Source organism: Eschrichtius robustus, chromosome 14, assembly GCF_028021215.1.
Source record: "Eschrichtius robustus isolate mEscRob2 chromosome 14, mEscRob2.pri, whole genome shotgun sequence".
Classification (NCBI taxonomy): Eukaryota; Metazoa; Chordata; class Mammalia; order Artiodactyla; family Eschrichtiidae; genus Eschrichtius; species Eschrichtius robustus.
In genome coordinates this window covers 56,553,799-56,625,887 of record NC_090837.1, presented here as the reverse complement: position 1 = coordinate 56,625,887, position 72,089 = coordinate 56,553,799, and the positions used below count along the sequence as shown (strand labels likewise).

At 37.4% G+C, this 72,089-nt stretch overlaps 1 protein-coding gene across 1 annotated transcript; it reads right to left on the bottom strand.

Moving 5' to 3' along the window:
- Positions 1-48,309: 48,309 nt before the first annotated feature.
- Positions 48,310-50,130, bottom strand: LOC137776210 (endogenous retrovirus group K member 8 Env polyprotein-like). Its single transcript, XM_068562452.1, has one exon. The coding sequence runs from the start codon at positions 50,128-50,130 to the stop codon at positions 48,310-48,312; it is 1,821 nt and encodes a 606-aa protein (XP_068418553.1).
- Between the last annotated feature and the right edge of the window lie 21,959 nt (positions 50,131-72,089).

Below are 72,089 nucleotides of genomic sequence, written 5' to 3'. Positions count from 1 at the left end.
TTAGAAATGAAAAATGAGAAGTAACAACTGACACTGCAGAAATACAAAGGATCATGAGAGATTACTACAAGCAACTCTATGCCAATAAATTGGACAATCTGGAAGAAATGGGCAAATTCTTAGAAATGCACAACCTGCCAAGACTGAACCAGGAAGAAATAGAAAATATGAACAGACCAATCACAAGCACTGAAATTGAAACTGTGATTAAAAATCTCCCAAGAAACAAAAGCCCAGGATCAGATGGCTTCACAGGTGAATTCTATCAAACATTTAGAGAAGAGCTAACACTTATCTTTCTCAAAATCTTCCAAAATATAACAGAGGGAGGAACACTCCCAAACTCATTCTACGAGGCCACCATCACCCTGATACCAAAACCAGACAAAGATGTCACAAAGAAAGAAAACTACAGGCCAATATCACTGATGAACATAGATGCAAAAATCCTCAACAGAATACTAGTAAACAGAATCCAACAGCACATTAGAAGGATCATACACCATGATCAAGTGGGGTTTACTGCAGGAATGCAAGGATCCTTCAATATACAGAAATCAATCAATGTGATACACCATATTAACAAATTGAAGGAGAAAAACCATATGATCATCTCAATCGATGCAGAGAAAGCTTTCGACAAAATTCAACACCTATTTATGATAAATACCCTCCAGAAAGTAGGCATAGAGGGAACTTTCTTCAACATAATAAAGGCCATATATATGAAAAATCCATAGCCAACATCATCCTCAATGGTGAAAAACTGAAATCATTTCCACTAAGATCAGGAACAAGACAAGGTTGCCCACTCTCACCACCATTATTCAACATAGTTTTGGAAGTTTTAGCCACAGCAATCAGAGAAGAAAAAGAAATAAAAGGAAACCAAATTGGAAAAGAAGAAATAAAGCTGTTACTGTTTGCAAATGACATGATACAATACATAAAGAATCCTAAAGATTCTACCAGAAAACTACTAGAGCTAATCAATGAATTTAGTAAAGTAGCAGGATACAAAATTAATGCACAGAAATCTCTTGCATTCCTATACACTAATGATGAAAAATCTGAAAGTGAAATTAAGAAAACACTCCTATTTACCATTGCAACAAAAAAATAAAATATCTAGGAATAAACCTACCTAAGGAGACAAAAGACCTGTATGCAGAAAATTATAAGACACTGATGAAAGAAATTAAAGATAATACAAATAGATGGAGAGATATACCATGTTCCTGGATTGGAAGAATCAACATTGTGAAAATGACTCTACTACCCGAAGCAATCTACAGATTTAATGCAATCCCTATCAAACTACCACTGGCATTTTTCACAGAACTAGAACAAAAAATTTCACAATTTATATGGAAACACAAAAAACTGCGAATAGCCAAAGCAATCTTGAGAGCAAAAAATGGGGCTGGAGGAATAAGGCTCCCTGACTTCAGACTATACTACAAAGCTACAGTAATCAACACAGTATGGTATTGGCACAAAAAACAGAAATATAGATCAATGGAACAGGATAGAAAGCACAGAGTTAAACCCACTAACATATGGTCACCTTATCTTTGATAAAGGAGGCAAGCATGTACAGTGGAGAAAAGACAGCCTCTTCAATAAGTGGTGCTGGGAAAAGTGGACAGGTACATGTAAAAGTATGAAATTAGAACACTCACTAACACCATACAGAAAAATAAACTCAAAATGGATTAAAGACCTAAGTGTAAGGCCAGACACTATCAAACTCTTAGAGGAAAACATAGGCAGAACACTCTATGACATAAATCACAAGATCTTTTTTGACCCAGCTCCTAGAGAAATGGAAATAAGAACACAAATAAACAAATAGGACCTAATGAAAGTTAAAAGCTTTTGCACAGCAAAGGAAACCATCAAGAAGACCAAAAGACAACCCTGAGAATGGAAGAAAATATTTGCAAATGAAGCAACTGAGAAAGGATTAATCTCCAAGATTTACAAGCAGCTCATGCAGCTCAATAACAAAAAACAAATAACCCAATCCAATAATGGGCAGAATACCTAAATAGACATTTCTCTGAAGAACATATACAGATTGTCAACAAACACATGAACGAATGCTCAACATCATTAATCATTAGAGAAATGCAAATCAAAACTACAATGAGATATCACCTCACACCAGTCAGAATGGCCATCATCAAAAAATCTAGAAACAATAAATGCTGGAGAGGGTATGGAGAAAAGAGAACACTCTTGCACTGTTGGTGGGAATGTAAATTGATACAGCCACTATGGAGAACAGTATGGAGGTTCCTTAAAAAACTAAAAATAGAACTACCATACGACCCAGCAATCCCACTACTGGGCATATACCCTGAGAAAACCATAATTCAAAAAGAGTCATGTACCAAAATGTTCATTGCAGCTCTATTCACAATAGCCAGGACATGGAAGCAACCTACGTGTCCATCAACAGATGTATGGATAAAGAAGTTGTGACAGATATATACAATGGAATATTACTCAGCCATAAAAAGAAATGAAATTGAATTATTTGTAGTAGGTGGATGGACCTAGAGTCTGTCATACAGAGTGAAGTAAGTCAGAAAAAGAAAAATAAATACCATATGCTAACACATATATATGGAATCTAAGAAAAAAAAAAAAAAAGAAAAGAAAGTCATGAAGAACATAGGGGCAAGACGGGAATAAAGACAGAGACCTACTAGAGAATGGACTTGAGGATATGGGGAGGGGGAAGGGTAAGCTGTGACAAAGTGAGAGAGTGGCATGGACATATATACACTACCAAACGTAAAATAGACATCTAGTGGGAAGCAGCCGCACAGCACAGGGAGATCAGCTTGGTGCTTTGTGACCACCTAGAGGGGTGGGATAGGGAGGGTGGGAGGGAGGGAGATGCAAGAGGGAAGAGATATGGAAACATATGTATATGTATAACTGATTCACTTTATTATAAAGCAGAAACTAACACACCATTGTAAAGCAATTATACTCCAATAAAGATGTTAAAAAAAAAAAAAAAGAAAGAGTGCTAATAAAAGCAATTAGGAGATCAGGAAAAGAAACTGGCTATGTTCCATGAATAAGGAGCAGAGGATGATGGGTATCATAATAAACATTTTGAATTTGCAATGTTTTGAGTTATTTAGATTAAATATGCTTTATCATATTGAATATAGATTTTAATTCTATTATTGCATTTTTCATTCCCTCACAATTCTCTCTTATCCATTTTGTTTACATCTAGTCCTGTTATATTTTTAATTTATATCTTTCTTTGCTACTTCCAAAAGCAGAAACAGTGCAATAGATCAGGAATTCTTAACGTGGGATCAGTAAGTCCCCTGGGGTCCCATCATTAGCTTCAGCATGCCAATTATATATGCAAAATGATATGTGAGTGTTCAGTTTTCAAGGTAAAACTTTCTGAATATTATCAAAACACTCTTCATTTTCTTGCACTGAAACACAGTTGTCCATATACTAGCTCACAAAATGAAAATGGATTTTCACTTTTTTTTATGGAGCAGGCATTACAATTTTGTTTCTGCAATTAGGTAAATACTGTTAGCAGTGAATTTTACTATGGCTCCTATAAGGGGAACAGCTAACTCTTAAAAGCTCCCCTTGGGGACTTCCCAGGGGCTTCCCTGGTGGCGCAGTGGTTGAGAATCTGCCTGCCAATGCAGGAGACACGAGTTCGAGCCCTGATCTGGGAAGATCCCACATGCCGCGGAGCAACTAGGTCTGTGAGCCACAGCTACTGAGCCTGCGCGTCTGAAGCCTGTGCCCCGCAACAAGAGGGGCCGCGACAGTGAAAGGTCCGTGCACCGCGATGAAGAGTGGCCCCCACTTGCCACAACTAGAGAAAGCCCTCGCACAGAAACGAAGACCCCATACAGCCAAAAAAATTAAATAAATAAATAAGTCATGAGCTCTTTAAAACAAACAAAAAAAGCTCCCCTTAACTTTTCCCATTCTAAGTGTAGTCCAGTCCTGCACACACAGTTGGTGACTGTCTTTTTGCTATAACACTGTTTTTCCCAAATCCTTCTCCCATTCACCTGGCTCATTATGCTAAGTACCTTACAAATTAGGTAACTGAGGTAGAAGTAAAGAAGCTCCTTTTAAAAAAATACTTACTGCTCCTTTTAAAAAAATACTTACTGCTTACATGGAAAGGGTATGAGCTTGTCCCTCTGGATGATTTCTACAAAGGCTTCTGCCATTTGCATTTGAGCATAACTGGAAAATAAATTTTGTGAGAGCAGGCAAGTTTGTCTGTTTTGTTCACTACTGTTTCCCCAGCACTTAGGATAGTGCTTAAGACATACTACAGGTTCAGAATATTTGTAGAAGGAATGAATGAACATCTATGTACTTGAGGCCCTTTGATAAGAACAGTCATTTTCAAATGCATTTCTTCTTCTCACTAACCTTTTACCTCCACTTCTGCCTTCCCTCCTCCTCAGCACCCTGGTTCCATCAGGTAGACACATTATTTCCTGGAGTCTTTACCTCTCCCTCCTTACCAGCGTCTTAACATAAGCATGTGCATGTTCTCAGGTCTCATACTTAAAAATATAGAAAAACTGAACGTGTCCCTAGACCCACACATTTCCCTTAAAACTTTATTTTTCATCTCTCTTTTAAAGCCAAAGTCTTTAGTTGTGAAATATTGTCCTTTCCACTTCTTAATATCCCATTTGCCTATCCCATTGAATTTCATTCTATTACCACTACTAATAAATCTACCATTTCCAAGATTACCAGGTACCCCCTTGCTGCGAAATTAGAACTAGATTCTAGTTCTTATATTACTTGATTTCTGGGTAGCATTTGGCACTGTTGACCCTCTCTTCCTTTTTCAAATACTTTCTTTCTTTAGCTCTGTGACATGTCTGATTTCTATCCCACTATTATATATGACTGAACCTTAGTGATCTTATTTGTAAATTCCTTTTCCTCTGGATATTCTTAAAGGATTTTATCCTTCAAGGTTAAGCCCTGGACCCACTTTCTTCTCTGCATACTTTCCTTTGTCGTTTTCAGCAATCTCTAAAGCTGAGCTTTAGATACACATGTCTAAGGCATATATGACCCCAAATTAAACTCATCCTTCTTCCCATGAACCTGCCCCTCCTCTTATGTTTTCTCTTTTAGTAAATAACATGATATACTGTAAATATATAACTCCCCTAACTCCACTCCCACTGCCAGCTTGCTATCATCCTTGTCTAACAGCTCTTCATTTTTTTGTCTGGAGCACTTCCTGCAAGAGGCTCTCAACTTGTGCCCATTCTTCCAGTCTTGACTCATTTCTATTCTTTTCTCTAAAATGCAAATGTGATCCTATCCCTTCCATGATTAAAAGCCTGCAATGGCTCGGTATTAAGTTTAAACTAATCAGGATGTGCAAAACCATTCCTGATGTTGTGGTCTTTCCTTACCACTCTAGCCTCATCACTTAATCCATCCACTTTGGACCAGATGGCCTAACATATTGATATTTTTTGACACAGGGTCTCCTCTCTCTACCAACTCTGTACACTCACACGATTATAACTCTTACTGGGCCATTACCTATTTTTCCTTTTCTCTTTGATTGGATAGTTCCTTCTCATACTTTATACTGCAACTTCAATTTTATTTCCTCTGAGAAGCCTACCAGATACCCTGATCTATATATGTGGAGCTAAGAGGTTCCGCCACCATTATACCCAGCTGCCTAGAATACGTCACTGTGCATAGTAACTGCCTATGTATAATACTTCTCAACATCCCCTAACAGTTTAAACTGAATTTAAACACCACCTACTTTCTCTGTGTTTCTCTCTGTATTTAGAGCCCCTAGTACAATGCCCAGAATATAATGAGTGCTCACTAAATATCACTTAAAACATGAATAAATGAAATTGTGTTTTTATTGTTGCAGTTGTTGAATGTGTAATAGTTAATGTGAACCTGATTATCCTCCAATCCTCATTCTGACTTCTTAAATGACAAGAGATCTGAAGAAAATTCACTGCTTAGGAAATGTTATGTTGTTATCATGTCCCCTTCCCCCACCAAGTCATTCAATTCTTCTGGGTATTATAGTATCACAAAGAAATATATTTAATCAAATACTTTCTGTGCATGAGACACAGCTAGTCAGTATGTGGTAAACAAGTTTGTTTCAATATAAAGTGGAGATACTGTTTCAGAGAAATGCATTGATCTCAAATGGCAGAGTTAGTCTTCTTTTGTGAGAAGAATCTTTTAAATAAAACTACTTGAGCGTTTGAAGGTGTCAGCACTTTGAAGATTCAAAGCCTCAATTATTCAGGTACCACAGAGCTGAGCATTGTATGTCTGCCAATGTCACATTTAAAAAACTCAGATAGCTAAGATGCCATGTTCTGTTCAAGTCTTCTGATATTTGAAATTAAGAGAAGAGCCCTTTCATTTCAGCAACTCCTAAGGCTCTCCCAGTCTTCCCGCTGCTGCTGAAACTCAGCATTCATTAAATACTTGCTTGCAATTTGAATACATTGTTAATAGAGTGGACAGCTTCTGAGGTTGAATTTATACTCTAGGGCAGGGGGAAACTTTTGATATCTCTGATTGAGATTGGTTATTGAATCAAGGACCTGGTTTGGAGCCAGAAAAGTATTAGACAAATTATTCAAGAGGAGTGAAAAAAAAATGCTTTTATCTTGTGCAGCATCTGAGGAAGCTACAACCATGTTTCAACATATGGCATTCAATCATGCATTGCCCTTGTCCCAGATGGGTTTGAGAATCTTTTCTCAAGAAGTCAACTACAAATACTGATTTTCTACCAACATTATACAACACTGCTCTATATGATTCCCTGTTATGTAAAGCTCCCGGGCCCACTGGCTCTGAAGTCACAACCACCCACCTCAGGGCTACGCCACCTTTTGTTTGTCAGATAAATACTTGTATTTAAATTCCTAGTGCAATTTGCTTCAAATGGTAGACTTCCTCAACGTCAAAGAATCTGTCATTTGCATTGGTCTAAAATTGTCTGGAAATGACATTTGGATTGAATGATCATTGTGGTTGAAATTAATTTTAACTATTTGGGAGAAATAATGCATGAAGAGGTATCATCAATAATACTGACAAATGAAGTTATAACCTCTACCTTTTGCATCCAGTTCCATGGATGATCCAGATTCATGTAGGTACTCAAATGGTAATTGTTTAATCAAGAAGGGAAAAGATGTATCCAACCTACAACTTACTCAGATGATTCCTTCTAAAGCACCAATTTTCAAAAATGCCTAAATAAAATATTCAGACTGCTTGGCCCCACTACCATTCCCTTTTGACAGCATTTTGGTCTTTTTTTCCATCTCAGGATGTACTTTCCTACTTGAGCATTCTGCTCACTGTAACACCCAGCCCCACAGATGCCTCTGCCTGTGGTACACCTAATCTACCCTTTAAAAATCTGCTAGACTGACTCTTCTGTGAGCACTTTTCTTACTATTCCAACCTAGGATGATCTCGCCTGTCCCACATTTATATTACTTACCATCTGCCCCCATTTATTTAGCATTAAGGCAGGCATTGCCTAGTGACATCTGTTCTATTTTTGGCTGATATTGCTATTGACCTTTTTATGTACATTTCTTATCTCCTTAACTGGATGGAATGTTTCTTGAGGACAGGGTCATGAATTGAATCATAGATTTTTACACCTACAAGAAACTTTAGAGATCGATAGTGATTTCATAATTGAAAAGAAAAGAGTCTGGTAGAAGTTAAATAACTGATTTAAGGTCAAACAATAATTTAGTTAGAAGATCAGAAATAGAGTTCCTAGCTTGAAATACACTGTTCTTTGCAATGTGCTCCACTGTAACTATCCCAACATATTAGAGTTGAAATGGGCAATAGTTATCCAACTTCCTCAATTTATAGAGTGGGAAACTGAAACTCAGAGAAGCTGTGAAATTGTGGCCAATGTCATATATTGAGTTAATTTTAGCATTCCTGGAACTACAAAGCACAATTCTTTGTCCACTGACCTAAACTCTCTTCATCTTTTTGTATTCCACAAAGTTCTGTGTACAGAATAAATACCTACTAAGCATCTTTTAAGCTTTATACATAAAAATATATAAATGTCTCCAGTACAGAATCTTAAAATCTGACATTTCAATGGAAATGGAGAAATAATAAATTTCAAAGTTTAATTTTTTCTCCCTTCTCATTAATCTTTATATGTAACTATATTTCATCTTTGGAGACCCAGGTTGTGTATAAAAATGGATAGATTTAGGTTTACCTCTTTTTGTAGAAAAAAAATATGCCTCCTGCCCTGTAAGATTTTCTGGAGTCAAATCCTTACCTTGTTGTGCATGGCAGATCTATTTTCCACAGAACTCTCAATGTGTTTAGGATTGAGTTAAGGTTTCAATTTATCTTCACCCAATGTTTTCTCCTTAAGCATGAAGAATTCTTATTTTCTGTATCTTATATGAAGAAAAATCCTTCACAAGAAATATTATAATCCTTTGCTTAGTGAAGTCTTCAGCATGTCAATGTACTCTGCACCCCGAAACACCTAAGTTTTTCAAGGTTTTCTTCATTATCACCATAACATGAAAATTCAATCTCTGTAACTTTCAACAATCCAGAGATCTTCTCACCTTAATTTGATTCATGAATTTTGCTTTAGTTGATCCTTTCTGGCTAATAAAACTAGATACTGGATTTAACAATTTACTGTGATCATGAGAACACATGGCATCTTATGGGAGGAAACACTGCTGCTGATTCCTGGGTGGTTTTAACCAACTCATGAATGTCCCTGGAATTGTTTCTTCATCTTTCAAAAACAAACAAACAAACAAAAACAGAAGTTTTTGACTAAATGATCTCTGTCCATTCTCTCTCTTGATAAATGGACCAAGATGTTTGAAGACATGGATCTGCCTTCCCAACTGCTGAAATCTTTGAAAATTATAGAAATGCTATTTTATAAAACTAAATTTCCAGGAATGAAAGTTACCATCAGAGTGGCAGAAGATATTAGGAATTCTTGGAAGATACCAGATAACATTTGCTGAAGGTTTACAATGTGCTATGAACTTCATCAGTATTAACTTACTTATTTTGCACAACATTTCTGTGAAATAAATGCTATTATTATTCTCATTTTACAGGTGAAATACCTGAAGCACTGGGTTTAAAGTAACATGTCTCAGAGTGCTTAGTGAGTTAGTCATAATCTGCAGCCAAATTTCAGGTTCCAGAGCCGGTACTCTCAACCATTGCTTTCAACTCTCTCTCAGGGACAGTCCCAGAGAACCCACATGTTCATGCTAGATAAAGGAGATCGGAGAGATCTACAAACTTCCACACTCAAAGGAAAATAACACTGCAATATAAGAACAGGTCCAGACTGACAAATACATAGAGCTAGAAGGTGGGTTGGAGAGTAGAAGGCTGTGATACAAAGTGTCTGTTTAAAAATCAATGTAATGGATTTTAAAACTCTATTTCAAACATCAGGACACTAGACCAGAGCCTGAAGTTCATTTTTAATGAGCAAATTCATTCTGCTCCTTTCTTCTCAGTTGACATTTTGTTTTCTGCCCAGCACATCCTGACACTGTTTTCACCTGTCCCTTAGGTTCCTCTATCTACCTTTAAATCACTCACTAAAGAGAAATGGAGAATTCCTTTGTGCACCCATCACTGTATTTGCTACTAGCTATGATGAGTGCACAATAAATAGTAGAAAAGTGCTTAGGAAATTCATAAATTTTATGATTTATATGGAGGGAGAAAGCCTACACAAGAGGGCAATTGCATTATGGCATGAAAACTTGAGTGTGATCTTATGTTCTAAACTCCATGATTGTAACAGCAACCCAAATGACATCTAGTCCTGTCTCTGATATTAAGAAGCACCTTGTTGACTGAGGATCAATTACTTTATCTGTAAAATAGGAGATCTGGACTCATTTGTCTCTAAGATCTCTTCCTGGTATGTAAATCCATGACTTCCTGTTTTGGTTAGATCTTGGAGTCCCCATTGTATTTCTCATTGTCAGTTATATTACTTATATGGCTTATGGTAAGTGATGTTTAGTTATCCTTGGTAAGTTATTTGGTAAACCTCAAAGACATTTAGAAAAATGGCCTACCGTTGTGTGGCTAAAATTAATCTTTTCTAATTATTTACTCAGGTAATGTAAAAAGGGTCAGTTTCCTGCTTGACTCTTTCAAATGGTCTTTGCCCTGTCAGTGGAACCTGTAATCCTTGGGATAAATTAGCGGAAGTTGAGTGCTTATCTTCCTTAAAGTAAATGACAGCATTGATGGATGCCCTATCTGAAATTTATGCTATATCTTGCCCAATTTTTTGTCCCCGTTATGTTCATACTTTATCCATTTCATTTTGACCCCACATGTCTTACTTCTTGGTTCCTTTATCTTGATTTCTGCTGCCTTTCTCTCTCAAGGCATATTTACCTAGGTGTCTTTGAGCATTCTGAAGCCTTGGTTACTGATTTGGCACTACTCAGCAGAGCTTGAGCAGAAATCTAGTATTTCATATTTTAATTGTCCTTGCTCAAAGGACCTGCTGCCGTTTCCCCATATACTTATTTTGTTTATATGTGTTTTATTATTTTTAAATGACTGATTTGGATTTTTAGTTTTAACGTTATAGGTTTTAATTTTGAGACTTATCTGTGTCAAGTGCTTGCCTTCTATTACTTTGAATTTAGACACATGAACATGACTCATTGTTCACCATAACCATACATATGCTTCAAGGGTTAAAGACCTGGTGAAGATAATTTTGTTCAACCAGGTTTATTTAGAATGGAAGTAAAGGGACATTTGAAGTAAAACTCTCAGCATAAAACTATAAAATAAATCCCTGAGAGGAGCAATTATTAAGTATATTTTTGCACAATTAATTAACTCAACCAGGCAATGAACTCAACATAGCCAATGAGAGATTCCCCAGTCTGTGGCTAGTGATACAATATCATGACTTGCCATTTCCAAAGATAATTTAACACTAAGGTTTGAATTCTGAACCATAGAAATATGGACACATGAGGAATTATAAATAGTTTTTGTTAATACTCTTGCATTCTAATTTATTGAATCCGTGCTTCTGTGTGCTATGATGCTTTATTTGTCTACACTAGGGACTCTTTACAAATTTACTCTAAAAATAATTTAAATAGAGAATACAGATATATGTGATTTACTGCATTCCCTCTAGAAGAAAACTTAATTAAATAAGCTTCAGGTCACTATATGTTTTAATTAATTTTTAGCTGTACTTTTAGATTATTCAGAATGCTAGGAGAAGGTGGAGAATAAATATAGCTAGCAAGCAAGCTAGAGCCACTTTAATTCTCCTGGTTTATTAAAACCTATTCAAGTCTTTGTTGGTCTATGAAATCATGGTGTTCTATCAATTATGATCTCAAAAGATTTCTGAAACATTTTTTTTAAGTAAGAAGTAAGTAAATTATAGGTTTGTCTTTTAAAATGTGTTTTATTATGTCATTACTTCAAATAATGTCAGTAACTCAGTATTGGTTTGAATGGTTATGGAACATTTGTAATTCAAGAGGGTGTGATTATCATTGTATATTCTGGTATAAAAAAGGACTTTAGCCAGATTACTTTTTATCGGCTCATGAATTTAGATGCAGTTCTTTTAGTTCCATAATGCAGCTGTCTAAGGGTAGATATATGCAACTCTCCAGATTGGCTGCCATTGAAAACTTGTAGTCTGAAACTTGGTAGTTCAGGGTGGGGAGGGATTGCTGGCTCTCATGGGGAAAACATTTTGAAACTAATAGCTACAACAATGACAAAAAATGAGATTTGGGTTAGCTGTTTCCCAGGTGACATTTTTGTTTTCCATCTATATAAAAAAATGAAAAAAAAAAAAAAGCTGCCCTCTTTGGGTTCATTTCTAATACCCATCTGTATATGATAAATATCAATTTATCCAATCATCTAAAAAAATATGGCCTCCCTGTCACTGAGAATTATTCACTTTACTGTCAAATTCATTCTCTCTATTTAATGTGGTTTTATTAACAATTTGCCATCAGCAATTTTTAGCCGATTGGTTGATGAAGAATGATGCATTCTTCTTTCATTAATGGTCACTTAAAAAATCATTCCTAATCTTCGAAGGCTGAGTAGGCACACTGTATACTCTTTAAAAAAGATGTACATGAGTAAGAAAAGACAATATCATTTATGCAGACTTTGTCAAAGACTGAATGATTACAAGGTACTGGCAGAATGGGGGAGGGCTCAGGTTCATACAGACACACCTGTATCTGTTTATTACAGAAAGTTTCTGTGCTGGATTTTCAATAATGAGTGATGTGAAGTACATCAACTAGGAATCAGAAATATGAGAAATGTTGGTACTGTAAACTCCATGTATGTTAGAAAGAGAAACCATATGAAGACTATAAATAAGACTAGACTTTAATCAAAATATGATTTCCAATATGTGTTTTTAAGGCCCTAAAGTCCTCTATCTGAGACTACTTTGGAATCATTTCCCCACTCTTCCACCTCCTTGTAGACCTTAGTAACCTTGTGTTCTACTACTAGATGAGGGATACCTACCTAAGCCCAGACTGATGACAGAGGTAATCCAGGATGAAAAGGTCTGCTATTTATCCTGAAGGGCACAAGAATTTGCTGGATATTAGTGGTTGAGAAATGAAAGTGTAAGCACTAAAGTCAAAGCGGAGAACCTGAATACTGGAAAGGAGATAGAGACCACAATTTTCTTTGTAAAGAAAACAGCAAGCCCTGGTGGTTGCAGGGGAAGGAAAACACTCAGGTTCAGTGTGTGGGGCACACAAATAAAACTGTTAAAAGACAGATTAATAGGATAAAAAGGTTTATTACATATACACATAGGAGCTTCACAGAAAAGGAGTGAAAATCTAAAGAGGCAGATAGATCCAGAGGCTTAGATAACGTTTTAACAAAGTATGCAGGAGATTTGTGCTTCCAAAATGGGTGGGGTGGGGGAGGGGGCAAGGGTTGTGGGAAGGTGACTAGGAAATATGTGGTAAAGAGGGTAGTTCAGTAAAGTTTGCTATGGAGATTCCAGTCATCTCAGGTGATAAAAGTTATCTCCCACTCATTCTACTTTTCCTGGTACAGGATAAAAGGACACTTTTACAAATGGAAATTTCCTTTACAAAAGGGAAATTTATGCCCTGTTTTTAGGCAATTATGATGAAGGTAAGGAGTTTTTCTTATGTCTGCTCTTTCTAATTGCCTTCAGCTCAGAATAATTTTGGGATGGCATGTCTGGTCCCCTTCATGCCAAAGTATAAAGTCTTGAAAATAAAGGATAACAAATATTTGGTAGGACTGTGTAGAGTTTTGGAAACAAGCTATGTCAGTTGTGTATATCTTTGTTGGATCATCACTCTTCACTCATCACTCTTATTAAGTAAGGATTCTGTTAAGTGTTATGAATATGTTGTCTCATACAAGCCTTGATATAGGCCTTGTGGAGTTGGTAGTATTAGTTCTCTTTAAAAAAAAAAAAAAAGAAAGAAGAAAAACCTATTCAAAAAGGAGAAGTAACTTTTTGAAGGCTCACCACAAATCGGTGGTAGACAAGCAAATCAAATCTAAGTCGAAGCATCAGGTTCTTTCTCCAGGTGTGGGGCCTGCTTGGAGAAGTAGAAGAAGTGCAGGCAGACAAAACTTCTTGAGGGGCTATTACGCTTGGCCCACACAAAATGTAACCACAACAAATGTATTTAGCTAAAATACAAATGTAAACTACAAAAGTATATCATAAATGTGGAAGATTTAAAAGCCAATGTGTCAGCAAAAAAAAAACCATTTGGCTCAATGTGCGCCAAATGTGTAACATGCCTCTCAAACATACTTCTCAAAAAGTATACTGTTGCATCTCTTAGAATGACCAAAATCTGGAACACTGACAACACAAATGCTGGCAAGGATGTGGAGCCACAGCTACTCTCATTCACAGCTGGTGGGAATGTCAAATGGTACAGCCACTTTCAAAGACAGTTTGTCAGTTTCTTACTAAGTTAATCATATTCTTATTATACAATCCAGTAATCATGTTCCTTGATATTTACCCAAAGCAGTTGAAAACTTATGCCCAGGCAAAAACCTGCACACAGCTGTTTATAGCAGCTTTATTCATAATTGCCAACATTTAGAAAAAAAACAAGATGCTCTTCAGTAGGGGAATGGATAAACTTTAGTTCATCCAAACAATGAAATATTATTCAGAACTAAAAAAAAAAAAAAAAAGCTATCAAGCTAAGAAAAGACATGAAGGAAACTTAAGTGCATATTACTAAGTAAAACAAGCTAATCTGAAAGAGTATAATTTGCATGATTTCAACTATATGTCATTTTGGAAAAAGAAGCTCTATGGAGACAGTAAAATGATCTGTTTTTACCAGAGGTTGAGTGCAGAGGGGTGAATAGGCAGGACACAGAATTTTTTAGGGCAGTGAAAACACTGTGTATGATACTATAATGATGGATACATGCCATTATACATTTGTCCAAACCCAGATAATGCACACTAACCATGAACTGTAATGTAAACTCTGGACTTTGGGAATTATGATATGTCAATGTAGGATTAGCCTTGAGAAAAGATCTAACATTTTGTGGGGGATGCTGATAATGGAGGAAGTTATGCTTGTGTGGAGGAAGGGGGTATATGAGAAATCTCTGTACCCTCTCTTAATTTTGCTGTGAACCTAAAACTGTTAAAAAGGATGGGTCAGGAAAGGATAGGAAAGTAGTTAAATCCTGATATGTTACCTGCCTCCTAGGACAAGGTAGTGACATAGGAAATGATCCAAATGTAAAAACAAACTGGTGACATAGGTAAGCAGGAGAGGTCCAGCACTCTAAGGAAAAGACAAGGTGAGGCATGATTCAGGAAAAAGCCAAAATTAACATTTCTGGTCATGGAGAACAAAAATCCAGGTGGTAGCTTGGACTTGGAAGACTAGCAGGTATGCAGTCATCTTTGTGGAAATATAATACATCTATTTTCTCCAGCCACTAGGGAAGGTAAAGGAAATTCTCCAGTCCAGAAAGATGGGCAGAATAAGGCAGATGTCAGGGCTCCTTATCACTCAGTGATAGCTGTGGTAGACTTCTAATCTTTGAAGCTATATAGGGTAGCCTTACAGGCATTCCTGTAAACTGTACCAACCCTGTGAAAAAGCAATGTGACTATTTCAGGGGACATATAGAAAAGCCTTGCCATCTATATAGGTTGACCTATAAAAATAGCCATTATACTGCTATTGAAAATGTGTCAAATAATTTTAAGTTAAATAATAAAGAATTATCATACAAAAATATAGCATTAAATATAGAATTAAATGTGTGTGTGAATAAAATGTGTATGTTCATATTTTTATGTCCTTGTTAGACACATACATTCCTTGTTCATCTATGTCTCAGAGATTGAAATTAGATACACCGTGGTGAATTGAACTTACCGCCAGGTTTGCTTAACTCCTGTGATGCCAATGCCTATGTATAACTTCAACAAAAGCACACCGATCTCCAATTTCCTCAAGGGAGTGAGAACATATAAGCACATTTAAATTAAGGGAAGAGTAACATTGTGATGTATTTTTCTCTTGCTTGTATTTTTTAAGGAGGACAGCAGAGAAAAGATAATGATTAACTGAAAGATATGAAATAGTAAATTTTTAAACTCTATGACATATTGCTGAAAAAGTCCTTCAAAATGTCCCTGAAATGACCCTGCAGAGTTACCTAGTCCCTCTTATTTTATTTAAAATGGTCCTAATAGAAACTGAGGATGTATTATGAATAATGAGGCTGAATTTTAATAAAAACCATGTCTTTACTAATGTAAATGTTCATTCCATCAAACTGAAAAAGAATGTTAATCTAAGTGCTATCCTCCTGACACTTAGAAGCCTTGATTCATTCTATTAAGATTCCTCTCCATTTGTTCAATGCCCTAAGATAATAAGAAGCTATGTTTATATTTATTTAAACAAATAAGGAATTTTCCTGGATGCAATCTTTACAGGAAATGTTCCAATGTATTTATAACACAGAAGGAAAGTTCCCAACACAATACAGCATAGTTGTACAATTTGACTCTTGACTAGTGAAATAATTTTCTCTTCTCAATTCAGTAAAAAATAGTTATTGATTAAGAATTGTATGCATAATATTTTGCTGGGATTGGAATAGCTTAGTTTCTTCCTTCAAAGAACATTAACTCTACCTAAGTAACAGACATTATAACATAATCAGTTATCATACACAACAGTATAAGAATAAATATTATGTGTTGCACATAGAAACAACTAATGTTCTACTTGCAGGGCCCAGGATAATCATACCAATGAAGACCCATTTATCATGTATTTAAAAGTTCTAAGCATTCATAACAAACTGAAAGACCAAGTTGAATTTGGGATTTTCAGAGTTCCTGTTGCTCTGCTAGAGTGCTGGGCTCAGACAGCCCCCTACCAGTCCATCTTCTGCACCATCATGCTCTGTTTTTAATACACTCTTGCCTCTGGAGTACACTGCTAGTGACACTAAATTCTGCAGGCATATCTTTACTTCAGTCCACACATCAAAGTGCCATGTACACTTTCCATTTATACTACTTTTTGTTAGTGCACACTGGTGATGGGATCTATATTCTGGGGGGAGGGATGTAGAGAAGATACCAGCTTTTTGGCTGAATTGGATGTTGAAATCAGATCCCATAAGATGAGTAAGAGTTGAGATTTGCTGAGACGAGAAGTCCATTGAAAATAGGGCAAAGAATATATCAGAGCCATGAGAAAGGAATTACATTAGATGTTGGAGTTGTAGGGGATCATTCTTTTAAATTGATGGAACTTACAAGTGCAGAGTGGCTATTAAGACAAAAATTTTCCTTCATTAATTTTGCCCATTAGCTGCAGAATTATGTTAGAAACTTCTTGGAATTGAGGTCAATATTTTTCACAGTTTAATTCTAGACTAAATTTTTGACCTCACTGCCCATTATTTTCTTATATACCAACTCCATTTATTTTCTGAACATAAAACATGATATTCAACAATGAAATGTAGCCCTTAAATCTAGGAGATATAGTCAATATACTTTTATGTTCCACGTATACCTATCATATCAATTTAGTTTACCATTCCTAACTCATACAAATTTTGACTTCCACATTTTAAGATATGATGTTTGTTCAGGTCAAATATACACATCCCATGCACCAGCGAGCCAGTTCTTACAAAGAATTAACAAATCCTTATTCTATATGTCTCATTTCTATAGAAATACATTTGTGTCATACCATTTATTATATGCATCTTATTACTACTGGATAGTGAATGTTTTTAAGAAAAAGATAATGACATATACATTTACCAAAGTGCTTATCACAGTCCCTGATATATTGTAAACATTCAGTTAATAATCAGTGAGTTTTAAAATATTTTTTTTAAATTTTGCATCACAAGTTTATTTTTAAAAGGCACATAGACAGTAAACAAAGTAAACGTTCCATCAGATCTTAACTTCTGCCAAGTATTATCCTCCCTAGAATTGTTCCATTAAGTTCCAGTCTCTAGACATCTTAAATTTAATAATCGTTACCTTCATGAGTTCATTACTTTTCTTCTGTTGAAGTTAATTGTTGTTTTCTTTTCTGTTTGTTGGCTTACTTTTTCCTAGGATTTCTATTAAACCTAGTGCTGATACCTTCCCACTTAGTTGTCCATACCATGCCATCTGTATAAGGTAATTCTCTGCTCTTTTTTTTTTTTTTTTTTGGAGGAGATGCATTTTATTGGCACAGTCATTCCTTTCGTTGTTATATTAACAGGGTGAAACAGTGATTTTAAACAGTAAAAGCTGGTTTCTCCCCAAACTAGTTGCACTGTGGTATTAGAGGGCAGCAGTTCAGTCAAATCACAAGCACCCAGTCTGAAGGAGACAATCTGTACAACTAGTACAGCTCTTCCAAATATTAGACTCTCATTCACATGATCAACTGAGCTGCACAAAATTCTAGGTACACCTCAGTCCCTGATATATTGTAAACATTCAGTTAATAATCAATCAGTAAATAAGTATGAAGAACCTTTTAATTTAATGGTGGTGCAATAAGTAATGGGCATGGGCTCTCAGGTAAATAAGCCTTTTGAAACATATAAAGGTCATGGGGTACTTATTTTATTAATCAAATTTCTTAAAAATTCCAAGATAATAGTTCACCTCAGCTGCTGATGCCAAAAGATTCTTCATCGTACATACTTTGCATTAGTACGGTTTCAGTGTGGATATAGACTTGGTTTGAGGAAAATTCTACTGGAATTTATGGTGCTTTCTCTTGTTTAAGTCCCATTTATCACTAGATCCCACCTTACTTAAGGAAAACCACCAACAAACTGAAATCCTGCCTGTCACTCTATTACAAACTTTACAGAGCTCAGGTCATGACAGCAAACATCAACAAGTTCCATGAAGTGATTGGAATTGCCCATCAATCATAGCATTGGTGCGAAGTGAAGGAGAGACTTTTCTTTATAGTGGATATACTAGAGAGAAAGCATGGTCATCTCAGGTGTGTTTATCTATAAATGTCATGCCTCCACACTGTGAACACAAAAGCCTTCCATCTATTATCCACTTTTCTTTCTTCTGAATGTTGGTTTGCTCCATCAAAGATAGTGAAATATTAAGTGGCATAACCAGATTATGGACCAGAAGGTAATAATCCTGATAATACTTTTTGAATGAATGTGTTCAATATGGCAGAATTATGTTTTTAGAATTAATTTGTCTTGTTGCTGAATTGCTTCTTATGAAAATTCAATATTGGTGGAAAACTGTAATGCAGCAATTTTTATTTCCAATTATTAGTTTCCATTGATTTTTCCCAAACTGTGCAGTTTTTTGATAATAAAGACATCGCCTTTTATTGGCATATGTACCTTACTGTTCTCTTTTTTACTTTGGCTGGAATTAAGATTTTTACAAAGTAGTTAAATTTCCTTTCTCACTGTCTCTAGAATTTTTAGGAAATAAATTGATTGGGAATCTAGTCTGATAACCAATACAAACTGTGTCTCCATAATACCAAAAAAATCATACCTTAAGGATTCACTGAGTAGAAATTTAGGCTCTACAAATTGCTGAGTATTTGTGTTTACAGTATGTGTATATTTCACATTTTACTCTTCAACCACATTTCCAGAATCATGGAGATAAAGATGTATGAAAAACAGAAGAAAGGATAAGCTTTTTTTTTGTTTTTCATTTCATCAGTTTTGAAGCAAATTTAATGAATGATTAATTAAATTTTTGAGGTCATTAGCTGATTTAAACCAATGGTAAAATCAAGTTCTGGATAAGCTGACTTCAACTATGGCCAGATTTGCATTTTGAATTTAAAAAAATTTTCATTTCAATATCTATTTTTGAAGAAACTTATCTGAGTTTAATGAAGCAACAGCTACAGGTCAGTTCCCTTTCATGAGTTCAAACCATACTCCACCCCTACCCACTGAACTCACAAATGACAGAGGTCACACAGCAGATAAATTAAGAGAATGTAGAGGATATAGACTCTGTCTGTCCTTACTACTGGACAAAGCTCTCAAAACCCACACACAGCAATTGCTACTGGCTCAGTCATTTCCCTTCCTATTCAAAAACAAAAAAGGAATTTTATATAAGCCCTCAAAGCTTTTTTTATACTTTGTTGGTCATATCTGTAGTATCTCTTGAGTTCTTGTCAGTGACTGAGAACACTCTTAGTAAAAATTAATTTTTGGTTACTGAAAGTGCTTTGACCTCTAGACCCTTTTGGGCCTTTCTCTCCGAAATTGTGTGTGGCACATGAATGAAAATCAGAGAAAACTACAAGGTCATCAGGTGATGACAGAAAACAAAACACTATCTGGGAGAAGAAAGATGCCAAAGCAAAAGCAGCTCTGCTCTCATTAGATAAATAATCCCTGTCTGTCCTTCTTGTCCTAGGTTCTGCAAGTGACAGACATCACATGATCTCAGAGAGATGTGAGATAAGCAACCATGGAACAAGAAAAAACAAGGGCTTGGAGAAGATTTTAGTACCTGGCTGTGTGATTTCTAGATTGCTCAAACGTGAACATATGAAGGGTGGTGGGAAAAGGTGAGTCTTGTTGTTATCAAGAACTCTTTATTTGAAAATAGATCCTACAAACCCTTTGCTTATCCTCTAAATTGATATTAAAAAGGTATCCAGTGGTTTTCTTTTTTTTTTTTTTAGCTCAAAGATACGAAGAGTCAGAAAGCATTACTCCCACTCTTACAACAAGAAAAAGGATGAGAAAACTTCAAAGTAATGATTTCTTGAATCCATTAGACAACTCGGGTGGCAGGGTAACTCACTCACCCTAAGTCTGAGGAAAGACGGATGCCTCCAAGGGGAAACAGATCTTGATCATTTGCTTACCTAGTACAGATGCCAGAGGCAAAATAGGCCAGGAAGAATTCAGCTAAAGTTTTAATGAATTACAAAAGATTGTGTGTGAGATAGAGCCAGAGTATGCAAGTCCTTGTGGATGACATATATAGGGGTGTTTGTATTCCTCTTGAAGACTTTTTCTCGCAAGAATTTTACCAGGAATTCACAGGGAAGATTGGGAAGAATACTGAGTCAGCTCATCTTGTGGTGTGGGCAGCTGCTTGGGAAGGGGTACAGCAGCCATGGAAGAAAAACTGCCTGAATCATCATTTCCATCTCTCATACAGAACAAAAGCCTTAGGGCACTGATGGAAGAGGAACAAGGGAAAAGCGTTCCTGGAGGACAGACAGGGATACAGGTTGGCCTAACTCCACAGGGAAAGAGGAGTTAGGGGAAATTTGTGAGGGTTTCACCTGGAGACTGAGGGGCATGGTGTTTGACTCAGAAGGAGGCCTAATCCCAACAGCAAGGAATATTCCCCTCTTTAACTCTTCACTACCAGACTAACAAGCATAGAGTAAAAACAGCCCTGGGATACAGCTGGGAGAGATTCAAGAGACATTATCTCAGGGATAAAGCACAAAGAAGAAGACACAAAGCCAAGGGTAAGGGTCAGACAATGAGGAAATAACCTTTGGGATCGCAAGCAACACCCTAATATAAGTAATTACTAGAAGAATATAAAATCTGTAGTGCCCTGAGGGTAACAATAGCACCACAAAGTTCAAACATAGCCTTACTCCTGACTTTATTAAAATAAGCCCACAAACTAAAAATGTAGCAATAGGAAAGTTATGCTCATCTCCAAGCATTACAAAAAATATTTACTTGAGTATCTACTGTCTTACATAAGATGTCATACTTTCAATTAAAAATCAACCAAACAAATAAACTGTAAGCTATAATACTGTGTTGACCAAAAAGTTTGTTCCAGTTTTTCTGTAACATCTTATGCACAAGTCCGAACAAACTTTTTGGCCAGCCCAATATGACACATAATAAATGCAGTCTCAAAAGATGAGACAATCGCCAAAATCAGACATGTCACAGATATTAGAATAAGCAGGCAGTTAAATATTATTAAAATGTTAAAAAACCCTCTAATTTAAAATGTAGATAACATGCAACATCAGGTGGATGACTGTAGCAGAGAAAGGGACACTATATGAATAAATCAAATGAAAGCACAACAAATGAAAAACATATTACCAGAGACAAAGAACATCTTTGGTGGTCTCATCAGTCAAGTCAACACAGCTAATGAGATAATTAATTAATTTGAAGGTAAGTCAATATAGATTATGCAATCTAAATCACACAGGGTAGGGTGAACAGTAAAAACATAGACAGAAGAAAGGATCCTAGAGTTGTGGGGCAATATCAAATGGTCTAATATACATATAATTGAAATTCTATAAGAAAAGGTAGAAAACAGAGAAGAAGTATTTGAAGAAACAAAAGCCAAGAACTTTCCAAAACTAACGACTGTATCAAACCACAGGTCTAAGGACTCAGAGAACTAGAAGCAGAATAAAATTTCCCCTCTTTTCCACACATAACTAAGTGTATTATGTTCAAATTACTGATAATCAAACCTGAAAAGAAAATCACGATAAAAGACAGAGGAAACAGGCCACAGTATAGAGGAATAAGAGAAAGGATTATAGCTTATGTTTTATCAGAAACATGCAAAGAAGAATTTGATGAAGTGACATATTAAAATGCTGAAATGAAAAATATAACAGAACAAAAACCCTGTCAACCCAGAATTCTCGATCAAGGAAAACTATCCATTAGTAAAGGAGAAATAAAACATGCTCAAACAAAAACTGAGGAAATTCATTGCAAGTAGTCTTATTCTACAAGACATGTTAAAGGAAATTCTCCAATAGGAAAAATTACGACAGGAATAGAAAAACACAAAGAAATAAAGAGCACTGGAAAGAATAAAAGTAACACAAAATTTATTTTCTTATATAAATACCATAAAGTATCAACTTCCTAAAACAAAATTATGAATTAGTAGTTTTCTAGCATTTGTAAAAGCAAAATATGTGACAACAACAGCACACAAAATGTAAGGGAACAATTTAGAATACATTATTTAAAGGTCCTTGTAGTACATGTGAAGCAGTATATTATTTGAAGGTAATCTAAGATTAATTAAAAATGTCTGAGTCCTAGAGTAATCACAAAATAAAGGGAATAAAAGAGTAAAGTCAGTAAAAGGGATAAAACTAAAAAATAAAAATGCTCAATAAAAATTTAAAAACAAATAAAAAATTAAATAATAAAATAAATATGTTCAAAAAACTAAAAAATTAAAAATTAATAATAATAAAAAGCTAAATACTAAAAAAAACAGAAAAAGGAACCTGAGAGGAGGTGAAATAGATGACATCTAGCAAAATGATAGATTTTAAAGAGGCATCTAAATGAAAATGGCGATCAATATAAGGATGTTAAAAGAAAAAATTCTTAAGGCTAATTCACCTCATAAGAATTCTAAAGTTTTATCTATTCTTGTGTAGACTATATTAATTTCAAATTTGTTTCTACCAAAACATAGATGTGAATATTTTCTATTTCCTCTCACGTCACATAACATGGGAATGCATGTTTTTTTTATATAACCTTGGAAATTAGAATTTCACCACATGTAAATTTTATTACTTTAAATAATGTGATTTATATCCAAAATATCCTTAGGATAGCATTGTATTTGAGGCAGCTGTGGCATGATGTGATATCTGAGTTCATATGCTGGCTTAACAGTTTACATGCTTTGAATATTGAAGATGGTCCTTAATCATTCTTAGCCTATTTTCTCATAATTACAATGAAAATTGCAGTATGCATTTATCAGGAATGCTCTTTAAGATTAAATGAGATTAATTATCTGTAAATATCTCTTACAGGTTACAAAATCAACAACTTCGATAGTAAATGATCAAGACTATTTCTATACAAAAGAGTTGTCAAGGTAGTTTTGGGCCTAAAACACTGAAAAATGCCTCCCTTTAACCTTATTTTTGTTCCTTAACAAGTTATGTTAATAAGTTATATAGAAGTGTTGTTTCTTTTAACTATCTAATTTTTGTGTGTATAAACTTGCATTGATTAATTTTTCTCAATCATAGAGTCATAAAACATGAGTCTTTGGGAAAAAAAAAGTTAGTAATCTTTTCTAAACTCCTTATTAGTGAATAATACCTTCCACCAAAGCCTAAGCATCTACTTGAAGCTACCAGTAGTTGGTAAATCACTATTATAGATTGTTTTATTTTGAACCACTTTTATTCTTTCATTCATTCAGTCATCAATGGATAATATAATTTTCCCAAGGAAATTTACACATATATCACATACATTTGTGAAAATTACAAATGTATAAGGAGAAAGAGACTGTATACTGGTTTTGATTATTGGGTCTATGGTTACTTTTGAGAGAGAAGAGGGATACAGGCAGGAAAAGGGAATGACAGCAAGAGAAGGGATGAGAATTCTGGTGGGAGGAAGGTAGGATGCCCTGAAGCCAGTTATTACTTTTAGCACTTAATGTATCTCTATGATATTTGGTGTCAATATGATCACGCATAACTGATTTCCCACTAGTTAAATACATCCATGAGAGATCTGAAATAAAATGCATTTAGCTCCCAGTTTGATTCCACAATTACATAGAACCTGAGCTGTTTGAATAAGTCTGTTGTGAGATGTACAACCCCTTAGGTTGATGATCTTTTACAATATAAGGACCTGTGGGCATGGATGATCACATAATATTCAAGCATAAATTTTGGAAATTGATTTGGTTCAAAGCAACAATATTTTTAAAAGTTTACTATTTGCAAACTAAATGCAATCAGTTAAACAGTTGGTTGGTCCAGGAAAAGCAACTGATAAAAACTAATGATTTGATTAAATGGACTGGATCGGCTGGGGAACTAGTACCATGTGGGACCAAAAGAGCATTGTGAGGAACCAGCAACACTAGAATCTTTGGAAAATTTGAAAATTTTGACTATATGACTATATGAATTTGACTATAATGAAGTCCACTTGGATCCATCAAATCCTATTAATTTTACCTGAAAAAAATGTTTCAATTCTTTACTTCTCTTCAAATTCTACAACCTAGTTTTACCCACCATCATCTTTCTGGGTAATTGCAATATCTGATATTTAGTCTGTTTGTTTCAACTCATACTTCTTTCCTCTATATATTTTTTTCCTCAATACATCCAGAATTACTTCTTAAAAATTGATTTCAGGTCAACTGATTTTCCTGCTTAAACTATCAAATGATTTATCCCTTATGGGTAGAATATAATCCAGATTGCAAACCACAGTCATTGGATTCTTCATAATTTGGCCCTACCATTTCATTCTTATGGGTCTGCCACTGCAGACAGCATTTTCTAAGCTCATCTGGATGCTTAACAGGAGGCACTGGCCAAGAATGCATAGCTGAGAGAAAGGAAGCACTCAGAGTATCTCTCCTCTTCATGGCTCCAGCCCCTACTAGGTAGGATCTCTGTGGTTCTGGCTTCAACTGGGTAGCCCCAGCTTCAGTACCATCTATTCAATTGTCCCTTTAGGTCTAGAGCTAGTAGCAGTTTTCCACTGTTACTGGTCTCTGAATTGCCTCACCATCCTCTAATTTGCACCTTAGCTCTTATAACATGTTTTTCTGTGTAACGTGTTTCTTGTATTAAATTACCTTCATTTGAAACACATAGAAGTTTATGTTTCCAAGATAGCACTCTGGCTAATACAAAAGCATTGGCTTCTTTGCCTTCAGTTATCAACTCCTATTGGAAAAAGATGAAAGAGCAGCAACTCTTTTTATGTCTTTATTTAGACAACAAGCTGGGATATTGTTTGATGGTGACCTGTTAATCCAATACTTCTAAAGCAATGTCACCACCAAATCCTGTGGCATTAGAAAGATGGTTTGAAATGTTTCAGTCAAGTAGGGTAGGTCTTTGCGCCAGTCTTTCTAAATTCTGTAGACTATTAAAGAGAGTTGCATTAGCTTGCCATAACAACATAGCAAAAAAAATAGATGACTTAAAGTAACATAATTGTATTATCTTGCAGTACTAGAGACTAGAAGTAAGAAATCAAGGTGTTAGCATGGCCAAACTCTCTTTAAAGGCTCTAAGGTGGAATTCGTCCTTGCTTCTTTCAGCTTCTGGTTGCCCCAGGTATTCTTTTTCTTGTGACAGCATAACTCCAATCTTTGTCTTCATCTTCACATAACCACCTACCCTTTGTGTCTATGTCTGTGCCTAAATTTTCCTCTTACAAGCCCACCAGTCAGATTGGATTAGGACCCACTTTTGTGACCTCATCTTAGTTTGATTACTTCTGAAAGATCCTATTTCCAAATAAGGTCACATTTACTGGTACTGGGCTTAGGGTTTTCAGCATATCTTTTTGGAGGACACAGTTCAACCCATAACAGGAAGGATGGATGCTGTAAGGTCTCACTTTCCTTCTGCTCCTTCCTTTTGATACTCATTGTTCCTCCAGCTTCCAAAACTAGTATAATGGAAGGAAGGAGGTTTTTTACCTAAATTCCTGCTCTAGGTCTTTGTCATAAACCAAAATTCCTCCATGAAAAGCATAAAAACTCCTATTTTGAATAGGGGGGTGCAATTATACAAGGATGCCCTGGTTTATAGCAACCAGTATGTCCAGGCCTCATGCCCAACTTGACCACCCTATTCATGCTGTCCATTCCAAACTGTTTACTGCCAGACAGCTACATTTATTGAACCTTTCATAGGGGCTGAAAAATAGTCACCTCATTGTGGTGTCTGACAGGCACAGCCCACGTTGTAAACTTCTTAGTAATTCATCAGTTCACATTGTAAAACAATCAGAGTCAATGCTGAAAAAGACAATATTTTATGGGCTTCCTGGGAATCCTGACCTCAAATCTTCTTCTAACATTTTCTAACCTAACGGGAATTCATTTACTGTCTCTAAACAGCCCCCAAATACATTATTTTAAGATCTATTATTTACTGTACTGGTTAGCAAGATTTTATTTCTTATTTATGATCAGGTAAGTTTTAATTGGAAGTGGGTTGGAAGTTGTCCAAGCTAGGTGGGTAGTGTGGTCCCTGTTGTATGTTGATCTTACAAACACCTGCTTGTTGTGTGAAGTTATGCAAAAAATCATCCTGGAGCTCTCGCTTTTTCTTTTTTTTCCCCTTTCATTTTTAAACTTTTGAAGCACTGTGGAACTTGCCAATTAAATCAAGAAAACATAAATAAATCTCTCTGACTTTGAGAGGGGTAGAAGAATCCTTGTTTAAAGCGTAGTTCTCTTGACTAAATTATAAAATTATTTTCATGTGTTATGAGGGTTTTTATTGTTTTTACCCACAATGTGCTTGACTGAAAGAGTGTTAACCTAGTTCTAATAAATGAAAAAGAAGTAGTTGATGTCCCATAACCTGAAGGTAAGAGGACAGATAGAGGGATAGAAAATTTGACCAAAAGCTTCATAAATATTTTAAAAATGTCTATCATCTGAGGTACATATTTTTAGGACCTGTTTAGAGTAAAATTGTTCCTCCTTTATATTATAATACAACTACAGACGAGTTACTTCCAGTTCCTCAATGTGCTTTTGGAAGCACTGAGTACTTTGGATTGAGAGGTTTTGGAAGACCAAATTAAGTCATAAAATCTAATTGGTTTTAACTGTTCTTTATTATACATGTGTTGGTGACTATATGTGGCTATTGTATTCTATTCCCAAAAGAGTGTAACTTGAGAAAATCTGAATTTCAGTGTTGAACTAGTGATTCTTTGCATATACATTCGACTCTCAATTACATGCGCTAATAGAGAGGAACCGCTGCATGATTGATTCAAAGAAAAAAAGATTATTCACAATTGTCTTCAGATTGCATTATATCACTTTTGCTGCAGCAGAATTGCCTTCCTCATTCCATCTTGCTCCAGTTATTCAATAAGTTTACACCGGTTCATTGTGAGAAGGGGAGGAAGTCATGGTGGCTTTCCTAGGTGGCCAACAGCTGGAAATTGAACAGTTCCCACAAATATATGCAAAGTAAGGCAAAGAAACATTACAATACTTTAAATTTTACCTTTCCTCTAGTTAATTTCTGAAATGGTAGGAAAATAGTCATGGTGGGCAGTCTCTGTTCTTAGTTTTGCTCTTCCATTAGCTGAATCTTCCCCTTTGGCCCCAAGATGAATAAAATTCCTCATAGAAAGTCAAGCAGGAGAAGTCCCTGGCGGTCCAGTGGTTAGGACTCTGTGCTTTCACTGTCAAGGGCACGGGTTCAATCCCAGGTCCGGGAACTAAGCAAGACCAAAAAAAAAAGAAAAAAAATGTCAAGCAGAATGACAGGTTAGGACAAACAATGAGCCTATTTCAGGAGAATGGTTGCAATGATTAAGATACTCAGACCAGTGACTTTGATCTCTTTGTGTCCATTTCCTGATCTGTAAAGTGAGAGTAAAATTCTTCCCTGTTAGCTGATCAGAGCTGTTTTAAATCAAATTAATCAATGACTTTGTCAAATATAATCTGTAGTTCAGACTGAAGGGAAAACAATTACAGGAGAAGATATTGCACCACTAAAGGAACACGGGCCTGGAGTAAAGACCCTTAGGTTTTATGTGCCATGATGCCATATAAACATTCAAGCATTGTGGATCAATTGTGGATCAATTAGCACACCTCAGTTTGACTCACTATGACTTTAGGAGTTGAAATTTAAGAAACTGTGTCTTATTTCTCAGTTGTAAGCATTTCTGAGTGTTAGTGATTTTTGCTTACTAAACTCCCTACCTTAGGTCATTGCAGTAGTTTTTTTTTTTTTTTTTAGATATTGCCCTGCCATCATTTATAAATAAAAAAAATAAATATGATGTTTTAAATTTCAATTCAGAGAAAGAAATTGGTAATACTATGTCAGAATTTTTTAAATTGTAGTTAGAGGATTTTTAGGAGAACTTTAAATCCATTTATTCTCTCATTTATAAACATACATATTCATTTTTCATTCAATTGATAAATGTGTGGCATATATTTTTAAAATAAGGAAAATCTATTAAATACAAGGGATATGCTAAGCATGATAAGACATGGAAAGTGATATTTACTGATATAGTTTACTTAGAAAGATGATAAATCAAATATGTGACAATAGAAGGTATTGAAACAAGTGATAGCACAAAATGGAATAAAGGTTGGCCATCTTTGATCAGATTGTTCTGAGAAGTGTTGTGAGTTCAAGTGAAAATGTAGAATGAGTGTAATTGGAAATAGGATGTAAAAGGCAAGTTGGGAGTCTGAATTTGAAAGATCTGTGTAAAAGATAAAGAGTTTGGAATCCATCCCATTTTACTCACGAACCATTACTGTTTTGTGAGTAGGACATTACTGTCCTCACCTAGGAAAAAAAATTAAATGTGGATCCTCACTAAAGATATGAATTTGGCAAAGAAGGGACAGAGAATAAGCAGTGAAGTAAACTGATAGAAGGAGATTTTAATGAACATAGAGAAGAAATAATCTAACAAGGACAGAGAAAAACATTTGATGTGCATAACTGTTGAACAATTGATTAATAATTGTGACATAATTTAAAAAGAAAAGAAGTGGGGCAAGCCCCTGAAACCATTTTGATGTTAAAGAAATTCATGTTTGAAGGCCCCCGACTTTAAATTCTCCTTTTGTTATTACTTTCTATTCACAAGTCCTTCCTTTTCTATGCTCTCTCTACTTCCAAAACCTATTGTGTAAATAAAAATAGTAGCTTATATTTATTAGAATATTAGTTATGATAGTCTGGGTTATACTATGATGACAAACAATCGTAAAATATTAGTGAACTAACTAAAAAGAAAAAGTCTTCATCACTCCAAGTTTAATGTGGGACTGTGTAACTCCTTAGGATAATCAACCTCCAGCAGATCTTGGTCAGCATTCCAGGCCACTTTGGTCTTATGACACAGAGCATGCCAACATGTATTCCGGTGATTGTTATGAGGAGAGATTCTTGCGTTGGCTCTAAGACACATCTACTTGTAAAAGATATACTTCACTTGAGCTTGTATTTCATTATCCAAAGAAAGTTATGCAACCACATCTAAATTCAAAGAGAGGTAAGCTCAGTCCTATTGTTTATGCTGAAAGGAGAACTAGATATACTAATGAATTTCATTAATGTCTGCCATAAACACTTATTACATGTCAGTCACTGTTCTAAGAACTTTACATGAACCATCTATAGTTACATGTGTTAATTAGCACAAACAATATATTATGTAGAGACAAATACAAAGAGAGGGTCAGGGCATGTTCCCAGACCATGTGGCTGCAGAGTGTATCCCTTATCTACAGTGTTATGCTTTCTTTTAAACCATTACTTCTTGAAATAGCCTTTGTATTTTGAAGGGAAACAAAACCTTAAGCTACAAGATTTACATACTAGCAAGTAAAATTTTAGGATTCTCTATGAGAAAAAAGTCTATAAACCCTTTTTCAGTTTCAATAAAATCCTATCAGAGTTAGTTTCTGCTTCAATTTTGGTTGTAGAAATGTAGTTCCCGAACAGACAGAATAGAGAAACAGAATTCAACTGTGGAGATGAAAAAAAGAATGATGTAGTTGAATACTGTAAAGAAAAAAATATTAAAGGTAGTCGACCTGTTTTGTCAGTTTGAATAAGGAGAAGAAGCCAATTATATAAAATTAATATGGGAGAAAAAAGTAACAAAAATTCAAATAACTATATTTTCCCCATACATGGTTCTTTGCCAAGGATAGGTGGTGTTATGTTAAACTTTGTGAGAGGAAATGGTTTAAGCAATCTCAGTTTATTTAGGGAAAACAAACAAACAAAAAAAAGTTTTATGAAATGATAATAAATGTAAAATAGTATTATTAATAAATCATGTTGCAACATTATACTTGGGGGCTTCATCATTCAGGAAAGGCATATGCTGTCCAAGAAATATAGCCTCCAGAGTACATCATTTTTAGATGGAGTATTTAGTTAGCACATTAGCAAAGCTTAGTCTCTTATTTATGATCAGGTTGGTTTTAATTGAAAGTGGGCTGGAAGACATCCAGGCAAGTAGCTGTGGCCACTGGATTTGTCAGCACTCAGTAATACGGCTCTTTGAAATGTCTGTACAAACTCCTGGGATATAGGCAAGATCTCATCAGTTGTCCTAAAAAGCACATCCGCATCCTCTTTTCATGTGAAAGCTAAACCAAAGGAAGAAGTTAATTTAGAGACGATATGACAAGTTCATCAGATGGAAAGACATATATAGACAAAATAAGAAGAAATCTATGTATTCTAATTGTCCTCAGTGCAGGAGTTGAGATTCTGGATGTTTACTTCTCCTCTACAACTGCATATAATATTATCGTAATAGGATATAAAGAAACTACCCAACATCAAGATACCACCCCCATAAAGACAATTATGGCAGTGCAAAATGTACCCCAGCACCCTTTGCTTGTTTCGGGAAATGGTTGACCACAGAAAACCCTCGGCCCTAACACTGAACAATCTTTCCTCTTTTGAGATGTTCTGAAACAGCTTGCCTTCTTGCATCTTAAGGACAATCACATGTTCTTAAGGACAATAAAAAAACTCTCCCCACTTCTAAAAATTCCACTGTAATAGAACACTTGCCAATCAGAGACTGTCTCAGTATTTCTTCTTTTTTGGTCTATAAAATGTATTCACCCTTCTAATACGTTTGAACTCCTGCTGAAACAAAAGTGATGGAAGACAGGGACCCCAACAGTAAGTTTATGAATAAATAGCCTTCATTAATTTTGTTGCTGACTTAGTTTTGTCTTTGACAGTTATCTCAGTGCCACACATGGACACCATCAGATCTACCTGTGATGTGGACTTCGGCTCTTGAGCAGGAGCTGAACCCACCCAGGTCTTTTCAGCTGCAGCTGCTTCTCCAATTGCTCAAAATAGTCAGTCTTCTTCACTGGGTCCACCCTCTTTGTCTAAGAGTTCTGGTATTTTGTTCATTTGTCCATTCCTAGGTATTTGCATTTGTTGGAAATTCCCTTTTTGATTTACATCCTTGGTGATCTGCCTCTGCTTGTTGTACTTTTAAATGTTTAGTTGTAAGGAAGGAAGTCTCAAGGTACGAGTCTGTTGTTCCAACCAGCTTCCCAGGCTGAGGAGTTTGTGGTTTTCTCCAGACCTGTGTACTCTGAGGGCAACAAACTTTGCTCTTAGTCACCAACAAAACTGGAAGAGATTCCCCTTCTATCCTGACTATTCATCCTGAGAGCTTGCACACAGGATTATTCTCCTTGTTTTTCCATGGGCGGGAGTGGGGTACACCTCTTCAAATTTGTGTTTAGATGTAACTAAACTTAAGGTAAGAGGCTTGAGACACAAAATGCACTTTCCACTGACTGACCAGATCTTATGGGCTCTCCTTAATCTAAACCTCTTACGCCTCTGAGAAAACTCCTACCTTCCTATATGACTTTTACAATACTAACTCTTGTGCCTATTTCTCTAAATGGCAGAATTTCACCAATGTCATTTAGCAAATGCCAGTGAAGTGGGTCTCTAATACCACTTTGGGGAGCATTTGATTTAGCAAAAATTACTCATTTGAGAGATAACTTAGGGAAAAGGGGAATACAATTGCTTAGCCCAATGGGAAAAATTTTAATTGGTACATTGAAGTTTGTAAGTGAAATTCTGACTCAAATTAACTTCTCTAAAAGATTCTTTGGCCAAAGTAAGAAAAGATTTTGATGACGCTAAAGAAGGGACAGCTTTCCCCATTAGAACCCTACCTCCTGTGCACCTCATATTTCCTCATACCCCGCTGTACCTCTAGTTAGAGATACAGAGTTCTTCAGGCCCACCTTCTTCCTCTCTGTTCCCTGAACCTTTTACTCATAAGTTTCCTACCACTTTCATCTGCCAATTCCTTTTAAGGTCCACTCAGTTCATAAGCCTAGAATGTCCTCCATAACTAGATTTAAGCCTTGATCCTAGAAATAATATTAGCGATTTTTGTAAGCATGCGAAAGACAGACAAGTAGTCAGTGAAAACCTTAGAATCCTCCTCAGGATCTACAAATCTGGCTTACCTGACTTTTCATCAATTAATCCATGTCTTAGTATACTCCTCAAATGCAAGATATGGAGGAGTTGTAGTGAAAACCTATAGCCCTCACCGTTGCTAAAAAGCTGCTTTATTTTATGACTCCAACTTGGGACAGACAGACTTTTATACCAAGTTAATAGAAGAACACATTTTTCAGGAACTATCATAGAAGAAATCTGTTAAGTAGTTCCTCTCACTCAAAAACTACACTGCCCTCACCACCATACTCCACCTCACTTAGAAAAGTTGAAGGAAACAAGGGCATTCTTAAGCAGAGACTAGCAAACCTCTCAGAAATTCTTGAACTCCTTTGACCAAAAGCATGGTCCCTAGCTGTTGTAGCCATCCAAGCCATCCATTTGGGGCCATGTGAGTTATCTGCCTATGAATTTCTGACTGGAAAGCACAGCAGGTAATTCACCTCCCACCCTAGAATCTGCTCTGCCACATGCAGACATGGCAAAATAACTTAAAGGACTCATGTACACCAGTGTTATCACTAGTAGGTCAAGACTACCCTTCAGCAACATTTTCCTAAACAGCCTCTTCATAATCTTCAAATGGGAGATTTTGTTTACTGGGAGAGACATCAAAGAAAGACTACTCTCTTAAACCTTGTTGGAAAGGTGCATATCAGTCATCAAGTGTGTCATTTCCAGGATGTTAAATGCTGTAGGGCAGTTGCTGTCTTGATGGACTGTACAGCAGATGATCATGCAATACTCAGCTACACAACAAGATAGACTATGAGGATAAAATCTTTAAGCAGGATGCCTATGATGGCACGCAACATAGTCAGTTGATGATGATCTAGTGATGATAGCACAGTAGCCTGAGTCAAGGTTGATCTCTTGATTCCAGTAAGGAAAATGACCAAAAGGGAGACTGAGACACAACCTGCTAAGGCAGCCACTTCCATAAAGATTAATATGACAGTTTGACCCCATAAAATCACCCCATCCACCACCCCTCCAACTTGTTCTAGGAATTGATTGGTCACAGAAGCATCTTCATCCTAATGTTGAATATCCTTCCTTTTTAACATGTCTCCAAACTGTTTTCTTGTTCTCTTGCAGTCAACCAAGTATTGCCAAATGTACCTGAAGACCAATTAGAAAGTGGTCCCAACCTTATTAATTTTGCTCTGACTTAGTTTGTCTTTGAGAATACCAAATGGAGATATTGACAACTGTTACTTATCACTCATCACTGCCAAGCACTGTGCTTTTTCTCTCCTGTCTCATGTGGTATTCACAATAATCTTGCAAGTTAAGCATTATTCCTGCTTAATAGATAGGAAACTGAAGCCTTGGAGAGTTACAAGATGTTGGCAGTGGCATAGTAAAGTAGAAAATCTTAAGAGATTTGCAGTTAAATGGCAAATTAGAGGTAGAGCCAGCACTGTAATCTAGTTTGGATTTCTAGTTGAGTTTTCTTGCTCCCTGACACTAAAAACATTTCTTCTGGATCCACATGGTCTTCTCATAGGGCACATAATTTTTTTTAGACTTCTGGGAAATCTAAAAAATAAAACACAAACTGACCCATGGTTTGTTCCTTGGGAAAGGTTCAGTAATTCACAAGGTCAGACATGGGAGATTACTTGAGGAAAGGTAAGGACTGAGGAAAAGATGAGGAGGTGCTGGAGAATGTGAAAAGTTGTTCTATAAAACCAAACAAGGAACTGGTTATCTTAAGTTTTTGCAGAAGTGATTTTAAAAATTTCAGGATCAATTTCTAAATCTAATAAAAAAATAAGAACATATCTCTAGTAAAATGGAAACAAATTGTATATTATCTATTGGTAGATGGTGTATAGCAGTGGTTCCCAACCTTTGTGGCACCAGGGACCAGTTTCATGGAAGACAATTTTTCCACGGACGGGGGGAGGGGGGTATGGTTCAGGCGGTAATGCGAGCAATGGGGAGCAGCAGATGAAGCTTCTCTCACCTGAGGCTCACCTCCTGCTGTGTGGCCAGGTTCCTAACAGGCCAAGATACCTGGGGGTTGGGGACCCCTGGTTTATAGTATACACAGACAGACATACAAATGTTAAACTTCTTTCACTGATAGTTTAATTCAAATGAACATTTTTGACTACCTTAAACTTAAGTTTAAAAATATTTGCAAAAGATTACAGAGAGTTCCAATTTATCCCTTCTCAGTTTCCTCTAATATGAATATCTTATACAACCATTAAACAATTCTCAAAATTAGAAAATGAGAATTGCTATAGTGCTATTAACTAAACTAAAGACATTCTTGAATTTTACCTGTTCAATAATGAACTGTCCTTTCTCTGTTCCAAGAGTCTCTCCAGGACCCCACATCACATTTACCAAAATTTTTCCTTAGTTGCCTCAATCTTTAAGGTTCAGCAGCCTTTCTTTGTCCTCCATGATCTTAATGCTTTTAAAGAGTACCAAACAATTATTTAGTTGAATGTTCCTCATATTGGATTTATCTGATATTTTATCCTAATTGGGATGAGGTCATGTATTTTAGCAGCAATACCCCAGAAATTATGCTGTGTCCTCCCCAATATATCATATCAAAGAGGTCATGAGGCTGATATCTCTTACTTCTGGCGATGTTAACTGTGATCACTTGATTAAGGTGGTGTCTTCTGGTTTCTTTACGGTAAAGTTACCATCTTTCTCACTGTAGTTTATAAATACGTTGGGGAAATTACTTTGATAATGTGTATACCCTTTCATCTTAAGCTTTAACCCATTAATTTTAGAATAATTCACTGGAACTTATCTGTGAAAAATTTCACTATGATGTTTGTCTTATAGTGATTTTATATTTCCTTCTTTTATATTACATTTATTTATGGAATTCTGCTGTAAGGAAGAGCTGTCTTTTCTTTCTCATTTATTTAAAAAATATGAATGCATATCAGCATTTATGATATAACAGTATGAACTCAGATATTTGTTTTATTTTCTGTCATAAGTACTGTCATTTTTAGCTTTAATTTGTACATATGTTCTCTCATTTTTATTAAGATATTGCCATTTTTTGAAGAAAAGCATATAACAAAATTATGCAAATCAAATAAAAGATCAGATGCAATAACTCTAAGTGAACCTCACTTTTAAACTTGCCTGAGTGAATGTTAAAATTTTCATATGACCTCTGACATACAAACTGACATGTCACCTCAGACAATTAATTAATGCCAACCTTACACTTGACGACAGCAAATTTTGATCAATCTGATTTTGGTAAATCCAAGATTTACAAAACTAAGGTCACTATTAGCAAAAGAAGTAAGGGTTCTCAAATCTCACTTTGCAAAAGGAGGGGAGGTGTTTTTTGTCTGTGTCAAAAAACACAAATAAGGTCCTCTAAAGAGAAATTCCCAAACTGTTCCTCAATGTTTACAGCTATCTGTGAATCTCCTGCCTGTAGAGAAATCAATAAAAAGAAATACTTTGCTAAGACAGTTCCAGTAGAATTCTATCACCAATATAACCTTCCAGTAAAGCATCTTTTTCAAAAGGAAATGGATATTTTTTCTCCTAGGACAGCCATGGTGGTGACTAAAGCATGTGAATAGAAGCCATCTGAGCTCACAATAGTTTAATACTGTTATAAGATGAAGGCAAATGACATATTTGACAATTTCTCCATGATTTGCTTCAAAAAATTGAACTAAATAACCTGTTCTATGGAGTGAAAGATATCAACTGACAGAAGCCCTGCTTACATTGTCTTGCTCTGCTTCAAGCCACAGAGCAGTCTGATAATTTTCAAGCTCCATATTTTCCCCAGGATTGTTCCAATTTTGCATAGCTCCTTTTCTTTACAGTAAGAGTAGCAATCTAAGATGCTGCACAATAGTTTTCTTTCTTTGTCTTGGGGTAACTTCAAGTATGTGTAAATAAAGATTTTAAAAATCAAGTTTTATCCCCCACCACTTGCAGACACACACACACACACACACATACACACACACACACACACACAGTTTAGTGCATGGTAAAAATGGAGAGAAGCACTTTTATTAACTAAATGCTTCCCTTGTTATGGATATTTCAACACAAGAAGCACTGTTGATCTAGGATCTCATTTGAAACAATGATGAAAAAATTATATCGACTAAATGATTTTTAAACATCAACCTGCACCCCTTTTCTGACATTTTATAACTTTAGCTGGGTTGGACATAAACTGAGGCTCCCATCTACAATCACAATGTTCCCCCTTCCCAATAACTCTTCCTGCCATTGTACTTTGGTGGTGATGACCAGCACACCTAACATTGTAGCTTTTGAATATTAGAAACTATACATTAATGACACAATTTAAACATAATTTGATCTTGAGTACTTTTCCCATTTTAATTTTCTAAAAACATATACAAGGAAAATGTGGTTTTTGTGTGTGTATGTATGTGTGTATGTGTTTGTTAGATTTTTGTTTCGTTTTCTGGATCACCTAAATACACTAATGTCCCTGATCCTTAGTTAAGAAAAACCCCTGCCTTGGAAACAGGGTTCTCGATTGTATAACATGATACTTCTCAGAATTATTGTTATGAAGAATACAAATGATGAATTTTTCTCTTCTTTCTCCTGTGTGTGTGTGTATATATGTACATATATATATACATATATATGTAATTATCTAGTTATAGAATCATATAATGTATATAATTATGTAATGTATATAATATATAGATAATGTATACACATAACACACATATAATTTGAGATCTTGTTTTGTAATAGCTACATTGTAAAAGACACTTGTGGCATAAGTATAGAAGGTAGTCAGTAAATATTGGATGTGTGCATCTTTGATTACAATTTAGAAAACCTCAGACAGAAATGAAGGATGAGTTGGATATCAGGGAGAAGGGAGCTCCATGGAGGGGAACTAATATAAGGACCGGTGTGGTAACTCAGATGTGGTGCTCTCTCAGTGAGTGCTGCATGGGAGGGCAGGGAAAGAGAAGGGTAGGCACATCTAAATGGGACAGGAGGGCAGATTGTCAGAAGGGCAAAGAGAAAGCAGACCAGCCTCTCTCATACAAAATCCTTTGTTTCAGAGATGTTGGAAATATTTCCTAACTAAAAGGAGAAGACTATATTTCACTATTCTTTCCAACACATCTCTTATCACTGGTGTGAAGTAACAGGGTGTAAAAATGTGATTTAAACAGATGAAAGTGTTTCAGGAAGTTTGCTTTGAAATTAATCCACAAATAACACCAATATATTCTTTCCCCCATGAGTTTCATCTGTACTTTACTTTCATGTGAGAGGGACATCCCAAATCAGGGATTTAAATGTTAGCCATGAATTTTCTTGCCTTGGTCCATATACCTTCCTTACCAAGTCAATGAAATTATAAACTTATTAATTCATGTACCTTTCTAGCCTTATAAAGCTCTGCATTCAAGCTCATTGTCCAAACACATAAAATGCCTTAAATTCTCCAGTTACACACAGCAGTAGGTTTTAAAACATCCGGTGAGAAGGTCTGTGGAGGAGGAGGTACACTTCTGTGGCTGTACTGATTCAGTTTAACTTGGAGACACCAAAGGCTTTGAAATGCTACAAACTTTCCTGAAAGGAAAAGCATTAAACACCATTCTGCCCTTACTCCCCTCTCATGATGTAGATAAAAAATAATTTCCAGGGTTTAATGGTGATTGCCTTAGGAACTTTAAGAACCATAAAGCATTTTGTTTTTGCTGCAATGGAAGTGCATTCTATCCTCTTCCTTCTAGCAGGGTAAGCTCCCCAATACCTACCCACCCCCGAAAACTTCAGAAATCTAATATGTCACTCAGTACTTTTCATCAGGCCTTAAAGAATAGTGTCGGATGATTCCTTGCTTGATGCACCAAAGATTTTAAAAATATATTTGTTGTACCTGAGAAGATGTGTGTGCCATGCAAGATTAATATGCATACGATTTTGCCAGCTGTCTACTATATCCAGAGGGAAATACATACGAATCCTTTTATCTGCTGGTACAAGGTGCTGAACCACTTCTGTCCAGGGGCAAGGTCACTGCCTTAAATTGTTCAGCTTTGTTCCTGCCTCAGGATATCCCGATTATGGCCAAAGTGGGCCAGACAAGACCATTAGATGAGAGAATGAAACCTACAGAGGGATAGATTCAGTCCCGTAAATCTTCGGCAGTTCAGGAAATTAATGTCATCCTCAACTCTGTATCTTTCGAAAAGTTGAATAAGTACCTTTTCAAGGCAGTTATTAAAATGAAAGTGTTTGTGCTTTTCTCCCCCCAGCATTTGGAAATGAATGTTTTAAAGTAAAACGAGTAAATCTGTGTCTTCTAGGCTGGTGTACAACATGGTAATATTTGCTCTAGCATCTTTCCTAGAAACTATATTCTGAGAAACCAGACTAACCCTGCACCATAAGTAATATTAGATTACAAAGGATATAAAAACTTTGAAGTTGAAAAATATCTCCTTTACTTTCACCCAAAGATGACACTGGATGAGGAAGAAATAACTGAGGTCTAGGGGATGGATATTTCATAAAGCAAAAGGCATAAGAAAAGGCATATTTTTGGTATGATAATCACAAGAATTAGTTGCTACCCTGTGCTACATAATAAAAGGAGAAATTATGCAAGGGTTCAAACCCAATGTCCATTCAGAGAAGAATTTTATATCTTGGAAGGCCTAGTATTATGTTTTCTCTGAAATTATTCTCACATATTTGGAACAAATCCTGGACAATTGGTGCCAGTTTTAAATTTTTATTTATAATATTGGTTGAGGGGACTTCCCTGGTGATCCAGTGGTAAGGAATCTGCCTTCCAATGCAGGAGACATGGGTTTGACCCCTGGTCAGGGAACTAAGATCCCACGTACTGCAGGGCAACTAAGCCTGCACACCACTACTCCTGAACCCCCGCACTTCAACTAAGGAAGAGAAAACCCGCACGCCACAACTAGAGAGAAGCCAGCGTGCCGCAACAAAGATCCCGCGAGCCGCAACGAAGACCAGACACAGCCAAATAAATAAATAAATAAATAAATAAATATTTTTAAAAAATATTGATTGAATCAATTAACTTATCTAAACTATTTCTGCACGTACTTATTTTCAACATGCTCATTAAATTCATGCCATCTAAATTCATGTTACTTATTACAGGTTCACTTTGCACTTTCAAAATTCTTTCTATTAAGGGTGCTAAGACTTTTTTCCCCTCCATCAAGCTTCAGGAAGAAGATCATAGGGAGAGTGGCCAAGGTGGCTGAATAGGAAGACCCTGAATTCTCCTCCTCCCCCAGGCACACTAACATCACAGCCATTTGCAGAGCAACTATTGACAAGAAAGACCAGAAGACTAGCAGAAAAGATCTTCTAAAATGAAAGCTATAAAGAAGAAATCACAATAAGTGTAGGAGAAGATGTATGGCGTAGTCAAGACTTATGCCCCTGGGTGGGGAGCCCACAAATGGCAGGGTGATTACAATTGCAGAAGTTCTTTCCAAGGAACAAGCAGTCTGAGCTCCCCATCCCAGGGGTCCTGGACCAGAAAGACAAGGCCCCAGAACATTTGGCTTTGAAGACCAGTGGGGATTACTCTTAGGAGAGCCAGAGGGCTGTGGAAAATAAACTCTACTCTTAAAGGGCACACACAAATATCACACACTCCAGGACCCAGGGCAAAAGCAGTCATTTGAAAGGAGCCTGGGTCAGATCCACCTGCTGATCTTGGAGAGTGTCCCAGAGAGGCAGGAGGCAACTGGAACTCACCCTGGGGACAGAGACACTAGCAGAACAATTTTGGGAGCCTGTTTTACCATGTGGACACTGGTGCTGGCAAGCATCAGTTTGGGACTCTCCCTCTAGCTTATTAGCACTGGGACCCAGCCCCGCCCACCAGCCTGTAGGTGCAGGTGTTGGGATGCCTCAGGCCAAGCAGCTAGCCTGGCAGGGACACAGCTTCCACCATCAACAGGCTGGCTTCCTTAAGGCCGTCCGAGCCCACAGGCATCCTGGGACCCGGCCCTGTACACCAGAGGGCCCAAGACATGGCCCCACACTCAGTGTGCTGGCACTAGCTCCGGGACCACTTCAAGGCCCTGCATCCATCCATTAGGACTAGGTATCACCCACCAGTGGGCAGACATCAACTCTGGGACCCCCAGGGCTTTGCAGCCAGAGATCCTGGGACACAGTTCTTCTCACAATTGGGCCAGTACTGAACCCGGAACACCCTGGGCCCTAACCCTATCCACCAGTGGGAAGGCAGCAGCCCTAGGAACCCTGGATCCTGCAGCCAGATGCCTCAGGACCCAGCACCACTCATCAGTGAGACAATACCAATTCTAGGATCCCCCAGGCCTCTGCAGCCAGATGCCTCATGACCCGACCCTGCCCTCCAATGGTTGGCAGCCACCACCCAAGGCAGTGCTTGGCAACCAACCAAAGCTGGGGTCAGCCATGCCTACCAGACTGCCCACCTTAATCAGCCTGCCACAACAGAAGGACCCAGAAAGCCCATATAGGGGGCACTCCTAGAGCATTTAGCTCTGGTGACCAGAGGGGAGTGGGCTGCTAGGACACTTAGGACATCTGCTACAAAAGACCACTTCTCCAAGTTTGGAAAACATAACCAATCTACCAAATACATAGAAATAAAAAAAGCAAATTAGGCAAAATAAAGTGACAGAGGAACATGTTCCAAATGAAGGGACAAGATAAATCCCCAGAAGAACTGAATGGAGGTAAACAAGTTACCTGAGAATGGTGAGGTGGGGATTAAGTGGCATTGAAATGCCTGTGATGTCACAACAAATAGATGATCACACCCATAGAAATTGTGTTCAGTCTAATCAGCCACAGTATACTTGTGCAACTTGAAAGTCCATTAAACATTTTTTTTCTAGTTCTACTGACATCTGTGATACTATGTATAGCATTGTGTTTTACATACTTTCATAATGACAGTCTCCTGGGAAATATGCACAGAGGTTGCAGCACGTTACTGAGCATGTTCCTTCCCATCTATCTTGCCTCCACCTTCCAAACAAGAAAGGAAGAAGGAAGAGAAAACACTCTTTAGGTTATACAGAAATGGAGGATTATATTTAGTGAAATAACTAGAGTAGTCTGCTCAGAAATATTTTGTGTGGATTGTCTTTATTTGAATTTATTACTCTGCCAGTAACCTAAAATATTACTGAAATACCGATTATCATTCATGTATGAAAATCAGCCCTTTTGTACATGGGTAAGTTATCTACTTAGATGTCCCCAAGAATCAGAAACATAGCATATGTGAGATAAAATGTATACTCTCTAGACCCCTAAAATGTTTATCTTTACCTCAGTAAATGGTGCTACCATTCATCTAGCTTAGGCAAACTTCACCACCCCCACCACTTCCCACCTCAAAGCAATAAACAAATAATGTCGGCTTATTTTTCCCATTACACATCCTGAATCTGTTCATTTCTCACCAATTACATAGCTGCTTCTAATGCAAATCACCATCATCTCCGTCTCTCTCTACTGCACAACTGTACTAGATTTCTAACTGGTCTCCTCACTTCCATTCTTCACCTCCTGACTCTCAACAGAGGAGCTCAAGTAATTCTTTTAAAATCTTTATCACATAATTTTAATGTCCTGCCCCCGAGTTACCATGGTTTCCTGTAACTCTTAATATAAAATCCAAACACTGAATGGTTGTCTACAAGGCCCTGTCTATCCTCCAACTTCCTCTCCTCATCCTCTGCATGCTCTCTCTGCTCAGACCACACTGGCTTCCCAGTTGATTGATTCTCAGGTAAATTTCAGCTCCATCCTGCTTCACTATCTTTGCTCTTCCCTCTGGTTAGCAGACTTGTCTCCAAAAATTATTGCAGGTTTTATTCTCTCACCGTTTTCATGTTTCTGCTGAATTTTCATGATCAAAGATTCTCTGATTAGTTAATATAAAAAAATCCTCTTGTAACACTCAAACTCCTTATCTTGCTTTATTTTTTCTTGCATAAAAATTTTCAATACCTAACATATTATATAATTATATGTTGTTGTTGCTTTGCTGTCAGACCATAAATTATAAGATGCTAACACTGTTTTCCCAGTGTCCATAATAGATGCTCAATAAATAAATAAACAAACAAGTAAATATTTGTTCAATGGCTGAATGAGTCAATAAATTTGAATGTACCTATATACAAACTAGAGTGTGATGAGCGTACTGAAAAACTTTGATTAGTCAGAGGGCCAGAAATCTATTCAGAGCTGTCTCTGTCTAGACAGGTGATGGTTTTAGAAGTTATGTCATCCCTCCAGGCCCCATCCCCCCATCAGTATGTAGTACAGGTGTCTTAGGCTACAACACTATGGCAATAAATATATATTCCATAATAGTTTCAAAACTTTGCTTCAGAAAGCCCTCACAGATCCCACCTGTGTTCATCTTTCCATTTTTACTTCTTCCACTCTAGGTGTATGATGCATCCCTTCTGATGCACAGTGATTGCAATATGGGAACGTCCACCGAAGGGAATGTCATTTCTCCAGGGCCCTGGTCAGAAGACTGAGCCTCTCAGGGCTAGAGGCATCAATGTTACTGCACTGTGTGCTGACAATGCCCCAAAGGGAACTTAGTGAAATATACTCTTCTAATTATCCCTTTCTCCTATTCAACCATTTACCCCACAATTCTGAGAATCTGAGAAACAGGCACATATTTTGTGCCACCTATTTTCCTGTACCAATACTATCCCCTTGTTTTTCCTCCATGTGGGAGGGTGAGTCTAGAATTGCTCACCATAACATGTATCTGATAAAAACCTAAAACCTAGGGTGTACATAATGTAATTGAGGTTCGAGCTAAGAATGTTATCTAAAATAGATGGATGGGTCTACATCTCTCAAAACATTTAAATCTTTTAATAGAAAGCCAGCACGTATGCTATCTTTCACTCATTCTAATTCATTAGTGCAAGTTTAGGTGGTTCCATATTTGCATTGCTAATAGCCCTCCCTCAAAGTGTGTTGACATTGTAGGTTTTCAATGTTGCTTTTTTCCTCTAGCTAATATGGGTAATCTTTTGAAAGGGGACTAACTTTTTAATATAGGCCTCAACACCTATATAGTTGTTTTCTTTCTCAGAATTCCTTTAAAATCTCAGGGATTTGATATCATCCCTACTTATTTATTTAATTATAAAAGAATATTCTTTGGCAGATGTGGTGATAAACTTACTGGAAGCCACTAGAGACAAGAACCTGCTTATTTCTAGTGTTTGTCTCTCTTCTACCCTGCCTGGAGAAAGAACCTCCTTCCAGAGGAAAACTGGAGATTTCTGTCAATCAAGATGTCAAAAGAGTCTTCCGCAGCAGGGGGGCCTCCCTCCCCCTCCCTTCGCCAGCTGGTCAGGGCCTTCCCCTGAACTTCCTCAGAGGCCTTGAAAGTTCAAGAGTACACATTAGCCACCACTTTCCTTCCCAAAAAGTACAAAGAAAAATGCATAATGTATGATAATGGTCAAACTAATAAGAATTAAAGTAAATGGTGTGATATAAAAAGGGTTTCAAACAGGATTAATAATTCTGCAATTTGTTATACAAAGTCAGTTTTTTCCACTTGCAGAGCAAATTTGCCTGGTGGGTTTATTGGTTCACTCATTATTAGGTATATGTCACTTTTATAGTTTCACATTTTTATAGTTTATTAAAAAAAGACATCATTCATGAATAAAACATTTTGGCTCTAGGCTGCTATACACCGAGGTTGGTCAGAGAGATTATACCACCATCCCTGATTTAAAATAATAACCAAAAAAAAAAAAAATGGTCATGAAGAACCTAGGGGCAAGATGGGAATAAAGACGCAGACCTACTAGAGAATGGACTTGAGGACAGGCGGAGGGGGAAGGGTAAGCTGGGACAAAGTGAGAGAGTGGCATAGACATATATACACTACCAAATGTAAAATAGATAGCTAGTGGGAAGCAGCTGCATAACACAGGGAGATCAGCTCAGGTGCTCTGTGACCACCTAGAGGGGTGGGATAAGGAGGGTAGGAGGGAGGGAGACGCAAGAGGGAAGAGATATGGGGATATATGTATATGTATAACTGATTCACTTTGTTATAAAGCAGAAACTAACACACTATTGTAAAGCAATTATACTCCAATAAAGATGTTAAAAATAATAATAATAATAATAATAATGATAATGATAATAATAATAATAATAACCAAACCTACAAAGTAAAAATAGTAAACTATTAGAGGCATATAGGGGGAGTATTCCAAGCTGCAAAGAGAGGTTCATATCTCAGGTAGATTCCTCAGCATCAGTGCCTTTGTTTTTCTTGTCCACTCTCTGGACAGCACCCCTCTAGAGCCCAGCATGTTTTATTTCTCCTGGTTTCTTCTGTGGCCATGCTTACTTTGGTCTACATTGGTTTACTGGGGCTTCTCTCCCTCTCACTCTTCATCACACAGGACAACGGTGCATCTGAGGTGCAATTCATGTGCTGCTATGAATGAAGTGGAGACATGTAGCCTGATGGGCATTTTTTTTTAATTAATTAATTTTTTTTTTTTTTGGCTGTGTTGGGTCTTCGTTGCTGCTCACGGGCTTTCTCTAGTTGCGGCGAGCGGGGGCTCCTCTTCGTTGTAGTGCAGGGGCTTCTCATTGCAGTGGCTTCTCTTGTTGAGGAGCACAGACTCTAGGCACATGGGCTTTAGTAGTTGTGGCACGCAGGCTCAGTAGTTGTGGCTCATGGGCTCTAGAGCGCGGACTCAGTAGCTGTGGTGCACGGGCTTAGCTGCTCTGTGGCATGTGGGATCTTCCCGGACAGGGATCGAACCCACGTCCCTTACATTGGCAGACAGATTCTTAACCACTGCACCACCAGGGAAGCCCTGATGGGCATATTTAATTTTAGCTCTTTTCAGTCACTCTGCCCATTTGAGAGTTCAGAGCTAAGCATCATTGAGTCAATTAGAGCTCTATGAGTAATATTTCTGTGTGTTCACACATTGATTTGGTTGGCGTACATACTATGCTTATCTTGTTCCTGAGAGCTCTGGCGATGTCATGGGGAGGAAGTCCTAGATATTGTGTAGGGCCCTGTGGTTATATCAGGAGAAACAGAAAAGTGCACGGTTCAGCCTATTTAACAGGAACTGTTTGTTAGTTTTGTGTGTCTGCACCAGGAGTTAGCCTAACTATGTGGTTCTAACCCAGCACTGCTCACTACTGTGAGAAGCATGAGCCAGTCACAGCAAAAGGAGACATTGGAGGAGAGCAGAAGAAAAATCGTGAGACTCAAGATATTTTCCCCTAGCTTTCTGCCTTCCATGCTTAAAACTCATGTTTTCCATTCAGAGTAAATTTTCTATCACTGCCATGAAAATAAAAATTATTTCTTAAGAAAAAAAATCAATAAAACTTGATAAATTTACCTTTTCTCCATGATTCAATGAATTTGAATTAATGTATAGCTGTTACATGGCAGAAACCATGGGCAGAGCCAGAAGGGGATACACCTATGATTGCAATTGTTGCTTTTCAAACTGATATTCTTCCTTAGATACATTCTTTACCTATGTATCTCTAATTCTGCAGTTATTTTTAACTTTGCAACATTGTTAATTACCACAGTTCTAACTTATCTTAAAAATTAGAAAACTAAACAAAATAATGAACACATTCAAAATTAAAGGCCATTACATTGACACTTGCAGTACCATAAGCTAACTCATTGCTTCATCTCATTTTACCAAATCTTTAAGTAAATAGTTTTAAAAAAATGATTAGAATTTTTTTTTAAACATCTTTATTGAAGTATAATTGCCTTACAATGGTGTGTTAGCTTCTGCTTTATAACAAAGTGAATCAGTTATACATATACAATATGTTCCCATTTCTCTTCCCTCTTGCATCTCCCTCCCTCCCACCCTCCCCATCCCACCCCTCTAGGTGGTCACAAAGCACCGAGCTCATCTCCCTGTGCTATGCGGCTGCTTCCCACTAGTTATCTATTTTACATTTGGTAGTGTATATATGTCCATGACACTCTCTTACCCTGTCACATCTCACCCCACCCCCTCCCCATATCCTCAAGTCCATTCTCTAGTAGGTCTGTGTCTTTATTCCCATCTTGACACTAGGTTCTTCATGGCCTTTTTTTTTTTTTTTCCCTTAGATTCCATATATATGTGTTAGCATACTGTATTTGTTTTTCTCTTTCTGACTTACTTCACTCTGTATGACAGACTCTAACTCCATCCACCTCATTACAAGTATCTCCATTTCATTTCTTTTTATGGCTGAGTAATATTCCATTGTATATATGTGCCACATCTTCTTTATCCATTCATCTGTCGATGGACATTTAGGTTGCTTCCATGTCCTGGCTATTGTAAATAGAGCTGCAATGAACATTTTGGTACATGACTCTTTTTGACCTATGGTTTTCTCAGGGTATATGCCCAGTAGTGGGATTGCTGGGTCGTATGGTAGTTCTATTTGTAGTTTTTTAAGGAACCTCCATACTGTTCTCCATAGTGGCTGTATCAAATTTACATTCCCACCAACAGTGCAAGAGTGTTCCCTTTCCTCCACACCCTCTCCAGCATTTATTGTTTGTAGATTTTTTGATGATGGCCATTCTGACCGGTGTGAGATGATATCTCATTGTAGTTTTGATTTGCATTTCTCTAATGATTAATGATGTTGAGCATTCTTTCATGTGTCTGTAGGCCATCTGTATATCTTCTTTGGAGAAATGTCTATTTAGTTCTTCTGCCCATTTTTGGATTGGGTTGTTCGTTTTTTTGCTATTGAGCTGCATGAGCTGCTTGTAAATCTTGGAGATTAATCCTTTGTCAGTTGCTTCATTTGCAAATATTTTCTCCCATTCTGAGGGTTGTCTTTTGGTGTTGTTTATGGTTTCCTTTGCTGTGCAAAAGCTTTTAAGTTTCATTAGGTCCCATTTGTTTATTTGTGTCCTTATTTCCATTTCTCTGGGAGCTGGGTCAAAAAGAATCTTGCTGTGATGTATGTCATAGAGTGTTCTGCCTATGTTTTCCTCTAAGAGTTTGATAGTGTCTGCCCTTACATGCCGCAGACCGGCTGCAGAAAGCTAGAAGTTCCTGGCGGTGAGGGGTAAGGAACTGAAAAGCACCAGTATGGGGTCAGAAGGGCCAAGACAACTGATGGTTGCAAGGCAAGTTTATTCAAAGAGCATGAATGTATATATAGGTTTAGTACGGAACGAATATTAGACAATAAATCAGTAAACCTTGTATTTCCACATAATTCTGTCGCCACTATCTATGCGCCACTATCTATGTGCCACTATCTATGCGCCACTATCTATGCGTCAGCATGCCTTATGGGCCATTCTTTGGAGATACAGACTTCCCCCTCAGGGCAGCACGTCCTTCTTCTGGGGAACAACCAGGGGCTCTTAGATCCAGAGCAGGAACCTGGAACGAAACTGGCCGCAAGCCATTTTCCTTTTTTACGATCAATACCGCAGCGTCAGGAGTGCATACCAAGAAAGAGACAAGCAGTTCTCCGGAAAGCAGAAAGCTGAATAAGCTTACAGCTTGGGGGCCACCACATTTCCCCCTTTTTTATTATTTTTTAAAGCTTGATAATGTAGTTTTAAGCCATGAACATCCTGACGCAAGACAGCGAAGCGCCCCATTACAAATCTAACAACACAAGGTAATAAACCGATCACCAATAAAAGTAGTACACCAATTGATATCAGGCCTGAGAGCCCTCCATGAATCCATTGTATCGGATTTAGCCCTTGTAGTTGATCTAATAATCCTTGAATCAAATTCTGGGGTCCATCTTCTTCCAGGTGGGCCTCTTGAATAGCTTGTATTTCGGCATTTAACTTTTGAATATCAAGGCTAATGTGTCCATCAGTCCATACACTTAATATATGCATTTTTACTTTTTCCCAATCCCATTGTGAATCATTATATAAATGTTGAGTTACACAAATCCAGGTATATTTGGCATGACAAATCAAACGCATTTTTAATTTTAAAGCCATAACTTGATCCCCTATTCCTATTAGAACATTTTTTAATTCATCTACTTCCGTTTTTAGTTGGGTATCAATATGACTTTGTAGGGCTAATGCTACACTAGTATTTTTAGATAACTGATTAACATAATGAGCCTGGTGAATAGTTTGTAAAAGAGCAATCCCAGCAGTGGCCGCAGTAGCAGTTAAAGCTGCTAAGGCTAGGATTGCACATATTAAAACACCTATAAATCTCTTTGGTCGTTTTAATGCTTCAGCCAATTCCAGCCAGGCTTGCATGCCAGTGTTATGATACCATGGTTCAGACAAATTAACAGGTAACATTATATAAGAAGGTTGCTTCATAATCATAACAGATGTAGATCCTTTAACGGGCAAAACACAACTACTAAAGATACAATTAACACAAATAATATTATAACCTATAGGATTCATAGTGTTTTCTACAATTAAATCTCCAATCAATAAAGCATAAGGAGGAGCGACGCAAGTAATCACCGGTCTATAAGAAAAGGATAAGGCAAGTTTCCAGAATTCCCATTGCTTGTAAAAAACAAGGCTGTTATTATTAACGGGGACAGAAGAAACTAGTATGGTGCCATTATCATAATCTAAAGTACACCAGACAGAGGCTTTAGTCCATGTATCATTACAAACAGGAAAATCAGACTGCGGGAATTCAGAAGCCATAAAAGCAGGAAATTTTAGTCCTGTGACAGTCTTTACGACCGTAATTTGATGTCCAGCTAATAACGTCCCTTGATTAACTATGGTAGTTTCAATACACAAATAATGTCCAGTATCTTCAATCCTCAAGTGATATATGCATAGAGAATGATCCAACGAAGTATTAGAAGCAAGCTTAGTTACTCTAGCATTCATGTGAATGGGAACGTTATCCTTATACCAAAATACAAAGGTGGATAAATCTTCTCGTCTAGAAACAGTCTGTTTGCAAGGAAGACAAATATTAGATCCCACAGCTTTATAATTTTTACGTAAATGAGTTAAAAATTGAGAATTTACAGTGGTTTGGTAAAAAATAGCATGTTCTAAAGCAACAGCCTTAACACAACCCGAATTGGTACTCATAGGACTTAAACAAACAGGGGAAGTATTAAACCAATTAGAGTAATTAACAGAAGTATTAGTAATAGGCAAATTTCCTAGCACTCTTCCAAAAGTAGAATCATTATAGAAAATTGGAAGGTCAGCTTCCGACCATGTAACAGGTTGTAATAAAGGAGGATCGGGTACATAAGCCCAATAAGATTTAGCCTCTATAGGTGGGGCTGCCAATACAGCTATCATGGCTAAAAAAAAGGTAAGAGGAGAGCGAGGATGAGCACTCTCCTCCATAATCCTACGTGCTTGAAATACTAAACAGTGCAATTGATACTAAGTAATTTGATTTCGATCTCCCCTCGCCTCCCTGACAAGTTGTCTCCTACTCCGTCGCCGCATTCTTCTCGTCCGCCGGGGGAACCGGTTGGGGTGTGCTGTGGTCGATTGCGAGAGCCTCAGGCGACGCATTCTTCGAGTCAGGGTGTTTATTGGTGATGGCATGATAATGTCGAACCAAGCGCTCCGGGAGCCACCGAGGAGAGTCTGCCTCCCTAGGGAAAACACAAACATGGCCTCGGCCCCATACTAAAACAGGGTCTGGTCCATGCCAAAGGTTAGTCATGGGATCTTTCCATTTAACAAGCGCTTTTTCAGGAGGGGTTCCAGAAAGACCCGTAAACAATCGTTCATAAGGCGTGTGACTAAATGCATCTAAAGTTAAAAAATTTAAAATAAATAAAGCATGATTAAGCATAATCTGAGGAGATCTATCATATTCCCCCTTTTTTATTTTTTGTAATGTAATTTTTAATTGTTGGTTGGCACGTTATACAATACCTTGACCCTGAGGATTGTAGGGAATGCCTGTTTTATGTGAAATATGGAAAGTTGCACAAAAATTGGCAAAAGCTTTACTTGTATATCCTGGAGGATTATCTGTTTTTAAAGCTTTAGGAATTCCCATAGATGCAAAACAATGAAATAAATGAGTAATTACATATTTAGTAGATTCCCCAGCCAAAGGCGTAGCACATATAAAATTAGAGTAAGTATCAACAGTTACATGAACAAATTGTAATTTACCAAAAGAGGGAATATGAGTAACATCCATTTGCCAAAGATGATGAGGGAGTAAACCCCGAGGATTGACTCCAAATTGTGGAACAGGAAGGTGGGGTAAACATTTAGAGCAGGACTTAACAATGTATCGGGCTGTTTCTCTAGAAATAGAGAATTGTTTTTGAAGCATAGCAGCAGATTGATGATGTAAATTATGTGATTGAGTAGCAAGATCCTGAGGTTGAGATAAACTTAAGGCTATAATCTTTGTATTTTCGTCAGCCAATTGATTTCCCAAAGACAATGGGCCAGGGAGACCTGAATGGGCTCGAATATGTAATATGGCTACAGGAAAGTCATACTGACGAATAATCTTTTGTAGTTGAAAGAAAGTCTGAAACAATTGAGAATCAACAGTATTGCCAATTATAGCAGTTTCTATGTTACGCAAAATAGTAACCAAATAATGGCCATCCGTATAGAGATTAAAAGAACAATGTGAAAAGATTTGAAAAGCCAAGGAAATCGCATGTAATTCAACTCGTTGGGCAGAGGTATGATCTGTTTGTTCTTTATGAAGTAAGTCATCAGAAATAACCACAGCGATGCCATTGGCAGAACCATCAGTAAAAACATTTGGGGCATTGAGAATAGGAGTTGAACAGATAGTTTTAGGAAAAATAAATAGATGTTGAGTAGCAAAATGAAGGAGCTTATTAGAAGGATAATGATTATCAATAATTCCTGAATATCCAGCAAAAGCAAGAGCCCAAAAATCAGAGACAAATAATAGCCAAGAATATTGATAAGTAGTATAAGGTATAATAATAGAATTTGGTTCATATCCTACCAACTGAATATTTCTTCTACGACCCAATTGAACAAGGGTTGCTATTAACTCATAATAAGGTGTAATGACTTTATTAGGCATATTTTTCATATGAATCCATTCAAGAATTCCTGTTTCTTGCCATAATAAGGCGGTAGGGGTATGTGACGTAGCACAGATTATTAATAGTATAGGTAAAGAAGGCTCAATTCTAGTTAGCTGAGCAGATTGTATTGCTTTGTTTACAAGCTTGAGTGCTTGTTGAGCTTCAGAAGTTAAAATACGAGGGGAAGAAGGATCAGGACTTCCCTTTAGGATATTAAAAAGAGGCTGTAACTGACCCGTAGTTAATTTTAAAGAAGGTCGCAGCCAATTAATATCTCCTAATAACTTTTGAAAATCATTTAAAGTTTTAAGAACGTCAGTCCGTATCTCTATCTTCTGAGGTGTAATATTATAATTTGTGATATACTTACCAAGATATGAGAAAGGTGGGTTCATCTGTACTTTGTCAGCAGCAATGACTAGTCCTGATCGTGACAAATGACTTTGAAGGGAATTATAAGCCTTAAGTAAAATATGTTTATCAGAATAAGCAAGTAATAAATCATCCATATAATGAATAAAATATATCTGAGGGAACTGTTTACGAACAGGGGCAATAACTTGAGCTACAAACTGTTGACATAAAGTAGGACTATTAGCCATACCCTGAGGCAGCATTTTCCATTGATAACGTTGCATAGGTTCTATAAAATTTAAAGAGGGTAAGCTAAAAGCAAATCGCAACTTATCAGCCGGAAATAGAGGAATAGTAAAAAAGCAATCCTTAAGATCAATAATAATAATCATATAATTTTTAGGTATGGCTGCAGGAGAAGGCAAACCTGGTTGCAGAGCTCCCATAATTACCATAGTTTGATTAACAGCACGTAAATCTTGCAATAAACGATATTTTCCCGATTTTTTCTTTATAACAAATATAGGAGTATTCCAAGGGCTATTAGACTTTTCTAGTCTGCCCAAAGCAAGCTGTTCATTAATTATATTATGGGCCGCCATTAATTTCTCCTTAGAAAGGGGCCATTGGTCCACCCAGACAGGATTATCAGAAATCCAAGTTATAGGGTCAGCATGTGGTGGAGGAGAATCCAAGGCCCCTAGAAAAAACCCAAGCCTGTTTTATCCCGTTTATTATCAGTCTGTAAGGGTAATTTATTTCCCTGTTGATTTTTTCCCAAACCATTCCTAGGATCATACCCTTGATTTAACAATATATTAGTTACAGTAGGGTTGGGACTAAGCAATAGGATTCCCATTTGTTGTAATATATCTCTTCCCCAAAGGTTAACTGGCAATCCGGGCAATACGTAGGGTTTGAATATTCCTTGATTACCTTCAGCATCCTGCCAATGTAGGTATTGCGAACTTTGTTGTGGATAATTAGATTGGCCAATACCTTGCAACTGTGTAATGGTTTGGTGCACGGGCCAATTTTTTGGCCAATGTATAAACGAAATAACAGAAACATCAGCACCAGTATCTAATAACCCAGAAAAAGGCCTTCCATTTATTTTTAATACCAATTGTGGTCTTTCCCTACCAATTTGTTGAATCCAGTAAACTGCATCAGAGGAACCGAAAGCCCCAGTTCCTCTTTTGTTATGTTGTAAAATTTTTCCTTCTGGTATATATGGAATTAATAGAAGCTAAGCTATTCTCATACCGGGCGTGATAAGAAAATATCCTTTTGATGTTTGAACCATAACCTTTAATTCCCCTTCATAATCAGCATCAATCACCCCAGGAATAATAGTTAAGCCTTTCATAGACATACTACTTCTTCCAAGGATTATACCAACCGTTCCCTGGGGTAAAGGCCCAAAAGTTCCCGTAGGAAGGGCTTGGGGTCCCATATCCGAGGTTAATAAGAATTGGGTGGAGGCACAGAGGTCCAGTCCTGCACTATTTGGCGTGGCCCTTTGAAGGGAGGACATTCCATTCCCTGAGGAACAAAGGTCTGAGCTGGAGGCGGTGGAGCAGGTTGTGGGGGGATTATTGACATTGCTCCAATTGTTTGATGGGGCCGGAACAGGCCCCTCCGGAAGTTTCCCGACAAGGGAGTTCCATCTTTATGAGTCACTGATCGACATTCTTTAGCCCAATGCCGTCCTCTTTGGCATCGGGGACAAATTGTGGGAGGAGGAGATTTACCTTGAGGCACAGAATTTACGACAGGCATATTAGGAGTATCAACAGTACAATTTTTTGCAAAATGACCTGGCTTCCCACATTTAAAACAGTTTTTACTTTTAGCATTTGGCCCAAATCCTGCCTTAGTTAGGGCTGCAGCTATAGCTGCTCCCTGTAAGTAAGATGATCCAATATCAGAACAAACTCGAATATAATCCTCTAAATTTCCTTTCCTTTTCCATGGACGTATAGCTGCTTGACAAATATTATTAGCATATTCGAAAGCCAATTGTTTGACGATGATTGCTCCAGGAGGACCATCAGAAATAATTCTATTCACAGCCTGTAATAATCTAGCCACAAAATCAGCATAAGGTTCATCTGCCCCTTGCCTTATTTTAGCAAGGTCTTCAGTCCTAGTGGAGGCAGGTAAATGTTTCCATGCATGTAGAGCTATATGATTGATCTGAGCATAAGCCACAAACGGGAAAGCTAATTGATCCTGTAATAACTGATGTTGTCCTTCCCCAATCAACATCTCATAATTTACTAGCACATTATGTGCAGTATTTCTTTCAGCTTGTTCAGCAGCCTTTTCATAATATTCTGATTTCCAAAGTAAATAGTCGCCACCAGTGAGACAAGCACGAGCAATAGATTTCCAGTCTGCTGGAGGCAATGCTTCTGTTGCAATAGTATCCAACATAGTAATAGTGAAAGGGGCTATAGGCCCATATTGTGCACAGGCTGCTTTTAAATCTTTCAAAACCTTAAAGGAGAGAGGCTGATATTCCCGATTATTCTGTTGTGGATTTTGAGGATTGGGTCGTTCCACCACCGGGCAGCAGAATAAAGGATCCTCCCCCCTATTAAGAGCTCCCCGTACTGCTTGTTGTAAAGGGCTAAGCTTAGGAGGGATAGGGACAGAGACATGTAATTGCTGTAACTGTGGAAGAATATTTTCCTCAGGATATTTTTCAGCCTCATATTTGGCTTCTTCACCCGCTAAATCAAAAGAAAAGTCATCATCATCAAGTGAATTAACACTCTTTATCCTCGGTGGCAACAGAGGAGCAGTAGCTACTGCAGCAATATGTTCTACAGATTTAGCTGTTAATTTTGGAACTGAATCATACATAAATTGGATTAAAACAATCTCTTATTAAATTCCACAAGCTAAAAATGGAAACTGAAACAGAAGATGGTCCATGTGCTTCATCATATTTAGATAACTCATATCCTACACGAGTCCAAATTGCTAAGTCCACTGATCCTCCTTCAGGGAACCAAGGACAAGCATCATATACTAATTGCAAAAATTCCAGAAGTTGTGAGGTAGTTACCTTAGTTCCACGGGCTTTTAACATTGAAAGCAAAACCTGAGCAAATAAATCACGCTCCTTAGAGCCCTTTTGTCCCATATTATTTTACTTCTGACTCTTTCTCGAGTTACCGTCTTAAAAACGAAATTATTTCTTGTGGCCACACTATCTCACTCGAGAGTTCTACTTACCTGAAATCTTCCGAAATGCCTCACGCACTCAGGTCCCTGATCGGGCGCCACTTGCCGCAGACCGGCTGCAGAAAGCTAGAAGTTCCTGGCGGTGAGGGGTAAGGAACTGAAAAGCACCAGTATGGGGTCAGAAGGGCCAAGACAACTGATGGTTGCAAGGCAAGTTTATTCAAAGAGCATGAATGTATATATAGGTTTAGTACGGAACGAATATTAGACAATAAATCAGTAAACCTTGTATTTCCACATAATTCTGTCGCCACTATCTATGCGCCACTATCTATGTGCCACTATCTATGCGCCACTATCTATGCGTCAGCATGCCTTATGGGCCATTCTTTGGAGATACAGACTTCCCCCTCAGGGCAGCACGTCCTTCTTCTGGGGAACAACCAGGGGCTCTTAGATCCAGAGCAGGAACCTGGAACGAAACTGGCCGCAAGCCATTTTCCTTTTTTACGATCAATACTGCAGCGTCAGGAGTGCATACCAAGAAAGAGACAAGCAGTTCTCCGGAAAGCAGAAAGCTGAATAAGCTTACAGCTTGGGGGCCACCACACTTACACTTAGGTCTTTAATCCATTTTGAGTTTATTTTTGTGCATGGTGTCAGGGAGTGTTCTAATTTCATACTTTTACATGTACCTGTCCTATTTTCCCAGCACCACTTATTGAAGAGGCTGTCTTTTCTCCACTGTATATGCTTGCCTCCTTTATCAAAGATAAGGTGACCATATGTGTGTGGGTTTATCTCTGGGCTTTCTATCCTGTTCCATTGATCTATATTTCTGTTTTTGTGCCAGTACCAAACTGTCTTGATTACTGAAGCTTTGTAATATAGTCTGAAGTCAGGGAGCCTGATTCCCCCAGCTCCATTTTTCGTTCTCAAGATTGCTTTGGCTATTCGGGGTCTTTTGTGTTTCCATACAAGTTGTGAAATTTTTTGTTCTAGTTCTGTGAAAAATGCCAGTGGTAGTTTGATAGGGATTGCATTGAATCTGTAGATTGCTTTGGGTAGTAGAGTCATTTTCACAATTTTGATTCTTCCAATCCAGGAACATGGTATATCTCTCCATCTATTTGTATCATCTTTAATTTCTTTCATCAGTGTCTTATAATTTTCTGCATACAGGTCTTTTGTCTCCTTAGGTAGGTTTACTCCTAGATATTTTATTCTTTTTGTTGCAATGGTAAATGGGAGTGTTTTCTTAATTTCACTTTCAGATTTCTCGTCATTAGTGTACAGAAATGCAAGAGATTTCTGTGCATTAATTTTGTATCCTGCTACTTTACCAAATTCATTGATTAGCTCTAGGAGTTTTCTGGTAACATCTTTAGGATTCTCTATGTATAGTATCATGTCATCTGCAAACAGTGACAGCTTTACTTCTTCTTTTCCGATTTGGATTCCTTTTATTTCTTTTTCTTCTCTGATTGCTGTGGCTAACACTTCCAAAACTATGTTGAATAATAGTGGTGAGAGTGGGCAACCTTGTCTTGTTCCTGATCTTAGTGGAAATGGTTTCAGTTTTTCACCATTGAGGACAATGTTGGCTGTGGGTTTGTCATATATGGCCTTTATTATGTTGAGGAAAGTTCCCTCTATGCCTACTTTCTGCAGGGCTTTTATCATAAATGGGTGTTGAATTTTGTCGAAAGCTTTCTCTGCATCGATTGAGATGATCATATGGTTTTTCTCCTTCAATTTGTTAATATGGTGTATCACATTGGGTGATTTGCGTATATTGAAGAATCCTTGCATTCCTGGGATAAACCCCACTTGATCATGGTGTACAATCCTTTTAATGTGTTGTTGGATTCTGTTTGCTAGTATTTTGTTGAGGATTTTTGCATCTATGTTCATCAGTGATATTGGCCTGTAGTTTTCTTTCTTTGTGACATCTTTGTCTGGTTTTGGTTTCAGGGTGATGGTAGCATCATAGAATGAGTTTGGGAGTGTTCCTCCCTCTGCAATATTTTGGAAGAGTTTGAGAAGGATAGGTGTTAGCTCTTCTCTAAATGTTTGATAGAATTCACCTGTGAAGCCATCTGGTCCTGGGCTTTTGTTTGTTGGAAGGTTTTTAATCACAGTTTCAATTTCAGTGCTTGTGATTGGTCTGTTCATATTTTCTATTTCTTCCTGGTTCAGGCTCGGCAGTTTGTGCATTTTTAAGAATCTGTCCATTTCTTCCAGGTTGTCCATTTTATTGGCATAGAGTTGCTTGTAGTAATCTCTCATGATCTTTTGTATTTCTGCAGTGTCAGTGGTTACTTCTCCTTTTTCATTTCTAATTCTATTGATTTGAGTCTTCTCCCTTTTTCTCTTGATGAGTCTGGCTAATGGTTTATCAATTTTGTTTATCTTCTCAAAGAACCAGCTTTTAGTTTCATTGATTTTTGCTATTGTTTCCTTCATTTCTTTTTCATTTATTTCTGACCTGATCTTTATAATTTATTTCCTTCTGCTGGCTTTGGGGCTTTTTTGTTCTTCTTTCTCTAATTGCTTTAGGTGCAAGGTTAGGTTGTTTATTCGAGATGTTTCCTGTCTCTTGAGGTAGGCTTTTATTGCTATAAACTTCCCTCTTAGCACTGCTTTTGCTGCGTCCCATAGGTTTTGGGTCGTCGTATCTCCATTGTCATTTGTTTCTAGGTATTTTTTGATTTCCCCTTTGATTTCTTCAGTGATCACTTCGTTATTAAGTAGTGTATTGTGTAGCCTCCATGTGTTTGTATTTTTTACAGATCTTTTCCTGTAATTGATATCTAGTCTCATAGCGTTGTGGTTGGAAAAGATACTTGATACGATTTCAATTTTCTTAAATTTACCAAGGCTTGATTTGTGACCCAAGATATGATCTATCCTGGAGAATGTTGCATGAGCACTTGAGAAAAATGTGTATTCTGTTGTTTTTGGGTTGAATGTCCTATAAATATCAATTAAGTCCATCTTGTTTAATGTATCATTTAAAGCTTGTGTTTCCTTATTTATTTTCATGTTGGATGATCTGTCCATTGGTGAAAGTGGGGTGTTAAAGTCCCCTACTATGATTGTGTTTCTGTCGATTTCCCCTTTTATGGCTGTTAGTATTTGCCTTATGTATTGAGGTGCTCCTATGTTGGGTGCATAAATATTTACAATTGTTATACCTTCCTCTTGGATCGATCCCTTGATCATTATATAGTGTCCTTCTTTGTCTCTTGTAATAGTCTTTATTTTAAAGTCTATTTTGTCTGATATGAGAATTGCTACTCCAGCTTTCTTTTGATTTCCATTTGCATGGAATATCTTTTTCCATCCCCTCACTTTCAGTCTATATGTGTCTCTAGGTCTGAAGTGGGTCTCTTGTAGACAGCATATATATGGGTCTTGTTTTTGTATCCATTCAGCCAGCCTGTGTCTTTTGGTGAGAGCATTTAATCCATTTACATTCAAGGTAATTATCGATATGTATGTTCCTATTCCCATTTTCTTAAATGTTTTGGGTTTGTTATTGTAGGTGTTTTCCTTTTCTTGTGTTTCTTGCCTAGAGAAGTTCCTTTAGCATTTGTTGTAAAGCTGGTTTGGTGGTGCTGAACTCTCTCAGCTTTTGCTTGTCTGTAAAGATTTTAATTTCTCCATCACATCTGAATGAGATCCTTGCTGGGTAGAGTAATCTTGGTTGTAGGTTTTTCTCCTTCATCACTTTAAGTATATCCTGCCACTCCCTTCTGGCTTGCAGAGTTTCTGCTGAAAGATCAGATGTTATCCTTATGGGGATTCCCTTGTGTGTTATTTGTTGTTTTTCCCTTGTTGCCTTTAATATGTTTTCCTTATATTTAATTTTTGACAGTTTGATTAATATGTGTCTTGGTGTGTTTCTCCTTGGGTTTATCCTCTATGGGACTCTCTGTGCTTCCAGGACTTGATTAACTATTTCCTTTCCCATATTAGGGAAGTTTTCAACTATAATCTCTTCAACTATTTTCTCAGTCCCTTTCTTTTTCTCTTCTTCTTCTGGGACCCCTATAATTCGAATGTTGGTGCGTTTAATGTTGTCCCCAAGGTCTCTGAGACTGTCCTCAGTTCTTTTCATTCTTTTTTCTTTATCCTGCTCTGCAGTAGTTATTTCCACCGTTTTATCTTCCAGGTCACTTATCCTTTCTTCTGCCTCAGTTATTCTGCTATTGATCCCATCTAGAGTATTTTTAATTTCATTTATTGTGTTTTTCATCATTGCTTGGTTCCTCTTTAGTTCTTCTACGTCCTTGTTAAATGTTTCTTGCATTTTGTCTATTCTATTTCCAAGATTTTGGATCATCTTATCATTATTCTGAATTCTTTTTCAGGTAGACTACCTATTTCCTCTTCAGTTGTTAAGTCTGGTGTGTTTTGACCCTGCTCCTTCATCTGCTGTGTGTTTTTCTGTCGTCTCATTTTGCTTATCTTACTGTGTTTGGGGTCTCCTTTTCACAGGCTGCAGGTTCATAGCTCCGTTTGTTTTTGGTATCTGTCCCCAGTGGCTAAGGTTGGTTCAGTGGGTTGTGTAGGCTTCCTGGTGGAGGGAACTAGTGACTGAGTTCTGGTGGATGAGGCTGGATCTTGTCTTTCTGGTGGGCACGTCCACGTCTGGTGGTGTATTTTGGGGTGTCTGTGGCCTTATTATGATTTTAGGCAGCCTCTCTGCTAATGGATGGGGCTGTGTTCCTGTCTTGCTAGTTGTTTGGCATAGGGTGTTCAGCACTGTAGCTTGCTGGTCATTGAGTGGTGCTGGGTCTTGATGTTGAGATGGAGATCTCTGAGAGATTTTTGCCATTTGGTATTACGTGGAGCTGGGAGGTCTCTTGTGGACCAGTGTCCTGAAGTTGGCTCTCCCACCTCAGAGGTACGGCCCTGATGCCTGGCTGGAGCAGCAAGAGCCTTTCGTCCACACGGCTCAGAGTAAAAGGGAGAAAAAATAGAAAGAAAGAAAGAGGCTATAATATTGTGAAGTAAAATAAAGCTATTATAAAGCAAAGCTATACAGACAAAATCTCACCCAGAAGCATATACATATACACTCCCAAAAAATAGGAAAAGGGGAAAAATTAACATATCCTGCTCCCAAAGTCCACCTCCTGAATTTGGGATGATTCGTTGTCTATTCAGGTATTCAACAGATGCAGGCACATCAAGTTGTTTGTGGAGTTTTAATCCGCTGCTTCTGAGGCTGCTGGGAGAGATTTCCCCTTCTCTTCTCTGTTCGCACAGCTCCTGGGGATCAGCTTTGGATTTGGACCCGCCTCTGCGTGTAGGTCACCTGAGGGCGTCTGTTCCCCGCCCAGACAGAACGGGGTTAAAGGAGCAGCTGCTTCGGGGGCTCTGGGTCACCCAGGTCACGGGGAGGGAGGGGTACAGAGGAGGCGGGGCGAGCCTGTGGCGGCAGAGGCCGGCGTGACGTTGCACCAGCCTAAGGCATACAGTGCGTTCTCCCGGGGAAGTTGTCCCTGGATCACAGGACCCTGGCAGTGGCGGGCTGCAGAGGCTCCCGGGAGGGGCGGTGTGGAGAGTGACCTGTGCTTGCACACAGGATTTTTGGAGGTGGCAGCAGCAGCCCCAGGGTCTCACGCCCGTCTCTGGGGTCCGCGCTGATAGCCGCAGCTCGCGCCAGTCTCTGGAGTTCGTTTAGGCGGCGCTCTGAATCCCCTCTTCTTGCGCACCGTGAAACAAAGAGGCAAGAAAAAGTCTCTTGCCTCTTCAGCAGCTGCAGACGTTTTCCCGGTCTCCCTCCCAGCCAGCTGTGGTGCGCTAACCCCTTCAGGCTGTGTTCACGCCGCCAACCCCAATCCTCTCCCTGCGATCCGACCGAAGCTGAGCCTCAGCTCCCAGCCCCGCCCGCCCCGGCGGGTGAGCAGACAAGCCTCTCGGGCTGGTGAGTGCTGGTCGGCACCGAGCCTCCGTGCGGGAATCTCTCCACTTTGCCCTCCGCACCCCTGTGGCTGCGCTCTCCTCCGTGGCTCCGAAGCTTCCCCCCTCTGCCTCCCGCAGTCTCTACCCGCGAAGGGGCTTCCTAGTGCATGGAAATCTTTCCTCCTTCACAGCTCCCTCCCACTGGTGCAGGTGCTGTCCCTATTCTTTTGTCTCTGTTATTTCTCTTTTCTTTTGCCCTACCCAAGTACTGGGGGAGTTTCTTGCCTTTTGGGAGGTCTGACGTTTTCTGCCAGCATTCAGTGGGTGTTCTGTAGGAGCAGTTCCACGTGTAGATGTATTTCTTTTTTTTTTTTTTTTTTAAGATTTTTAGAAATTTCATGTAATGTCTGAAACAGTTATATTAACATATTTCCATACAAATAACCCAATGAAAGTTTAGTATTAGTTGTTTTGTTTGTTGTTTTATACTGCAGGTTCTTATTAGGCATCAATTTTATACACATCAGTGTATACATGTCAATCCCAATCGCCCAATTCAGCACACCACCATCCCCACCTCACCGCAGTTTTTCCCCCTTGGTGTCCATATGTCCATTCTCTACATCTGTGTCTCAACTTCTGCCCTGCAAACTGGCTCATCTGTACCATTTTTCTAGGTTCCACATACATGCATTAATATACGATATTTGTTTTTCTCTTTCTGACTTACTTCACTCTGTATGACAGTCTCTAGATCCATCCACATCTCTACAAATGACACAGTTTCGTTCCTTTTTATGGCTGAGTAATATTCCATTGTATATATGTACCACAACTTCTTTATCCATTCGTCTGCTGATGGGCATTTAGTTTGCTTCCATGACCTAGCTATTGTAAATAGTGCTGCAATGAACATTCGGGTGCATGTGTCTTTTTGAATTACGGTTTTCTCTGGGTATATGCCCAGTAGTGGGATTGCTGGGTCATATGGTAATTCTATTTTTAGTTTTTTAAGGAACCTCCATATTGTTCTCCATAGTGGCTGTATCAATTTACATTCCCACCAACAGTGCAAGAGGGTTCCCTTTTCTCCACACCCTCTCCAGCATTTGTTGTTTGTAGATTTTCTGATGATGCCCATTCTAACAGGAGTGAGGTGATACCTCATTGTAGTTTTGATTTGCATTTCTCTAATAATTAGTGATGTTGAGCATCTTTTCATGTGCTTTGTGGCCGTCTGTATGTCTTCTTTGGAGAAATGTCTATTTAGGTCTTCTGCCCATTTTTGGATTGGGGTGTTTGTTTCTTTGATATTGAGCTGGATGAGCTGTTTATATATTTTGGAGATTAATCCTTTGTCCGTTGATTCATTTGCAAATATTTTCTCCCATTCTGAGGGTTGTCTTTTCGTCTTCTTTATGGTTTCCTTTGCTGTGCAAAAGCTTTGAAGTTTCATTAGGTCCCACTTGTTTATTTTTGTTTTTATTTCCATTACTCTAGGAGGTGGATCAAAAAAGATCTTGCTGTGATTTATGTCAAAGAGTGTTCTTCCTATGTTTTCCTCTAAGAGCTTTATAGTGTCCAGTCTTATATTTAGGTCTCTAATCCATTTTGAGTTTATTTTTGTGTATGGTGTTAGGGAGTATTCTAATTTCATTCTTTTACATGTAGCTGTCCAGTTTTCCCAGCACCACTTATTGAAGAGACTGTCTTTTCTCTATTGTATATCTTTGCCTCCTTTGTCATAGATTAGTTGACCATAGGTGCGTGGGTTAATCTCTGGGCTTTCTATCTTGTTCCATTGATCTATGTTTCTGTTTTTGTGCCAGTACCATATTGTCTTGATTACTGTAGCTTTGTAGTATAGTCTGAAGTCAGGGAGTCTGATTCCTCCAGCTCCATTTTTTTGCCTCAAGACTGCTTTGGCTATTCGGGGTCTTTTGTGTCTCCATACAAATTTTAAGATGATTTGTTCTAGCTCCGTAAAAAATGCCATTGGTAATTTGATAGCGATTGCATTGAATCTGTAGATTGCTTTGGGTAGTATACTCATTTTCACAATGTTGATTCTTCCAATCCAAGAACATGGTATATCTCTCCATCTGTTGGTATCATCTATAATTTCTTTCATCAGTGTCTTATAGTTTTCTGCATACAGGTCTTTTGTCTCCCTAGGTAGGTTTATTCCTAAGTATTTTATTCTTTTTGTTGCAATGGTAAATGGGAGTGTTTCCATAATTTCTCTTTCAGATTTTTCATCATTAGTGTATAGGAATGCAAGAGATTTCTGTGCATTAATTTTGTATCCTGCAACTTTACCATATTCATTAATTAGTTCTAGCAGTTTTCTGGTGGCAGTTTTAGGATTCTCTATGTATAGTATCATGTCATCTGCAAACAGTGACAGTTTTACTTCTTCTTTTCCAATTTGTATTCCTTTTATTTCTTTTTCTTCTCTGATTGCCGTGGCTAGGACTTCCAGAACTATGTTGAATAATAGTGGTGAGAGTGGACATCCTTGTCTCGTTCCTGATCTTAGAGGAAATGCTTTCAGTTTTTCACCATTGAGAATGATGTTTGCTGTAGGTTTGTCATATATGGCCTTTATTATGTTGAGGTAGGTTCCCTCTATGCCCACTTTCTGGAGAGTTTTTATCAGAAATGGGTGTTGAATTTTGTCAAAAGCTTTTTCTGCATCTATTGAGATGATCATATGGTTTTTCTTCTTCAATTTGTTAATATGGTGTATCACATTGATTGATTTGCGTATATTGAAGAATCCTTGCATCCCTGGGATAAATCCCACTTGATCGTGGTGTATGATCCTTTTAATGTGTTGTTGGATTCCGTTTGCTAGTATTTTGTTGAGGATTTTTGCATCTATATTCATCAGTGATATTGGTCTGTAATTTTCTTTTTTTGTAGTGTCTTTGTCTGGTTTTGGTATCAGGGTGATGGTGGCCTCATAGAATGAGTTTGGGAGTGTTCCTTCCTCTGCAATTTTTTGGAAGAGTTTGAGAAGGATGGGTGTTATCTCTTCTCTAAATGTTTGATAGAATTAACCTGTGAAGCCATCTGGTCCTGGACTTTTGTTTGTTGGAAGATTTTTAATCACAGTTTCAATTTCATTTCTTGTGATTGGTCTGTTCATATTTTCTATTTTTTCCTGATTCAGTCTTGGAAGGTTATACCTTTCTAAGAATTTGTCTATTTCTTCCAGGTTGTCCATTTTATTGGAATAAAGTTGCTTGTAGTAGTCTCTTAGGATGCTTTGTATTTCTGCTGTGTCTGTTGTAACTTCTCCTTTTTCATTTCTGATTTTATTGATTTGAGTCCTCTCCCTCTTTTTCTTGATGAGTCTGGCTAATGGCTTATCAATTTTGTTTATCTTCTCAAAGAACCAACTTTTAGTTTTATTGATCTTTGCTATTGTTTTCTTTGTTTCTATTTCATTTATTTCTGCTCTGATCTTTATGATTTCTTTCCTTCTGCTAACTTTGGGTTTTGTTTGTTCTTCTTTCTCTAGTTTCTTTAGGTGTAAGGTTAGATTGTTTACTTGAGATTTTTCTTGTTTCTTGAGGTAGGCTTGTATAGCTATAAACTTCCCTCTTAGAACCGCTTTTGCTGCATCCCATAGGTTTTGGGTCGTCGTGTTTTCATTGTCATTTGTCTCTAGGTAGTTTTTTATTTCCTCTTTGATTTCTTCAGTGATCTCTTGGTTATTTAGTAACGTATTGTTTAGCCTCCATGTGTTTGTCTTTTTTACGTTTTTTTCCCTGTAATTCATTTCTAATCTCATAGCGTTGTGGTCAGAAAAGATGCTTGATATGATTTCAATTTTCTTAAATTTACTGAGGCTTGATTTGTGACCCAAGATGAGATCTATCCTGGAGAATGTTCCGTGCGCACTTGAGAAGAACGTGTAATCTGCTGTTTTTGGATGGAATGTCCTATATATATCAATTAAATCTATCTGGTCTATTGTGTCATTTAAAGCTTCTGTTTCCTTATTTATTTTCATTTTGGATGATCTGTCCATTGGTGTAAGTGAAGTGTTAAAGTCCCCCACTATTATTGTGTTACTGTCGATTTCCTCTTTTATAGCTGTTAGCAGTTGCCTTATGTATTGAGGTGCTCCTATGTTGGGTGCATATATATTTATAATTGTTATATCTTCTTCTTGGATTGATCCCTGGATCATTATGTAGTGTCCTTCCTTGTCTCTTGTAACATTCTTTATTTTAAAGTCTATTTTATCTGATATGAGTATAGCTACTCCAGCTTTCTTTTGATTTCCATTTGCATGGAATATCTTTTTCCATCCCCTCACTTTCAGTCTGTATGTGTCCCTAGGTCTAAAGTGGGTCTCTTGTAGACAGCATATATATGGGTCTTGTTTTTGTATCCATTCAGCCAGTCTATGTCTTTTGGTTGGGGCATTTAATCCATTCACGTTTAAGGTAATTATCGATATGTATGTTCCTATGACCATTTTGTTAATTGTTTTGGGTTTGTTTTTGTAGGTCCTTTTCTTCTCTTGTGTTTCCCACTTAGAGAAGTTCCTTTAGCATTTGTTGTAGAGCTGGTTTGGTGGTGCTGAATTCTCTTAGCTTTTGCTTGTCTGTAAAGCTTTTGATTTCTCCATCAAATCTAAATGAGATCCTTGCCGGGTAGAGTAATCTTGGTTGTAGGTTCTTCCCTTTCATCACTTTAAGTATATCATGCCACTCCCTTCTGGCTTGCAGAGTTTCTGCTGAGAAATCAGCTGTTAACCTTATGGGAGTTCCCTTGTATGTTATTTGTCGTTTTTCCCTTGCTGCTTTCAACAATTTTTCTTTGTCTTTAATTTTTGCCAGTTTGATTACTATGTGTCTCGGCGTGTTTCTCCTTGGGTTTATTCTGTATGGGACTCTCTGCGCTTCCTGGACTTGGGTGGCTATTTCCTTTCCCATGTTAGGGAAGTTTTCGACTGTAATCTCTTCAAATATTTTCTCTGGTCCTTTCTCTCTCTCTTCTCCTTCTGGGACCCCTATAATGCGAATGTTGTTGCGTTTAATGTTGTCCCAGAGGTCTCTTAGGCTGTCTTCATTTCTTTTCATTCTTTTTTCTTTAGTCTGTTCTGCAGCAGTGAATTCCACCATTCTGTCTTCCAGGTCACTTATCCTTTCTTCTGCCTCAGTTATTCTGCTATTGATTCCTTCTAGTGTAGTTTTCATTTCAGTTATTGTATTGGTCATCTCTGTTTGTTTGTTCTTTAGTTCTTCTAGGTCTTTGTTAATCATTTCTTGCATCTTCTCAATCTTTGCCTCCATTCTTATTCCGAGGTCCTGGATCATCGTCACTATCATTATTCTGAATTCTTTTTCTGGAAGGTTGCCTATCTCCACTTCATTTAGTTGTTTTTCTGGGGTTTTTTCTTGTTCCTTCATCTGGTACATAGCCCTCTGTCTTCTCATCTTCTCTATCTTTCTGTAACTGTGGTTTTTGGTCCACAGGCTGCAGGATTGTAGTTTTTCTTGCTTCTGTTGTCTGCCCTCTGGTGGTTGAGGCTATCTAAGAGGCTTGATGGGAGGCTCTGGTGGTGGGTAGAACTGACTGTTGCTGTGGCGGTCAGAGCTCAGTAAAACCTTAATCCACTTGGCTGTTGATGGGTGGGGCTGGGTTCCCTCCCTGTTGCTGTGGCGGTCAGAGCTCAGTAAAACCTTAATCCACTTGACTGTTGATGGGTGGGGCTGGGTTCCCTCCCTGTTGGTTGTTTTGCCTGAGACAACCCAACACTGGAGCCTACCCGTGCTCTTTGGTGGGGTTAATGGCAGACTCTGGGAGGGCTCACACCAAGGAGAACTTCCCAGAACCTCTGCTGCCAGTGTCCTTATCCCCACGGTGAAACAGAGCCACCACTCGCCTCTGCAGGAGACCCCCCAACACCAGCGGGTAGGTCTGGTTCAGTCTCCCCCAGGGTCACTGCTCCTTCCCCTGGGTCCCGATGCACACACTACTTTGTGTGTGCCCTCCAAGGGTGGGGTCTCTGTTTCCCCCAGTCCTGTCAAAGTCCTGCAATCAATTCCCACTAGGCTTCAAAGTCTGATTCTCTAGGAATTCCTCCTCCCGTAGCCGGATCCCCAGGTTGGGAAGCCTGACATGGAGCTCAGAACCTTCACTGCAGTGGGTGGACTTCTGTGGTATAAGTGTTCGCCAGTCTGTGAGCCACCCACCCAGTAGTTATGGGATTTGATTTTACTCTGATTGCGCCCCTCCTACCGTCTCGCTGTGGCTTCTCCTCTGTCCTTGGACATGGGGTATCCTCCTTGGTGAAGTCAGAGTCTTCCTGTCAATGATTGTCCAGCAGCCAGTTGTGATTCTGGTGCTCTCGCAAGAGGGAGTGAGAGCACGTCCTTCTACTCCGCCATCTTGGTTAATCTCTCCGATGTATTTCTACTGTATCTGTGGGAAGGAAGGTGATCTCCGCGTCTTACTCTTCTGCCATTTTCTCCTCCTATTCATGATTAGAATTTTTAAAAATTATCTGTACTTGAACATAGCTTTTCTCTCTTTTTTTTTTTTCTCTCTCTGTTTTTAGTTGTTGGAAATAAGGTAACACATGTAAAATCATTTGGTATACTGGTAAATTGAAAGACTCCAGGACCGTAGGATATATTGTCATTAAGAGGTAAGGATTATAATAAACAGAGAGTTATGATTTCTCACAAGCTACTAATATTATTTCATATCCCTGTAAGCTCAAGCTCACAGCCCTCACTTCACAATTTAATTTAAGGTATGGGTGGCAATGGAATCTGCTTTTAATGTAATTAATTTCTAATTCAAAAAGGAATCAAGTCAGTCAGTCAAGCAATAATCAGTTCAATCAATCATTTTGACCCCTGCCACTCACCAGATTCCTGTGATATTTAAGTGAAATATGATAGAAATATCCAATTTTCTGTTACCACATATGTGATATAAAAATCCAATCACTAAAACAATATTTGTCCATTTTAGGATCTTACTCAGATATCCAAAGCACTCAGTCAGAGGTTACCCATCAGACAGAGTTGGTTTTGGTGCCCTGGTTAGGCTTTCTTAGTGTGGGAAAAGAAAAGCACAATTATCCATAATTCTAGATAATACCCAACCTATTGGAGAACCATGATGTGTAATTGGGCCACTCTGGAGAAACTACCTATTTGCAGCATTTATGATAAAGAAGAAGCTTGACGAGAACATAACATAAGGGAGCCCCCAAACTTGCCTACCTTACTCCTGATAAAGCAAAGCCTGAAGCTTGCCTTGGAGAAGAGGCAAATGGACATCTTTCTTATGCAGAGGTAGCTGCTAGCATCAGCAATGTGTTATAAATGCAATGTGTCAAAACTTTCCCTGAAGAAGCAAAACTTAAAGACCTAACAGATTCTCAAATGTCTAGAAAGATGATTTTTTTTTGTTTCAGTTTCCAAAAAAAATCCCTTGGCTTCTTCAGAGACTGTATATAGATTTCCCTAAAAGGTTTACTCTTTCAGAGCATCACATATATAAAAATATATTTTAGCTAGATAGAGTTACTTTATATCCTTTTCTTGATATTTAAGTTCTTCATTTACTTCACAGTTATGTTGAGTCATGTATAATTAGGCTAATACTGATATATTGATAAACAAAGGCTGTCACTGATACAAATATTATGAAAAGCATAAAACTGATGTATCAGGTCATATATAACTCAACAGAGCTTTTGGAAAATAAACATTTCTGGGTCATTGTGCAATAAACACATAATATATTGGCTGCATTTTTTATTTGCAAGGATTTTAGTTTAGAGTTACATTTATAAGGTTTAGGAAGTGTGTCTGAAATCTCTGGGTTCATATTCAACACATGTAAGAAAAATAAGAAAGTCATTGTTTCTTGAAACTATAGGTGGAAAACAAATCAATTCTCTCCCATTTCCATTTTCTTATGTATAAAAGAAAGGGAGCTTCATAGTGAAAAAGAAGGTGGAAATAGTATTAGAAACTGGCTTATGAAAGAAGAATTTCCATTTCTGTTTGTAAGAAATAAATATAGGCATTTATGATGAAGATAAATAAGGGCTGCTAAAAAAATGTTGTCCTTTGTTCCAATATTCAGACTTTGGCAAAGTCTCGTGTGAATGATAGATAGCAGGTGAGCTGAGCTCAGGTGAGTTAAATGTATCAGCCAACTACCAGGAACACACAAAAAGATGCAACTTATCAATGCTTCTCACTAAATGTAAGTCACTTAAAAATCAGCAAATTCAAACAAGCTCAAGTCATGAGATTGGTCTCTTTTCCCCCCATGTTAGAAATATGAAGTTTATTATACAATTATATATACATACATATGTGTGTGTGTTTCTACTTCAATAACAGACACTCAGAAGAATATACTCACAGTTTCAATGTCTTAACAGATACATAATATATATATATATATTTATACTTACAAAGGCTTGTCAAAGAATAGTCTTTCTATCATTACTTATTAAAAATTAGAAACAACTTAAATACCCCTAAATAAGGGATCAGGAACACAGGGTTTTATGATATGTATAAGATGAGATAATATATTTCATCAAAACTCATACTTTAAAGAATAAATAGTATAAGGCACTACTCATGATATAAAATTCCATGAAAAAAATATAACTGAACTCTGTGTATGAACTGGCACAACTTTAAATAAACAAATGCATAAAAAATGACTGAAAACACAGGACATTTATAGAATTGCTTGTAAATAATTCTCTAGAATCATGAGATTATAAGTAATTTTCATCCTTCTGATTCTCCTAAGTTTTATATTTTCCAAAATCCCTTTCCATAAATATAGATTATATTTGTAAGTATAAGAACAAAATTTCAGTTTTTGTAGAATTTGTATTCTATTAAAGGAGTCTGAAAAGAAACAAGTAAAAAAAATCCAAAACTATATCTATATCTATTTATGAATCTACCTATTTAAACATATCTATATCTGTTTATTTATCTATCTATCATTTTAAGTGATAAGTAACAAAGAAAAATAAAGGAGACTTAAGTGATGGAGCATGATGTGGTGAAGATGGGGTCGGGGAGGCTAGATAGTAAAGACATTGATGTTGAGTTAACATTTGAAATAAAGCTGAATGAAGCAAGGAAGTAAAGAATTAGAATGGTTAGGATAAGAACATTTCAAGCAGCAGGAATAGAAGTAAAAGGTTCTAACATAGAATCCAGTTTAGCAAGTTCAAAAAAACAATTATGGCTTTGAAGAGCCAAGATATGATGTTAGAAAAATAAGTAGAAACAAGATTATGAGGGTCATGTTAAGAAATTAAGGTTTAATTCTAAACATTATGGTAAATAAATGGTGGGATTTTAATAGGTAGTATTGTGATATAATTTATATGTTATACAGATTATTGGTTTTGTTGTATAGAGAACAAATTGTAAAGGGGAGGTTAAAATTAAGACACTGCAGAAACCAAGAATGGAAAAGATAGTGGCTTGAGCTAAGGTAGCAATAGTGGAGGCGGCAAAAATTCCCCAGGTTTGGAACATATTTGAAAATATTTTGTATGGAATATGAGGGAATAACAGGTGAAGGATTTAACAATAACCTGTTTATATTTTGTGTAAGCTCCTGTGTTAATGATACATTTACTGCAATGGGAAAGACTGGGAAAGACAGGTTGGGGTAGGTTAAGAAAAAACCTAGAATTTTAGGCATGTTAATTTTGATATGTCTATTAGATATTTCTGTGGAGAACACTGAGAAGATATTGGAACACAAGTTTGAAACTTAGGAAAGAAATTGAGGCAGAAAGATATAAATTTTGGAGTAAGAAACATATAAATGAAACTTAGAAGAAACTAAAAATAGACAGGAATTTAGAGTATTCACCACCAAAGGCTGTTGTTGCTACAGAGAGAGGATACTCTGGAACTAGACAGAAGGATAAGATTTTCAAAACAATGTCAGTTCAGCGATGAGAAAGATGTCTGTAGCTAGAGATAAAAAGAAATTTTGACCTAATCTTAAATTTTCAACATCTGAAAACCAAATTGCAAAGGCTGACTATTGAGTGAGATCACAACCTAGCATAAGTGCATATCTTGCTCCCAAAATGCAATTATTCTAATTACATGGCAATTACAGTATATCCACAGAGTAAATTACCTAGTTATTGGCATCCTGTGGAATAATCTAGCAATTTCCTCTCAATGATGACACTATATTGCAGGTTTTCAGAGCAGTAACATGATTTCTTATCAGACATTGTTCCCTAACCCTTCAATTTCTTAATTGACATCTCTTTTCTAGCCTGCCATTCTCTTCCCCAAATTAACAGACACAATTTTGTGAACATGTAAAAGATGATTTTTGTTTTTGATTAGTCTTAAAAATTAATTTTGTTATAAATTATTGCACATATTAAAGTGAAGCTGTATAGGAAGACTGGAAGCAGTATTTTAAGATGCTTAATTTTGCTGAAATGGCCATATTAATATCTAACATCTCTAAAAGAATGATTTTATCTGATCTAAGCTCTGTATTTTCTTATCAGTATTATATAGTCATTAATTTAGATGATATCTAAGTATTTGAGAATAAAACTCTATGCCATATTGGGTAACTGGGACTCAAGCAAAAGCAAAACTCTTAATGGAATAAGAAGTTAGAAGAATAAATTCAGGGCCTCCAGACTGTCTGAAGAATGAGGGATAAATCCCAGAATAGAAATAGTTGAAGAAAAAAGGTGTCCCAAAATTTGTATAGAACTTGGCCTAATTC

Excerpts from the sequence above, each read along its gene's own strand:
- LOC137776210 (XM_068562452.1), bottom strand. The coding sequence starts at position 50,130 with ATGGAGGAGAGTGCTCATCCTCGCTCTCCTCTTACCTTTTTTTTAGCC.